Source organism: Ictidomys tridecemlineatus, chromosome 8, assembly GCF_052094955.1.
Source record: "Ictidomys tridecemlineatus isolate mIctTri1 chromosome 8, mIctTri1.hap1, whole genome shotgun sequence".
NCBI classification, from domain to species: domain Eukaryota; kingdom Metazoa; phylum Chordata; class Mammalia; order Rodentia; family Sciuridae; genus Ictidomys; species Ictidomys tridecemlineatus.
The window spans coordinates 117,429,772-117,501,860 of NC_135484.1; the positions used below are offsets into that span (position 1 = coordinate 117,429,772).

Genomic DNA, 72,089 nt, shown 5'->3' on the forward strand with positions numbered 1-72,089 from the left:
GAGTATAACTTATTCTAATTAGGATCCCTCTTTGAGGTTGTACATGATGTGGTGTTTACTGGTGGTGTATTCAACAATAGATTTTTTTTTGAGTTGAGAACTTCCATTAAAAATGTTTACCTAGAGACAAATGAGGACTTAAGTCATAGGGTTGATTGGTTTCTTCCTTAGGAATTGTCCAATCCTAAAATTCATAGGAGATTTCCTGCTTTCCATCTCTGTGAAGTGAAATGCCAGGTCAATTGGTAGCAGTTGTACTGAATGCCAAGGGGCTTTTGTTAAATTGCTTCTGTTCCAAGTTTGAAAAGATGACTGTGATAATCCCCAGGACCCCTTGGAGAGAAGCTGGAATTGTGATGGGGATTCTCATGGTGCTGAGGACTCCCATGGCTAACAGAAGAGATTCCCCAAGTAAGTGCAGGACAGCTGCTATTCAGAGCCCAGATTTGGAAATAATTTCTTGGGGGCTCTGGAGCCTAAGCTTGGATCTGTTGTATTTTCAACAAACCACAGGTAGAATTTGGAAGGACTCTTACAAGAGTCCTGATTTCTCCTTCTTAGAGTTTTGCTAGATTCCTTTTTTCAACCTCTGCAGTGGAAGGGAGGCTAATATCTCTAAAGGACTTTGGGATCTCAGAATTGGAAGAAAAAGACAAAGTACATTTCTATACCAGACACAGTACAAAATGCAAATGAGGTACTTGAGAAGCATCAGGTAAGTTAAAATAACTGGCCACTCTGAGGATTTTCTGGGCCCAATAGTATTCATCTATTTAGGGGCTTGGGATCAGACAAATTCAGACCAGAGCTATAGTCTCTGGAGCTTCAATACCTGAAGAGCACAATGAATCACCCATGCCTTGGAGGTAAGCATTGGGGTCATGGAGATGACATGTGGGACTTGGGAGGAAGAATGGGATAAGGACAGGCAGTTAGTAATTCTGGGCTAATTAGGACTTGATTCAGTATTGATGGTGTACGGGGGCTATGACAATGGTGAAAAAAAACCTCCAAAATTGATATTTATTTTGCACCCATTAAATCCCAAATGTGTAGTGATAGTATTACATCAACTGTCTCACCTGGTCTTTCTAAAACACACACACAGATACAAATTGATGACTCCAGGGTATGTATTATTATAGTGTATTTTTAACTAATTATTAGGAAAATAACACAACAGACATCTTAACACACACACGTAACAAAAATTACAAAGAAGTATCCAAATAACTTCTAATCAAGTTGTACATATGTAAATATTACCAATTCTTCAAATGACTTCTGTGTACTCCTTTCCAACAGTACCCATTTTCACATTCCAGGAATAAGTTATATTGTGATTCTTTTAATCCTAATTTGTTTTGCTCATTGTTAGCATATATATGAATGTATCCTTAAACAATATAGATTAATATTTCCTCCTCTAAATGTTCTATAAATGCTGTGCTCTGTCTTGCTTCCTTTCTCAAAATTATGTCTGAGAAGACTTGCCACAAATCTCTGATGCAACATTCATCCATTTTCGTTGTTGGGTAGTATATTCCATTTTATGAGGGCAGAGCAATGTACTTAACCTGTTCTTATGTGGATGGAGGTTTGGGCTGGTCTTACTTAAAAGAAAATGTACCCTGGAATCCTGGAACCTTTGGGTCTGCATTTCTCTAGACTGAAATAAATACTTCAATTGCAATGTCTGCCTATCTTCAACCTGACAAGACAAAGTCCAACTGTTATTCACATTAGTTGTCTCATGAGCTGTTCAAAAGAAAATCCAATTCTTGACAGCTTTTGGTATCTTAGACTATTTAATGTTTCCATGTCTGGTGAGTGTGTAGTGTTATGGGAACTTCTATTCTTTTCCATATTTATCTTTTTCTCATTTATTTCAAAAAGATAAAAAATATATTTCAAATCAAGCCCATCATCAGTATGTGCTTTGAAAATATTTGTACTTTTGGCCTTGTGTAAGTCTTTTAATGATATTTCTTGATGAGAAGAAGCTGTTACTTTTATTGAATTGAATTTATAAATCTTTTTTATTTATGTCTAGTGCTTTTAATGATTTAAGAAATCTGTCACAACTCCAACATCATGAAAATGTTCTCTAGTTTTATCTCCTAACAGATTTGTAGCATTTCATTCATACTTAGGTCTATGTTACATATGGTGCAAGAAGTATGCCCAATTTCTTCTGCTCCTTCTGATGTATTCCCATTTATTAGAAAATAATTTATTAACAAAAGTATTCATTCCTCACTGACCACCTTGTGTGCCACCCTTGTAATATATTTAGTCTAAATGGTTGCATGAAACTTATTTTGGAATACATTATTGCCATTTATTTATCTATGTCTGTGCCCAAAATATGGTGTTTAATTACCATCTTTGCCTTATGAACCTTTATTGCATTTTAGAATCAGCTTATAAATTTTGAGTAATCACAAATTGGTAGGAATTTTAAATTATACACACAGAATCCATAAGACCATTTGAGATAATGTCCTCTTTATAATATTCAGTCTTCCAATTCATGTACAGGTGTATTTTTGTGTTTACTTAGGACCCTTTTGATGTATCTCATAAATTTCATGGTTTCCCTTTTAGAATTCTTGTATATTTTTATAAGATTTCTTCATAATTTTTCATGCCATTATAAATGATGTAATTCACATCTGATTTCACATTTATTGCTCATCTATATGTACAATATTTAAAAATGGATCTTGTATTTAGCCATTTGCTGAACTCTCCCTTACTTTAAATTCTTTTAGTTAGTGGATTATTTAGGATTTTGGTTATTTACAGACCCAGCATATGAAAATGCTGGCAATTTTGTTTCTGTATTCCAAACATTATTCCATGATCTTCCTTGTTTGACATTTTTAATTTTCTCCAATAAATGATCAATGCAGGATTTGAGGTAGAGAAATCACTTCATTCATCCTGGGAATAAAATTCTGAGGGTTGAGAGCAGATTTTATTTAGTCACTGGTCTTTGTTGTCATGTTCCTTTACTCGCTTGTCTCCCTAAACCAAACACCAGGGTTGGTTGGGATGCAGCCTGAGCTAAATCTAACATGGCCTGGTTCTCCTGCAGAGGATTTCATGTACCAGTTTAAGGGCACCTGCTACTTCACCAATGGGACTCAGCGAGTGAGGCTCATGGCCAGACAAATTTACAATAAGGAGGAGATCCTGTGCTTTGACAGTGATGTGGGTTGTTTGTGGCTGTAACAGAGCTGAGGATGTCAAGTGCCAAGAGGTGGAATGCCCGGAAGGACCTCCTGGCTGAGTATCGGGCCCATGTAGACACCTTGTGCAGACACCACTATTAATAGACGTCTTCCTTCACTGTTCAGCAGAGAGGTGAGTTTAGGACTGATCAAAGTGCACTCATCTCTGAACTAGTGTGGAAGGCCTGTGGGGAAGGCAACTTTTGGGATTCCTAGGATTTTGGTAAAATTGGGAGGGCATTTGAATTGAAGGAAAAACTGTTGAAATACTTGGTAGGCAGCATTGGAAGAGTGTATTAGTCAGCTTTGAGTTACTGTAATAAAGTGCTTGAGATAATTAACTTAAATACAGGAGAGGTTTATTTTGATTCACAGTTTAGTCCATGGTTGGTTGATAGCACTGATTTTGAGCCCCTGGTGTAGTAGCACAACATAGTGGGGAAATACAGAGGAGGAGAGCATTGTTAGTTAATTGTATTCTGTGAAAATCACAGACTGTACTTAAAGCAAGACAACTAGGACATCATTAGGCAGAATAATCTTAAAGGACCAAGATGGTATATGCATTGCTGACATATATATTTATAAAAGGGACATTTAATTAATTTTTTTTTTCATTTAAAAATCAACATATAATATTGGTATTTATTTATGAGGTACAGTGTTGTAATTCAACACAATGTGCTGTGATCAAACTGGGGAGATCAGCATTTCCACTTCCTGAAATATTATCATTTGTGTGTATTGGCAACCCAAACTCTTTTTCTCTGGTTTTTACAAAGTGTTTAATTAATTATTGTAGACTATCCTTTGTGGAGCTGTATAACATTAAAAGTGCTCCCCTCCAAGTATGTTTGATTTCCATTATTCACCCTCTCACTATTCCTTTCCTGGGCTGTGGTGACCTCTACTCTACCCTCTATTTCTATGTGATCAACTTCTTAAAAAATCTTCCACAAATGGGTGAAACCTTTGGTATTTGTGAACACTAATATGTGCTGTTTTCTCCACTTTAGTATCAAAGGAGGGACTTAAGCCCATGGTGAGACCCTCTTTGCTGCCTCATTCTCTAACTTTATTTTTTGCTGTAATTTATCCCAGTGGAGCCTAAAGTCACCATCTCTCCAGCCAGGACAGTGCCCCTAAACCACCACAATTTGCTGATCTGCTCAGTGACAAATATTATCCTCGACAAGTTAAAGTCAGATGGTTCCGGAATAAAGAGGAAGAGACTTCTGGAGTTGTGTCCACACCACTTATTCAGAATGGGGATTGGACCTACCAGATTCTTGTGATGTTAGAAGTAATACCCGAGCATGGAGATGTCTACACTTGCCACGTGGAGCACCTCAGCCTCCAGAGCCCCATCACTGTAGAATGGTGTAAGGGCCACTTCATTGATACCAGAGGTTCAACAGAAAGAAGCAAAGGCAGGGAGGACATTGGGTCATGTGGGCTTAGGGTTCTTCTTTCCTCTGCTGTTGGACACATTCATACCTTCTCCTCTACACAACCCCTAGTGTCATTTCTAAGCCTAGAGTCATGGAGGCATGAGATCTGAAGTCAAAAGGCAGATGCTGAGTACTGACCTCCTTTGGTTCCAAGATATTATTGCTGTATGTAACCTGATCCCCAGGCTGAGGTTCAGCTTGGCAGTATATCTTCTGCAGTGGTGAAATTCTGGGCTTTGACGTTAAGGCTGGTGTTTGGGGATGGTCTCTGGATTTTCAGATGGACCTATCATGGGGACCCACTCTCCCTTTTTCCCCCAAACCCTCATCCACCCACTGTTCTCCTGGGGTCTCTGCATGCCCTTCACCCTCCTCTGTTTGGTAGTGGGGCACCTCTATCTCTTATATCTTGGGTTGGACTCCAGGCTTCCTGACGAGAACTCTGCGAGATGTGGGGCCAGTCACTGATGCACAGGCTTCTACTTCCCTGGGTCACTGTCAGAATCTGCCCAGAACAAGATGCTGAGTGGCATTGGGAGTCTTGTGCTGGGACTGATTTTTCTTGGCTTGGGCCTTAGTGTCATCTTTTGGAATAAGAAAGGTAAGTCACCTTTAGAGAAAATGGGGAAGAAAAAGGGGCTAGCACTAAGTGTTTCTGTTGTAACTTTTCTTATCTCAGTAAAAAGGGGGAGCCAAACTAGGGATAGCAGTAGATTGCAGAAATTAGGGAGGCCATGAGTCTTTCTTGTGCTGAGCTGGGTGTTAGGTGAGATGACAGGAGGTTACAGTTCTTACCTGTCCAGTTAACTATGTGACCTGTGCTTCACCAAAGCACTTAGACTGCTGATGGGACTGGGGCCTTCTTCCACATGCCTCTGTGGAAGCTTTGTGTTCACTTTAGTGCAGTATCCTCTTTAATCAGATGCCAGGAGAGATGGTGAGGAGTGGGTAGTAGTACAAAATTACCCTTAATGTTCTGAGTTGCAGAGAGGCCCCAGGGGTATTGGGCAGGGGGCTGACTTTCTCTAGGGATTTAACTTATGACTTATTTTTTCTCTTTCCTTCAGGGCTCATGCACTGATTCCAACATTTTTCTTCCTGTTACCTCTGTTCCATGGTCTACTGCTGTTCTCACCGTTGTGCAAGTTCCTAGCCTCACTTCTCTCAGGCCTGTGAGGAATCCACCTCTGCCAGCCCTGTCCCCCATCAAGACCTGAGTCCCAAAGTGCCTGAGCAGCAGATGCCAGGCCCTCTTCTTTTGCACACTCACTCACACACACACACACACACACACACACACACAATTTTTAGTTGTGATGGGTCTTTATTTTATTCATTTATTTTATATGTGGTGCTGAGAATTGAACCCGGTGCCTCACACATGCTAGTCAAGTGTTCTACCACTGAGCCAAAACCCCAGGCCCCTGGCCCTCTTCTTGTTCTGGTCTTTCCTGAGTTTCTGTGACTGCTTTCCACCCAACTCTGCTCCCTGTGCTGCCTGCCACATCTGTTTGGGCCACGAGTACTTTCAACATGTTCCTGATCTTGTTCTCTGTCTGAAGACTTCCCATGAATTACATGTCAAACTCCTTTATCTTTCAATATATTTTTTCAAAATTAAATAGATTTGTGAGTCCCTTGTGTTTCTGATTCTGATTGAGTAAAAGTGGTGGTGGGAGATACTGGCACAGAAAAGACCAGATTCTAGAGGACTAGTTCAGTGAAGCCCCAAAGGGGAGGAGACTAGGGGAAGTCATGGGTCCCCATACCTGGTCTAATTCAGGTGCCATATAAGAATGTGAAAAGGTATGAAAACATTCAATTGTCCACTATCCGGGGCTTGGAAGTGGGGTTGTGTGCAACAGTATTTCTTGGATTCTGTTGCAGCCTGACACATTTTACATAGTTGAGGCATTGGAATTATTTTGTGCCATCATGTTAACTAACAACACCTAACACTATAAATTAGCCAACCTTGCCCCACAAATGTCATCTGGCATTGTTGACTATGTACACAGAGGCAAAAGACAATGATTTTGGGTTGCATTTGAACTACCAGATTATATAATTGTCAGTGGGAGTTTTATTAGAAAGTAATATGTTGATTGAATGTGATGGAAACTCTACTAATACCGTCTTAAGGAAAAAAATTATTTTTTTGGCATATAATTTAAAAGTTCATAAATTCATTTGGCTTCTGAAAAATGCTTAGATCAAGGACTAAGTTGAGATTCTTTTCTCCTTTATCTCTTAACTCCTTCCTTTCTCTCTGACCTTTTCCTCCTGTCTTTACTCTCTTCTCTCAGTGTGCTTCTTTTTCTACTCTGTATCTCTTCATCTGTCTGTCTGTCTGTCTATCTAGTTTTGGTACTAGGGACTGAATCCAGGGGCACTCAACCACTGAACCATATCCTCATTCCTATTTTGTATTTTATTTAAATACAGAGTTTCACTGAGTTGCTTAGCACCTCACTGTTGTTGAGGCTGGCTTTGAATTCACAATCCTCCTTCCTCAGCCTCCTATATCGCCATACAGCTGGGATTACAGGCATGCACCACTGTGCCTGGCTGTCTCTTTATTATCACGCATTTTTCTGTATCTCTGTCTATCTGAAGGATCCTCTCTCTGTTAATATATTAGATGGTTTTTGTAACTTTCTTCCATTTCATTCCTCCATGAACTTCTCTCTCACATGTCTTTTATTTCTTACCTGCATTAGAATGTCTTGCTGTCTCTTTTTTCTTTTTTTTTCCTCAATCCATCCATTGGGCTGTGCTCATGGTGCTCATGGTTATTTCTTTCTGTCCTTCTATGGTCCATTATCTTTTTCCTTGTCTGCATTCTCTCTTTATGTTTATCTCTCTGCCTCTCTTTATCCGTCTTTGTGTGTGTTTCTTTCTCTCTTGCTTGTGCTCTCTGTGTTTGTCTGAGTACTGCTTTTCCTGATAGTTCTTATTTTCTCCTCTGGAAATATGGGTATGTAGAGGAACATCTCAGACTTCCAGTCTGCCGGGGTCCAGCCCCGGCAGGATCCAGGGAGTCCTGAAGGAGGAGTGGCGTCGGCGAAATGATGAGACAGGAGTCGTTCCGTTTGAGCAATCTCCAGAGAGAGAGCTAAAGCTGCTTTCTCTGGGTCCCCTTTTCATTACAATTTTTTTTTATCATTATAGATTCACAATACGTCATTGATTATATACTTTAAAACTTTGCCAAGACATGACATTTCCTTAACCATGATTGAGAGCCCACTGATCTACATCCTTCCAGGATATGACCCCCAGCCATACAATCATCAAAAGTACAGAATCATCAATAAAACATGTCACCAATTTACACTCTTCAGATTTTCCCAAGATTTACTATTTTTCCCAAGATATGTTATTTTCTTATTAACTAATGCCAAACTACGTAACCAGACTCTAAGTCTCCTAATTAATCATTAACCTAAAGTACACTTGTACTTTATTTTTAATTTAAAATTCCTGTCTAAAGAAGTCCCTTTAAATCTTATATTTAAAATGTCCTAAAGTTTATGAATCATCCTTAAAACATATCAGAAACCTATATAACTAAAGACTTAAGAATTTCTAAACTTAAGAATCTAAATAAAATAATATTTCTAACATTATTCTAAAACTGTGTCTTATAAAGTTATTTTAATTGATTCCTAAATTTATTCTCATAAAACTGGTTGAGCTGCTTTCTCAGAGTTTCTTTGTTTTTCAGTCAAGGTACACTAGTTCTCAAAGAGTTTGTTTCTCAGTCAAGGTGCACTAGTTCTCAAAGAGTTTGTTTCTCAGTGTATGATTGTTGTCTGTTATTAGGTTTGTCCACAATGTACTAAGATAGAAGAATAGCCTTTCACTTTGTCCTTGATATGCTGAGGGGTGGGTAGCAGAACAGCCTCCAAGGCATGAACTACCTGTTCTGTTCTAGCCATCTGAAATTTAATTTGTTTGGCATTTAACATACTCATGCCTCCTGTGAGAAACATAAGCATGAAAATGCAAAGTCCCAATTACATAAAAAAGGGTCTCATGGTTTCGGTTACCCACCAACCAGCGTGGCTTTGCCAGCATTCATCCTCACTGTGACCCTGTCAAGACAGTGGGAGAGCGGCTTTGCCAGCATTCATCCTCACTGTGACCCTGTCAAGACAGTGAGTGGGGGATCGCCTTCACCACCAGTCTATCACCTGAATAGCAAGATTTCAAGTATGTCAGCTCCAGTTTAACAATCTGGAGAAATCCCTGATAGAGTGACGTTCCAATTTCTCAACAAATCATTTTAGCTATGGGATATAGGACTCCAAGTCAGGCCTTAGTTTTGAACCAATTTCTGTGCAGAAAGACAGATTTTATTTTCCTCAAAAAAAGAAAAGTATGAAAAACCAAGCAAGGTTGGATAGATGGTAACTGTAATAATGATAATATAATCATAGTGATATCAATTGTCATTCCCTCTATATAGGAAGTGTCCTTCTCTGTTTCTTTTTCTACCCATTAAAAGTTTGTTCCTGAGGGAATAGCTCAGTGGTAAAGCCCTTTCCTAACATGCATGAGGTCCTGGGCTTGCTCCTCAGTCCCCACACCCATGATGCTTCGAGTATAATTTGTGTAGTTTACATACAACTTAAGTTTCATTTGTGCCACTATAGAAAGGGAATTTCAAATCATATCAACCTCCAAATCCAAGCTCTGCCTTGGGTGGTTCTTCTTGACCTTGTAAATTATGGTGAAAGGATAAACTCATCTACCTTCAAAACATGAGGACATGATAGCATAATGACAATAAAAGTATAATAATCTGGGTGAAGTCAGTTTCCCCTTGCTTATTTATGCTACCTATTACCAGATAAGGAGGAGGGAAGCCACTGGGATACAAATGCAGTAGCTTCTGGAATTATATAATAGAACACTCCCACACTCATTTCCAACATATATCTGCCACTACTATCTACTTTGGAGGGGTCATCAGGGAAAATAAAGTTGTCAAAGTTAGGGCAGGTATTGATACATTTGAGATTTCATCTGTCCATGTAAGTCTGATGGTAAACATCTACAGTATGGATCCCCAGGATGTCCTGCTACTTTGATTTTTCTAAAAAGAGATCAGTAGTAGCCCAGGTTCTCAGAGTCCTGCATTATTTATGTTTTAACTAATCAGATCACATATTTTGAAATGCTGTGTCCTATGGTATTCAGTAAGTGCTCAGTAAATATTCACTGGTTGCCCAAGAAGACCTTTGTTTCATGGGTTAGCCTATTCCTGGAATCCTTTTACTTTTTTTATATATATATTTTTATCATACCCTTTGATGTCTGTAGTGTCTCCTTCCCTCACTCATGATGGCAAAATTGTCTTGGCTATTTTGTCACTTTGACACATATACTGGTAGTGATGGTGGGATATCTCCATAGAGACGGATTTTATTTTTTATTTTTCAGTGTTAACTTTGGTGTTTTTATATTTTCTTGTTTTGGAATATGCAATATATTTTTTTAATCTACAAAAGTTTCATTTACTACATCTGGTTTTCACATCCTTTGTGTACTTCTAAACATCTACAAATCCTAGATATTTCAAATAAGGAATTAAATTTGTCTACTAAGTACACAGTAGCGTTGAATAAACTACACACATGTAACAATGGTTATATCTGAAAGTGTCTTCTAAGTAGGATCATTCTGGCCTAGAATCCTTCATTTCTTCCACTTCTATTTTCTGTCACATGTGTCATATCTGAGTGTCATATAATGTGATATTACAATTTCACTTCCGAAAGGACTCTTCAGAAGACTGCCTTTCTATGAATTTTAACATAAAGTGTACAAAATATGTTAGTTTACTAACTCTACTTTTGTTATGCAATGGCAATCTCTTTAATATCTAAAGGCTAGATATTATAAAATTAGGACTCCTTTGTCCAGTATATACACAATATATACAGAACAGCAAAGACAAATGAAATGCACATTGCAGGGCAATGGGTAAGCTGAAATTGTCCAGCACACTCTACCCAAACACCTTTTGCAACTTCTCTCCTGCCTCTCTCAACCCAGTGAACAAGTACAGACAGTGTTCTGTTCAGAGGTGGTTTAACAATTCCAAACACAGTATTTCCCATCAGTTTTTAGAAGCTTTACAAAAAGATTCATCCTATTACTTCTAAGTTCATCAAGCACTTCTAAATAGGACTAGATATTCCACATAAGAACCTGTCCATGATGCACCCAGAACTGGTAAATAAAATCGCACATGTAACAATGGTTATAATCAGAGGTATCTTCTAACATTTTGTCCTTGAACCTTTCCATCCTCACTTTCTTTTCTCTTCTTTCAGTGCAGTGGACAAGTAGAAGCATATGGAATGCTTTGAACAAATTCATATCCAAAAGTTTATATTTATAGAGGACAAGCATTCCTATGAATTTCAACAGAAAATACACAAAATGTGCTAATTTTACTAACTACTTGGTCATACACTCTTTAACATCTAGAGACTAGATGTTGCAAAATTGGGACTCATTTGTCCATCATAGATACTTGATTCACAGCAAAACAAAGTGCACAAAACATGCAGAAAACTGATGTCTGAACATGTCTAAGTATGAACACACAATCACATTTCCCTTTGCAATTGTTCCCGCCCTCCTCCACATCACTCAACAAGTACAGTAGTACTCTACTGCTCACAGAGGTGGTTTCACAGTTCCATTCCCAAAAGACAATATTTCATATGAGTTTTATCAAAAAGATATTTACAAAGTGACATTTTACTACCTCTATATTTAACATACAGTGGGCATTTTTAAACATCTAGACAGACTAGGAGTTTCAAGTAAGAACTCAATTTGTTCACTGTGTACATGATAATCTTGAATAAACTGCACACATGTAACAATAGTTCTAATTTGAAAATGTCTTCAAAATGTGAGTATTCTGTCCCTTCACTGACCCAGTGGGCTATAATGCTCAAATTTTCAGAAGAGAATCTTCCCTAGGAATTTTAACGCAAAATATACACAATTTGTTTTGTCATATACTGGCACCCTTTTAACATCTAGAAATGACTAGGTTAGGACTCATTTGTCCTTTATATACACTACATACAGAGCAAAGTAAAACAAAACCCACAGACACAGGAACAACTCTTGCCACACTGGCATGGTGCTCCTGAGGAGAAGCTCACAATCTGCACCACTCAGCAGGAGGTTTGGCTATTTACCCCCAAATCATTTCATAAGAAAATTTACAAAATGTGCTATATTTTACCATTTCTACTTTTAACATATATCAGGCACTTTAGAACATCTAGATATTTCAAAACAAGTACTTAGCATTTTCAACTATATATATATATATATATATATATATATATATATATATATATATAGTAATAAGGGATAAAATGCACACAAAACAATCGTTATTTTTTGAAAAACGTCTTTTACACAAACCCATCTGGCACGGGACCTCCTCCATCTCGCTGTTAAAGGCTTCTCCGTGTCCTCTAACCCACTGGACAAACGTGGACAAGTGTCCCTCCTAGAGCTGGTCTAACAAATTCATTTCAAAGTCCCTTCCAGAAGACATTTCTGAGGTTTTAACACGGGCATTTACAGATGTCACCGTCTACCTCTCTCACACGTGGACAACCTCTTTACATTTACAAGGTCCAGACTTGTCACTAGTTTTAAAGGTGGGGGAGCTGAGAGCGGCCTTTCATATTGTACACACAGGCTTCTCCACAGGGCCACGGAATCTTCCCACGGGGCGGTGGCATTTCCAGTGGGTCACTTATGGCCTGTTGCTCTGCAGGTTCTCTGTGTAGGAGGACCACCGACCGCCAGGCCACTAACCAGTCTACCCTAGTCACCTGGGCATCAATCACCTTCCAGGGCGTTAAGGCCTCTGCCTTGTCCTACAAGGTGGTGTCGCCAGGAGCCGGCAACCAGGAGTCACAGAGGGCCCTGGTCTGTGCTGCTCTGCTGTCCAAGGCGTGGTTGAGCTTTCGTCATCTGCTTGCCTTCTTGGCCCTTGAAGTCCCCACTGGCCTCCACCTCTTTGGGGGACCTCCATTTTTTCTCGCCTAGTCCTGCCCGCCACCACCCAAAGGCGCACCATGTCCTCAGTGGCAGTTCTGCCTGGGACCCACAGGATTGGGGCAGCAGACCAGGCAGCCCACAGGGTCCAGATCTGACAGGTCATGACCATCCTCAGGTCATCCAGCCAGGGGGTCCTGGACATCCTGGGTCAGCCAGTGCGCAGGCGCTGCCGGAGTTCTGGGGTCTGCAGGGCAGAGGCCATAGCCCGTCCCCAGACCCTCAGCTCACCTGTGGGCCTGGGGCAGAGGGCCCCAGAGGGTGCCAGGTTTCTGTTCTTGCGACTAAAAGGCTCAGGGGCCACTCTAGTTAAACTGGGCTAACTGGGCTGCATGAAATAACCACACAAGAGACAAAAATACCTTTTTCTTTGGGGCCTCTGTGACGGCTCCTCTGACCTTAAGGGTCCGCAGAAAGAGAAAGAGAGAGAGCACATGCTGACCCCTTTTATTGAGGAGAAGACATTCAAATGAGGCAAGGGGTCAGGTTTCAGGGGCTGAGTCTATATTCATGATGTCAAAGGTCAGCAGGTTGACTGACACCTGGGTAGACCACACCCAAGGGCACAGTAAGAGGAGGGGACACACACAAGGCACTTCCATGGAAGATTCTATCCTAAACAGGGCAAGGGGTTATATTACAAAGGAACAGGTGAGCATAGCTTCACCCATGGGGCTGTAGCAAGTCACACCCATTTCTGTGACTGAGTGCCTCAGCACCCAGCTGGGGAGTGTAACTCAGTCACCCATAAGGTTGGCCTCCCACAAAGGGTCCCCAGGAGCAGGTTGTGCTGCATTTCTCACCACCCTCTCTGCTAAAACTGATTCTGCAAAAACCTTATTTAAAAAATCTTCTCCTGTAATCCCAGCAGGTAGGGAGGCTGAGGCAGGAGGATGGCGAGTTCAAAGCCATCCTCAGCAATTTAGCCAAGCCCTAAATAACTTAGTGAGACCCTATTGCTAAATAAAGTATAAAAAGGGCTGGGGATGTGGCTCAGCAGTTAAGTGCTCTTGAATTTAATCCATAATAGGAAGAAAAAATAAAATCTTCAATACTGTGTTTTCAACAGAAATAGAATGCTTCATCATATAAGATCTTGAAGTCAGTAATTTTGCTAAACTCTTATAAAAATAAATTTCATGAGTCATCTTCAGAATTGTTTGCATTTCCTGTATCACATTTATACTGTTAAAAAGATAGTTTTGTTTTCTTCCTTTTCTGCTATTTTAGCTTTGTCTCCCTTTCTAACTTTCTGTAACCTTGGGAGACACATTCAGTAAACTACCAAGAGGGTGTTGCTGTATGGGAATAGGGCTCTCAAAATCGCCTATTTTGAAGTTCTTATTCTAAGGTTTCTCTTGATTATGCCAAAGGCAAGAGAAAAATGATTGTTTTCTAATTTCTATTAACCAGAGAAAGCATGTTAAAAAGAAGAGGTTCTCTACGATATTCTTTTCATTATTTAATTTAAATTTTATGTGAACTCTGAAGATGACTAATTCTTCAATATTGCTGAAGTCTTTCATTCACTGATACAGACAAAAACCTCCAAACCACGTTCTTAAATATAATGCTCAACAAAGGAGTTCAAAGTCATAGCTACTTCAGAAGAGGGAGCTGAATTGCCACCAAGGATTCTTTCTTCTATTCAACTGATAGACATGGAATATTGATAAAAGAACAATGGCAGAGCAAAATTTTTTAGCTGATTTTAGGAAGATAAGAGTTTATTACAAGGCTTAATATACCTCAGAGAATTACCAGGGGAACTGGAGGAATAAGACCACCTACGTAGCCATCCCTCTTCTCTAACCAGGGAACCACATTGGTTGGGACAGCCACATGGGGAAGCCCCTCCGTTTAGTGAGCTGCTCTGATCAATTTGCACTGGTAAAGGGGACTTGCTGTGTGTTGCCTCTTTACATCTCTAAAGAGAGTTATCAGATATGAAGATCTCTCCTCATTCCAACACAGAAAAATAAGTACCTTTTCAGCTGAAAGAACATCTAATCATGCTCAACTCTCACAGAATGTTTCTGATTAGTAAATCTAAATGATACCAAAGGTTACCCAGGAAGAGTCCTCTTCAGCGTTGCACCTTTTGAAGTCAAGACAAATGCACTGGAAGAGGTTGAGAGTTGTTTTATTCCAACCCACTACATATGGGAATAGGGCACTCTTAAATTTTTTTTTCACTTCTATTAGTAGCATAAGTAATTTTCAGATCAAATCTTCTTCCATGGAAATTATGAGTGATGGTCTTATTCCAGATTAGATCATGTGTAACTCAATGGCTTTTAGGCCCAACATGTAACAGCAATTACTCCAACAAAACAAAACAATAAATTCAAGTTAATCTTTTCCTTAAAACTCACAGAACATTAATTCAAATATAATTCTTTTCAAGAAATAATTGACTTGCCTGTGTCTTATGCTCTATTTTAATATATTTTTACAACTTGTTTTCTTTAATGAATGATGGCCTTCTTCCTTTTTCATCTCTCAAACCATATGTTCTGGTTTCAGTGGAGAAAAGTCAGCATTACTGCAATGTCCCTTTCAGTCAGCTGTGGCCAGGAGTTTTCAGAAAATAACAGAGAAATCCAAGTAACTTTCTTCACTATCCCTTTTTCTGTGGTTTTACTCATTCATGACATAGAATTCTTTTTGGCTCCCCATTAACTTAGCTATACTGTCCCCCTATTTGTTGCTCTCACATGCAAAGTTGGTCTCTGCTTTAGGAGTTACACTTACTGTTCTTGATGACTGGAGTGGTTTGCTGTAGATTTTGAATAGTTGACTTTTTCTTGTCAGTCATGTCTCAGTTCAAATAGTATATGTGAGACTAGCCATACCTACTAATTCCCTCAATTTTGTTTTTTTTTTTCCTTTAGGGGGCATTCACTACCATCTAACTTGGAATATTACCTGGCTCATATTATGTAATTAAACAAATAACATATGTATGCATTAATTTCACTAAGCCGTTAACCCTGATTTTAGATGACACCAATCACTGTAATATATTAGCATAGAATAAAATAAAGAAGAAGGAAATGAGCATTAGAGATATGTGGGACATTATCAAATGGTCTAATATAACTAAAATTATTCTAGAAAGAAGTGATAAAGGATGCAGGAAAGGAAACATAATAACAGAGAACTTTCTAAAACCAATTAAAGACAAAACACAGGTTCAAAAACCTCAACTTCATTCATAACATAGGCAAATAATAATATGCCTTTAAATAAAATGAATAACTTGCTGGAAACCAAAGATAAAGGGACAAGCTTTCATTTGATGAAAGGAAAAAGTGCTCTATTTTCAAAAAAGAATAAGAGTTAAGATTGACTTTCATCACAAAGAATGGAATCCAGAAAACAATGGAAGACATCATTAAAATCCATCAAGAATATTTTTGGCCCCCAAAGAAACCTAGAATCCCCAAATCTTCTAAAACATTCTTTAGCAGTAATGCTCAGAATCTTTCTGTACTGGCTAAATTGGAACATGGCCCACTATAGTCTCTCTTTCCCAGTGATCATAATGAAAAATATTGAATTGAATGTGTAAAGTGTCACCCGTGGACCTTGAAAAGTAAACAGTAGCAGGAGGGAAGTGGAACCTGAAGAAATGGCAGTCAGGGAGGGGGTTCCTGGTTGTTTTCTCTTTTCTCTCTTGGCTTTGACGGGGGTAACTGTGGTCATGGAACAGAGAGAAGAAACTCCAAAGGCACACCCTGTTTCTAGCCAGAAGATTGGAAAGGAGTTCTTTGAGAGTTATAGAGAGTATGGGGGAAATACACGTTGTTTGTTTTTGCTTTCTTTTTCTTTTTTCTTTTTCTAATCTAGCTCTGTCCTGGGCATGGACAAAACCATGAAGCTGCACTAAGGTGCAGTGGTGGAGGCATTAAAAACCCCAAGAGCAAAACCCATTTGACAGCCATAAAAACTGTGACTTATGGAGCTTGGGGGTATTTTCACATTATTTTTCCATTTGCCTTAAAAGACTCTCTAGTTGGGTGGAATCATATAACAGTACTGGAAACTACTTTGAGAGAAGCTCATCTTTCTGGACTGAGAAACTGGTAAAGGGACCTATAGGAACTGGAGTGTGTGGGGAAATGGCACAGAGCAGACAGTCATTCTATAAATTCATCATCATAACTTTTGGGGATCTCAGGCTGCACCTGAGTGGCACAGTCTTCCACCAACTCCCCAAATGCATTAGGAGCTGGGCTATGAAATAAACCACCATCCAAGTGCCAGAGAAAACACTGAGTGCCATATGCTCAGGGCAGGCACAGAGCAGCATTGCAAAGGATTGAGAAACTGTTCTGACATCAGTGCTACCATCCACAGAGATGAGACAGAGCTTGCCTTCTAGTCCTGATGAGGTTATTTGCCTGTTAAAGCAAAAATTTCAACATTTTCCAGAGGATTTAATAGAACACAGAGCCCACATGTATATTCAAAATGTGAAGAATATAATCCAAACTTATTTGGCACAGAAATAATCCTGGGGAAATATGACCACTTCTACAGGTTTTTACCAGGGAAACACACCACACAGCATATTATTTTTAAAAATGGAATTGGTTGTGGTGGCACATGTCTGTAATTCTAGTGTCTTGGGAAGCTGAGAAAGGAGAATCACAAGTTCAAAGCCAGGCTCAGCAACTTATCAAGGCCCTAAGCAATTTAGTGAGACCCTGTCTGTAAATAACAAATAAAAAAAAAACTGTCTGGGGATGTCGCTTAGTGGTTAAGTGTCCCTGGTTTCAAACCCCAACATCCCCCACAAGAGTAATTTGTAATAAAACAATGACCTAAGCAAAATAAGAATTCACTGACAGATTCAATAGCACAATGGAAATGACAGGTAAAAGTGCAAATGGTTTTGAAGATGGGTGAATATCCAGTATACAATTTGAAAAACAAAATAAGTATTAAAGAAGTGAAGAGAGATTCAGGAACCTGTGAGACAATATAAAAAGGTCTAACTTTCATGTCACTGGAGCCCCAAAGAAGAGATTAAAGAGATTAGTTGCATAAAATGTACTTGAAAAAGAAATAAGTTCATATTCAAGTACAGAAATTTACAAACTGAAGAGGCTCAGTGAACCCCACAAAAGATAAAATAAACCAACACCAGAGCCATTCTAATCCAATTACTGAAGATTAAAGATAAAAGAGCCACAGAAATATGATAAACTAGATATAATAAAACAATGATACAAGGTGAGGCAACTGGGGTGATGAAACCTGTGGTTCCCCATCAGGGAAGCCAGATGGGCAGGTTGGAATGCAGGTCCAGAGTGAGGGAAAGCCTGGACATGCAGTAGAGCTGGGAGAAGATGAGTACCAACAGCAGTTTTGGGGCTATCAGGGATTGGGATATCCTTTAATTACCTTCTTTATTAGGTCTTTTATAATGACCATATAATCATCCATAAGCATGAAGACTCAGTGATGCAATAGGTTTAATGAGGGTTGTCATTGGATTTTGGCAGTAGAAGGGCTGAAATATGGTCCCTCCACCATGACATTGTGGTCCATGTGATGTCAGCTGCAGTTGCTGTGGGAGGTTATCAGGAAATCCAGACTCCCTCCCTCAAGCACATCTTGTCCTGCTACTCAGAACCATCTTCAGGGCCCATCTGGCCTATGCTAACATGTAGCCTAGGAACTTAGGGGTGTCAGTGCACCTGGAGGAAGTCCTCAACCAATAGGGGTAGAAGACAATAGGTAAGACTTTTGTCCTTTAGATGACAGTTAGGGAAAGTGTTCTGCCTACTGTGCAGCAATATCATCTCCATTGCCCAGAGTAGTAATTTTAACAACACATCCCTTTGTGTGTGTGTGTGTGTGTGTGTGTGTGTGTGTGTGTGTGTGTTTTCTCCCTCCTTTACCCTTTCCCTATACTTTTCCATCATTCTTATTCCCAATTAAACCACCTGTACCTAAGTCTTGTCTTAGACAGGGGACACCAGTTTCAGATGATTTAGTTATCTGTGTGATCCTCATTAAGGGGCAGGCTAAATGCCAAAGAGAAATATGCTATACTTTATGTTTTATCAAGAATGTGGAACTATACTTAATTTTCCCCCTCAAACTACACTTATTTTTTTCTAATATAATTTCTTATCTCAAGATCAGTAACAGGTTTCCGGTATCATTTATTCCTTTGTAAATTTAGAAAGACAAGAAATCACTAGTTTTTGAATATGATGCAGTTGTTGAAACTGTTGTCCTACATTGCTTATCTGAGAGACATGTGTACCTTTTACATGATCAACAGAACCATTACACAGAGTCTAGAAGCAAAGGAATAACTTATCAACCCCTTTGGTATTTTCTTATTAATACATGCAAGATACCTCTTTTCACAATTTTACAACACAAGAGAAACTATTTAGATTCAAATAATTTATTTGTTCTTTTTGTCAATATAAAACATGAAAGAAAATGATTCTGATGAAGCTACCAAAAATTAGAATTTAACATTCATGCTTTTAAAAATGAATATCTGCAAGAATGAAATTGAAACCAAACAGATCTTCTGGGTCACAGGATAACAAACCCTGATTTATTATTTTTAAAATTTGCTTTCCCACTTTTTAGGTACTTGCTATACCACTTCCCTCTTTCCTTGTTTCTTTATAAGATTTTTGCTTTTCTATGAAGTACTCACCTCTTCCCTCTTGTCTTGATCTGTGTCACATGAGACCTTCCACTTCCAGTTTCAGGTCTAAGTTTGGCATTTGTAACTTAGCCTCAAACATCACTGGGGAGATTCGTGTAGGATGGTGACTGTGGAACTGGAAACCACCCCTACTGCTAATCCCCTGCCTTCAGAGAAGGAGAAAACAGACTCTCATCAGGAGGTTGCTAACCCAGAACCCTATGTAAAGCATCCTCTACAGAATAGATGGGTATTCTGGTTTTTAAAAAATTATAAAAGTAAAACTTGGCAAGCAAACCTTCTACCTATCTCTAGGTTTGATGCAGTTGAAGACTTTGGGGTTCTATACAGCCATAGCTAGTTGTCTAGTAACTTAATGCCTGGCTGTGACTATTCAAATTTTAAGGACGGTTTTGAGCCTGTGTGGGAAGATGAGAAAAACAAATGGGGTGGAAGATGGCACATGATACTGAACAAAAAGCAAAAACGAAGTGACCTTGACCTCTTTTGTCTAGAGACACTGCTGTGCCTTATTGGAGAATATTTTGATGACCACAGTGATGATGTATGTGGAGCTGTTGTTCATGTTAGAGCTAAAGGTGATGAGACAGCAACATGGACTTACTGAATGTGAAAACAGAGAGGCTGCTACACATATAGGGAGAATGTTTAAGAAAGATAGAGATTGGTTATCAGTCTTATGAAGACACAGCTACCAAGAGAGGCTCTACCTCTAAAAATAGGTTTGTGTTTAAGAAGAGGCCTTCTGAGTGTTCTCAAAGAAGACTGCCTCAAGCAATTGAGATTTGGATTTGAGCCAAATCCTCTTCAAAAGCAGAGTGTATTGCATTTAAATTTGATTTCATTTAAATGTTGCTGAGATATAAGAAAGTCTAATTTGCCTTTGTCTTGTACTTTGGTGTCCATTTTTAAAAATTTAAAAAATTGAGTGTCCACTATCCCAATCAAAGAATTACAATCAACACAGTCCCCCGGATTCCATAAATGTGTTCCTGGCCCATTTTGTATTAGCTTAGTAGAATTGCCATTACAAACAAGTTTTACTCATTGACAATATTCAAAAGAACTTGCATTTCTATACCTTAATAAGAAAAAAATTGAGTTTATATTTCATTGAGTGCAGAACATATTACTAGTTTGAAAGAGTATGATGCATACAGTTTTCTCACAATTATTTTGTTTCTTTTGACAGCATTATACTTACTGTACTCTTGATGAAGGCTGCTAGATTTCTTTATTTGTTTCTCTACTCAATAACACTAATGATTCTGATTCCAGTTTTCCATTTGTTTTGCTTTTGTTTTTTGCTGCATGTAACATGGGTGAGGCATCCAGGAATATGGTATAAATATTAACTTTGTGCATACTTTAATTTTTTTGTTTTTTGTAACTACAAAACTAGCTATAAATTTATATATTTCATTCAAATCAGCGACTTATCTTTGTGTGATTTCCTGAACATAATTATGAATTATAGAAAAGGACATCATAGTTACATTCCTAACTAGAATTACTATGCCTGATTTCATTTTTTTATGTTGTATTTTAACACTTTGCACTACTTAGGTAATTTTGCTTTGGTTTAAAATGGCTCAAGTATAAAAGTAATCCCACTTATTTAAAGACAGTGTATAAAACTGTAAATAAAATGTGTACAGTGAATTGTATTTTAGACAAAAAAATCACTGGTATATTCTTTTTGAAGATTTTCCACCTCTTCTAAGAAGGAGAACCATCATTCAGAAGTTATATGCTGTGACCAGCACAGCCAAACTGGTCATTCTGGTGGGGGGCCATGGGGAATTAGAAAATACAGAGATTCACACATGCGTATTTTGGAGATAAAGCTGAGTTCTGGTGGAGCATTGCTCTCTGATAGAGAAGCAGATCTAGAGAGTTACACCAGCAATCTTTATTTTTATATGTCTCATTATCAGGATAAAGACTATGCAAGCATTATTCTTTATATTTAGGAAAGTTACAGAATTAGAAACATCTATGCAGATTTTCCACAGTTGCAATCCACACTTGCAATGTGCAATGTTAGGAGCAGTTTTGTAGTGCTCAAGAGGGTACATTATTTAGGCTCACAGGCTCAGAAGTAGCAGAGCTGGTGAAACATTGTGGTTGTTTAGCATAAGAATTCTTCTATTCTCAGGAGATATGTGCCTGAGATCAAGGTTGAAGCTGATAAAACTCTTGCACAGAGCTTCCTTAAGCAAGGTTTTACCATAGCATTGAGGCATCCTGTACCCTTGCACAGAAACTTTCCCAGGCACCTGGTGTGCCACAGGCATAAGGCCATCAGAGACCCTCAAATCTCAGTCACTGCTGTCTCATCTCTGTCACTGCTCTCCACAGTTATATACTACTTTTTTTAGTATGCTGCCCATATGCATACACCTTGAGCACCTAGACTAGGTCCTTTAGTGAAAATGGTATGAGTTAGCATTACCATCTCCTCAACAATCTATTTTGAGGTTACGGAAGGGCATACATTTAAAATATTGGGTGATTAACATGTTCAGGAAATAGACAATATTTTATATAATAAAAGTGCCTAAGTTATAATGTCAATAATCACAATTTATGAGCTTGAGCATGGAGTGGATTTAAATGTTTTTATACTATTATAAATGTCCACAGGGTGAGGCTTTAGCCACCTCTGCTATAGGTGCCTTTATCCAGTATATTGCCTCTCTCTGTTTGATTTCATTGATGTTACCCACAAATGGGGCACTTTCTGGGACACAAACAGCATTTTATTATTTTCTTGTTCTCACTTTTATCTTCTTTCTGGCCAATCCAGAGAGCTTCCATCTCATCTGGGGTGAAATATGGGAGCAGACATATTGAATCTTTCTGCCATCTTCACTAATCCAACATTTGTGAAGAACATTTTGACTTAATGTTCTTGAAAATCCAATTTTTGACTTTAAAAATATTTTATTTCAAGTTTTTATTTCTTCCAGAGATTTTAGAATGCTATTTGAAAACTCAAATCTTAAGCATTGCTCTTTCTTTTTTCACAAAAATACTACATTTAGGGAATAAAGTATTCACCATACTCAATGATCCTGAAAAGGGTAAATAAAGAGTGAGAGCAAAAAGGAAATGTAGAATATAAAAAAATCTTTTATTATGATACAATATCATTTTGATACTTCAGCTGTGGTGTTATTAATATGGCCTGATAAAGAAGTTAAGGACTTAAGAAATCTGATCAAATTTCAATATAAGTTCTTCCATTGTTGTGCACAACTTAAATCAGTTCTAGGAAAAAGACAGAGGAAAAGTATACTCTAAGCAAAGACACCACAGAAAGAGATTTATTTATTTAATTTTCATACAGATTTTGGATGAGGGTGACAATTAGGTAGATGGGTGGGACAGATCTCTTTGTGAAAGGTAGGCGATTATGTAAGACTAAGGTAGGCGATTATGTAAGACTAAGTTGAAAGATTTTATAAGAGTAAGGAATCTCTGTGGGAAAAATGTTTCATGAATTCCACTCAAGCAGGGCAGGGAGGAGAGCATGAAAGGAGCAATATGATAAACTAGAGCAGTAAGTGGGTCTAAGTCGTACAGAAAGGCCTGCACAGAGAGCTAGAGTCAGCCAACCATTCCTCTTCTTTCTTATAAATTGTGATTATCTGAAACAGCAGACAGCATGAGGTTGATGAAGCCTGTGCCCCTGTCCAAGGTCAAGCCATTCTTTAATTAGCCTAGAAGATTTCCAAAGACATTCAGGCATACTGGAGTCCAACCCTGCACTCCCAGCCTCCCTATCTCCAGTTCCAGATATGACACATCTGAGTCCTTACCTGTCCGTTTTCGAGGTTATCACACATGAGGTCCTATGGTGGCTGGAAGTTCCACGGGAGTGCAGGACTTGGATGATGAGGATGGTGCCTATCACAACACCCATGAGGCCAAGAGCCAACCCCAGGGCACAGGCCACAGTCTCTGTCAGCTCTGACATAGGGGTTGGAAGCTCAGGTTCTGAGAAAAAAGAAAGATAGTCACAGGACAGGGTGTGTCTGTGGGGAAAATGGTGCATGTGTTTAGAAATGCACAAGACACCTAGACTTTGGGAAAGAGTGAAGTCAATTATTGGACAACTTTGCAATTGTGGGAAATAAAGTTGTGGCAATGGGGGTTAAAGGGTTCAGGCAGGACCATGTAGGTTGGGGATAGAATTGGAAGGTAGACAAATGATTATGGGATTTCAACATACCCCAGTGCTTGAGGAGTGGCTCTTCTAGGCCCCAGTGTTCCACCTTGCAGTCATAGAAATCCTCAGTGGAGGGGACAAAAGTGAGGTAACTGAACTTGAGGAAGGAGAGGTCACTCTTGGGATAGAAGATGATGTTAGCAATACCTTCTGGAACTAAATGTCCATTGCAAAACCAAGTGATATTGATCACAGGAGGAAAGATGTTACCCACTAGACAGAGGAGGGTGTTGGGAATGCCCAGGGTCACAGGAGATTTGGGGAACACAGCCACTTCAGGGATTTCTACAATGAAAACATCACACTTATTGGCATTTATGATAACTGTGCCTTGAGATTTTTAATCATTTTGGAGGCACCTAGTATTCCCCAGATACTAATGAGATATTTTCTTGTCATTTTAGAATAATTTTTATACCAGTTACTGCTTCTATTTTTTCACTTTGAAATACAAAACACATTTCTCTCTTTGGGAGCCCATACTGTGTGTGAGTGTGTGTGAGTGTGTGTGAGTGTGTGTGTGTGTGTGTGTGTGTGTGGAGAGAGAGAGAGAGAGAGAGAGAGAGAGAGAGAGAGAGAGAGAGAGAGAGAGAGAGAGAGAAATGAACCAACTTAGAGCTTCTTAGGCCAAGAAGTTGGGAATATCCTTGTGTAGGAATTCAAGGAACATCTCATGAAACCTAGCAGAGGGATATTTAAAGATTAAAAGAATATGATGTGGACTATATGTGTACTAGAAAAGGGGAAGAATTTACCATGTAATGGAAAGACAACACCTACCCCCGGGGAAGGAAGAACTCAAATCTGGAATGTGAGGTAGGCACAGCGAAGAGAAGCAGAATGTGGACACTTACCATTGGTGGCAGGTGTAAAGTTGGAATCTTTAATCAACGTGTCCAAGTTTTTTTGACCACAACAAGGTTTCTCAGGGCCTTCTGAATTTCAAATGATGCAAAATTGCAAAACTCAGGCTGCCTCCACACAGTCTCCTTTTTTTCCAGGTCTACTTAGAACAGCTCATCTCCATCAACTTCATATGTAAACTGGCCATAGTCACCATATGTCTGGTAGATATTTGTGACATAAGTGCCGACATGGCCAGCTGAAGTGGGCAGGTGAGATATAGGGAGAGGAAAAAAACTTCATAAACAAGAAGGCATAGGAAATACTGTGAATATTGCAGTGTATTACTCTATTTGGTTGCTATAACAATATATCATAAATGACTTGTATTATTCTGCTTCTGGACTCCCAAATCCATGTCTTTCCCAATTTTATTTATTCTATCTCAAGAGTCTCAGAGGTTTTTGACTTGTTTTGGCACCAAAATAAAAGTCTAAAGTCCAAACTCCCATCTAAATATCACCTAAATCAGATATCCCAGATTCAAGGCATTCTGAGGAAAATTATTCTCCAGTTATAAAGCTGTGAAATCAAACATGTTGTGTGCTTCCAAAGTACAATGGTGAGGCAGATATCAGACAGACATGCCTGTTCCAAAATGGCGAAGTAGGAAAAAAGAAAGGAGTGGCAGGTCTTGATCAAGTCCAAAACCCTGCAAATAGAAAATAATTTTCTTTGGTTTGATGTTTTGAGCTCAAGGGTCTTGCCTGGGGTACTATTTGGGCCTACAAGGCTCCAGAGGGTACTGACTCCATTGGTTTGGGAGGCTCCACTTCATGCCAGTTCTTTATGGTGGCCCAACCTAGGTATTGGCTGTGTGCCTGGGTCTTACTGCCCTGGATCTTCTGGGCTTTACTCTAATAGGGGCTTTCTGCAGTGACTTCAGTGTTTCCAGGGCACTTCCCCTCTAGGCCTTTGCTGGATGGTAATAACTCCAGTGACCTCTGAAATGCATTTGAGGTCACTCTTCCATTGCCTGGGATAACAGGTCCTGGCTTCTGTTTAGATGGCTGACTAACCTTGTCATTGTCTTCAGACTAGCACCTGGCTTTGGTTGAGATGACTAATCCATACTAATCTCCTTATCAAATGGTCCCTTGGCCATAGTCTGCTCTTTCCCAAACAGGCTGTCTCATTTTTTTTTCTTAAAATCTACACTTTAATAAGAAATAAATTCAATAAACAATGATAATACTGAGAACCATGGCATTCAGATTTCAAAATCATACTACTTTTCAGTTGACCCAATATGTTGTCAACTAAATGTTCAAAAGTTTGTTCACAGCCAACATTACTTACTAATATCACGCATCTATTATTTCATACATTTAGTTTCTTCCCCATAAAAACCTGTTGATAAACATCTAAAATGTCCAGGTTTAACATAGTTGAGATGAAGCTGGATCAAGTACTGGTATAATTTTAAACTATCAACTCAAGTGTTTAAGTGTCACAAATTTATTCAACCAGCCAAACAAATGAAAATCATAATGGCAGAGCACACATGGTAAATAAATCAAAACAATGGCATGTGTAACAGAAAGACAGAGCAGTGGCACATTAAACCAAAGCTAGCTAAATACAAAATAACTGTCTATTGCATAGGACATAACTGAAAATGGTTCCAAGTGAAACAACCTGATGGAGAGGTCACTGTGAAGCTGCCAACTGAGCTTCTGCTGACACTGACTGAACAAAGAAGATTCATGCATAATGCATCATCACTCAGTTCGTTCAGAGAGAGTGTGATACTAACTGCTTGAAGTTACTCACAGTAACTGCTAGAAGTCTCTCACAGTAACTACTTCTGTCACTGAGTAGTTAGGGGCCATCTGTCTCCCTCTTTAAGGAGACCTTCTTGCCATTTGCTTGGTGGTGGCACATTGAAAGATGATCAGTGCTGTGGAATGAATTGGGCCTTATTGCTTTACTTCTTTACTTACATTCTGTGCAGTTTCTAGAACCACTTTCACCTTGTGAGGGTATTTATAGGGTATGTAGATGGAACTCAGCCTCAGGCATGGGAGGGACTATTGCAGCAGTCCATGAGGAGTTCACTTTAGCATAATAGAGGTCTGTATTTGTCCCATCACAGGCATTATAATAGGGCCAGCTGAGTAGAAGTACTCAGAGCAGCTGGTGGGAGGACAGGCACAGTCCCTGTTATAATGCTTGGAGGAGACTGGGCTGTTGCCACAAGAGAAAAGGCAAAGGCTGGTGATCTAATGTTGGCATCTCTGCAGGTGTCATTCAGAATCAGGAGCTCATTAGATGCATCTTCTTCAGGCTATCTTTTCCTTCCAGGCCATCTCATTTTTAACAATATGTATAGGCTGAGGATTATCCAAATTTTAAAGTTTTGCTTATTTTTTTAATTAACAACTTCATTTTAAGTCATTTATCATATAGTACAAATAGCCAAGAATATCCAACACTATGATGAGAAATTTTCTTACCCAAATATACAATTTAATTTCTTTCAACATCTACCTTCTAGGAAACACTAGGATACAAACACAATTTAACCACATTCTTTGCCATAATCACTTTTACCACAGTTTACCATAATCACCTTTACCACAGTTCCTAATAACATGCTCTTTATTTCCACCTGAGACCTCATCATCAGAATGACCTTTACTTCTGAAAATCTACAAGCAATTTTTTCAGGATTACTTTGATTCTTAGGTATTACTCAGCTATTCACTACGAAGATTGAGGCTCTCTTTTTATAGCTCTCTTCTTTTCCTTTTGGGCCTCTGCAAGAATCATTCTTCACATTCTGTCCATGATTGTGTGGACCTTTTATAGCACACAGCAGAAAATCTTTGCAGCCCGTATCCATTTTGCAATTCCAAAGCTATTTCCATACTGGTTACACAAGTACCGTACCCTTCTCCTGGTACCTATTTTCTATCTTAGTCCATTTGGGGTTGTTTTAACAGCATTCTATAAACTGGTTGAATTATAAACAGCAGAAATTTCTTTCTCTTAATTCTGGGGCTTAGAAAAACTGAGATCAGGACACCAGCAGATGTGACTTTTGCAGAACCTATTCTCTAGAAGGCCATCTTTTCACTATAACTTCAATAGCAGAAGGGACAAGTGAGGCTGGGTGCAATAGTGTACACCTGTAATCCCAGTGACTCTGGAAGCTGAGAAAGAGGATCTCAGTTCAAAAGCAGCCTCAGCAACTTAGCAAGGCCTAAGTAATTTAGTGAGACCCTGTCTAAAAGCAAAAAAGTAAAGAAAGAATTGGGGATGTACTCAGTGGTAAAACACCCCTAAGTTTAATTCCTACTACAAAAAAACAGAAAGAAAGACAGAAAGAAAGAAAGACAGAAAGAAAGAAAGAAAGGAAAAAAGAAAGAAAGAAAAATAAAAATCCAGTGAGAATTTTTAGAAATATCTTATAGGGGCACTTGTCTCAGTCTAATAATCTATGAAAGTCCCAGTCTCCTAAACCATCATCTCAGAGGGTAGGATTTGAACATATGAACTTGGGTAAAGGGACTAATAGCATGGGGTTTCCTATTTTGCATAGTCTGATGTCAAAGTCCCCATTTATGTCTTTTCCCTCTTTAAGTTATTGAGAGATAAGGTTTAAAAAATTGACTAAGTCTTAAATTTTAATCAACTAAAAATTAAATTTGTTTTTATGCAAATTGTGTTTTCCATGATATTGTATACTTCATAAGAAATAGGGATGTTATGTGTTATTCACTTCTGTACCTCGAGTACTTAGTATACTTCATGGCACACAGTAGGAATTCAGTACCATTTATTAGATAAATAAATAAATTATGATTAGGAAATATTTTAAAGATTTCATTGTATTCCATTTTTTTATAGTTTTCTTTGCTTGAATTTTTTTGGGGGGTTTAAACTTTAATGATTGTTTCAGTGTCCATGACATAGCCATGTAAAGGCCTAGAGAGGAGGCTGATATGTACTGGGGTGAGTCTTAGATTAAGAAAGTATGGTGGGCCTCGGCTCGCGTATTGGCTCCTGCGGCTCCGGGCCGGCTAGGCGACGTGCTGTCCTTGGAGCTGCTCACTGCATGGTAGTCTGGTGCGCCCGCCGCAGCCTGCACCGCCACCGCCGCCGCCCCGCGACGGCCACCGCCACCCCCTGCCCTGCAGCCGCCCCACCGCCGCCGCTTGTATCGCCGCCGCCTGGGGACCTGCTGTATGATTAGGCCACAATCTTCAATGAGTAAACATATTCCTCAATTCTGTGGTGTTCTTGGTCACACATTTATGGAGTTTCTGAAGGGCAGTGGAGATTACTACCAGGCACAGCACGACCTCTATGCAGACAAGTGAACTGTAGAAATTCATTACTACTCCACCAAGAAGCCCCCATAAGAGTGGTTAACCTGGACACAGACGTATTGAATTGAAAATCCACCGAGCATTTTACAAGAGTTCTGACCTGGATGGGGTAAACCTCAGTGCACTTCCTTTCTATTGCCTCAGTATTACTGGATTGAAGAATTGCTGCTTCTTGTTAGGAGGTTCATTTCATTTCCCATTACTCCCAACTTCATACTCAAAGCACTGAGAATATCAAGTGGAGTATATTGAAGTAGACTTCAGTTACTTTGCATCATTTCTGTATTCAATTTTTTAAATTCTTTCATAACACTATTGAGTGTTTTTTAACTAAATTAACATGGCTCGAATGAACCGCCCTGCTCCTGTGGAAGTCACATACAAGAACATGAGATTTCTTATTACACACAATACAACCAATGCAACCTTAAACAAATTTATAGAGGAACTTAAGAAGTATGGTGTTACCACAATAGTAAGAGTATGTGAAGCAACCTATGACACTACTCTTGTGGAGAAAGAAGGCATCCATGTTCTTGATTGGCCTTTTGATGATGGTGCACCACCGTCCAACCAAATTGTCGATGACTGGTTAAGTCTTGTAAAAATTAAGTTTCGTGAAGAACCTGGTTGTTGTATTGCTGTTCATTGTGTTGCAGGCCTTGGGAGAGCTCCAGTGCTTGTTGCTCTGGCATTGATTGAAGGCGGAATGAAATATGAAGATGCAGTACAATTCATAAGACAAGAGCGGCGTGGAGCCTTTAACAGCAAGCAACTTTTGTATTTGGAGAAGTATCGTCCTAAAATGCGGCTGCGCTTCAAAGACTCCAATGGTCATAGAAACAACTGTTGCATTCAATAAAACTCCGGCGTCTGATGCTATTGCCTTGGAAGTGGAATTTAAGACGGGACCTAATTTGTCATACATATTAGCCAACATGTTGGCGTGGTGAATAAGTCTGATGAAGCTTCCATAGGAGTATTGGAAAGCAGTTTTACCAGGCCACAAGCTTGACAGAATTTCAACCTCTATGTTTGGGTTATGATCAACCTGTCAAACGAGACAAAGGCAACATTTTACTAAAAATGTTTACTAAAAACCTCCATTTTGAAAACCTAAGTTTTTACAGAAGCACATGTCTTTAAGTCTCCAGACAAAAAACCTGACACTTAGCAGAAGATTCTTGTTGTTCACAATTTAAAATGTGCTTATCATTTGTACCAGTAGACCTTTCCTGAAATCATGCGGTATTGAGTTAATGTCTTTAAATCTATTTCCATGCCAGAATCTTACATAAGAAATTTAGAAAGATTAGGTGCCAAAATACCCAGCACAATACTTGTATATTTTTAGTATCATACAAAACCAAAATTCCAGGAACTAAGAACACTCTAGACCTTATGTGATTTATTCCTTCAGTCATTTCAAACATTGTAGGCCCTATAAGATTATTTGCCTGCTCTTTTTATGTTTACATCTCCCACATTCATACCAGTATACATCAGGTTTGCTTTTACCTATTGGGTTTTTTTGTTTTTGTTTGTTTTTTTTTTCCTTTTACCAAGTCTTACAGCAATTATTTTTATTTAATATCTTTCTATAAGTCTTATTTTTTTGCTGTTATGGGAAACCTCCATTTTGAAAACCTAAGTTTTTACAGAAGCACATGTCTTTAAGTCTCCAGACCAAAAAAAAAAAAAAAAAAAGCCTTACAGTTAATTTAATGTTTGCACTCTGAGGTGCAACTTAACAGGGAGGGCCTGAAAAAAAGAATGGGAGGGGCTATTAAATATTTTTAGTAAAATGTTGCCTTTGTCTCGTGCAGAACCTGTAGAATATATGCTCTTTAATTTAGTAAATATTTTTTTAAAAGGTAGAGATGCTCTGTTATTGTAGGTAAAACAATTCTTAATCATAAAGTTTCTGAAATTCTTGTAATTTTTTTTCAAAATTATCAGAAGTTGTTTACCAACTTTTTGTTTGAAGTGTGATTTTTTTTCTTTTATTCCCAACCTCTTGCAAAAAAAAAAAAGAAAAGAAAAAAGTGGGTTTCTGCTGATGAATTGAGCAGACATCTAATATTTTGTATGCCTTTTGAGCTGTGTAACTTAATATTTGGATACTTGATAATTTTGTTTTATTATGTAATTGATAAAATGGTGATGTGTATTAATGTTAGTTCAACCATATATTTATACTGTCTGGGAATGTGTGGTTATAGTTCTGTGGGAGAAATAATTTGTCAGTGTTCACCAGCTTGTAAAAACTTAGTGCGAGAGCTTAAACATCTAAATAAATAATGAAATGCAAAAAAAAAAAAAAAAAAAAGAGAAAGTATTGTGGAAATGGAACAGGAAATCAGAGAAAGTTAAAGATTGATATAATTTAATCTGTTTGCCCTCCTTCTAGTGCTTTGATGGTTAGATGTGACAGGACTTGGAGTATGATCTGACCAGCTGAGACTAACTTATTTCTAAGTCCCTAGGTTTTCCATCACTCAATATTCCAGTTTTCTGAGACAAAAAAACAAGATGTTACCCTTATAATAATGCCAAACCTTGGCATGTATAGAGCTCTTTATTAATTAGAATATACATTTGATTATTTATTTTATTTGTGTGTTTCTCTGAATATTGTGTTAATTAATTATACACATGGGAAATCTGAAGATCAACATATGGAACTGACTTGCTCAATGTTATTCTGCTAATCCTTTTAATTTTTCCCATTCTAATGACTTCAGTCAAATTTATTCTCCTTGCCTCTAAAGCCCAAACTTGGAAAATTTAAATTATGTTGGAAACAAACAAAAAAGTGACATACTATTTTCTGTATGGCAAAAACATTTATGGACTTAGTTAACCTAAAAAATGGATAAAATAAGAATAAATCTGCAATGGCTTTGAGAAAGAGTTTAAAGTGGGTGAGGAGTAGTAGGTTCATTATCTGCTGTGAAAGGAAGGCATTATACTTGGAGAAAGATCTCTAATTTCAGGAGTTATCATAAATTAATGCTGTAATAATGCTTGAGTATATCATTTGGTTCTGACTTTAGAAAGACAATAATGCCCTTTGTGAATACTCAGTGAGAGATGGACATTGTAGAATTCAGTCTAGTCTACTAAGATTGGGTTTTAAGGGTTTTGGTTTCTTGGAGGGAAAATAAGTATAACAATTCAGATTCAGGGGAACTGTGGTTTCATATACTACTATGGGGCAACAAATTCAGTCAGATTTTAAATTTTCTTTCACAGTCCTAAACCTCAACCATGTACTCACCCACTCTGTCTTCATACCCACAGGGCTCACGATGGCCAGCAGGGTGAGGGCCCCCAGGATCAGAGCTTTCTTCATGGCCACCCTCCTCCAAGGGAAACCTCAGAAGTCACTTTTCTGAATGGGGAAAGGGATGAGAACTGTGCAAAAAAGTGACCTAAGGAGAACTCCTGGAAGAAAGCATTAGGAGGAGCCCAGAGCTACTCTTGCTGTCTCAGGTTTCAGCCCATTAAAGAAACCCCTGTAGCTGACACCTCAGTTGCCAGTTGAAGTACTTTTACAAAGAGACCTGGAAGGAGCCTGTGAACTTCCCCTGTGTTGAATGCTGTAGTTGCATAGATTCACAATGGAGCAAAGGGAACTTTCATTCTGTAGATGGAGGAGAGGAACAGGAACCTCCATGGACCCTGGCAGAATGTGCAGATCTAGGGAGGAGCCTGGAGGTGGATGTTGCTGGGAAGCCTCATGGATGGTCACTGTGTGGTGTCCATTGAGTCTGTATTAATAATTACTGTTCCAGGAAATCCTTATTGTGTCATGCCCCACTCCACCCCACTCCACATCCCTCCTCCTAGTGTTTTTAGTGGCTGGGACATTAGAGAAACCAAATAAGCAAAATTTTGTTTTCAACATGTTTTTCTATATTTTGGGTTAGCTTTATTCTCAAAAGGATCTCCATTAGTAGGAATCAAGTAACATTTTATGTTGTCCTACTTCTGTACTTCCAATTAATCAAGTTCTTCATTCATAGTCTCAAAAGCCCCAGAATTTTAAACATCTATATTTTCAAATAATTAAAAAATTTGTAGTATCAAGTAGAGCCACCCACAGTGACATGTCCTTTTCTACATCTTCCTGATATTTTTTTCTGCTTAATGTGCTCCTTATGGTCTGTCTGTGTATGGTGTTACATATTTTAAGTTGAAGTTTGTGGATATGTTCATCAATGATAACTGCCTCCATTAATTATGCCTCCCATAAACTATGAGCCCCTGTGGAGTTTCACATCTATCTAAAGTTAGCATTAAAACTTTTGGCATAGATTTTTGAAGCTACTGAAAGACTTATATACTTCACTATTTCCACATATGCATCTGTAATAGAAGATGTTTCTGGATCCACTCAGAACCTATTCCATTTACTTTGTAGCTTCTAACTTTCTGAATAACACACCATAATTGTTGCTTTTATCATTCTAACTTACATTCTGTCTTTACAAATCTCTTGAGTTTCTAGCAGCAGACCAAACACTTTTTGCAATTTGATCTATTATTTTTTTTTGATAAAAAATTTCATTTAGTAGTCTGAGATTTTTAATGCATTAGATCTGAACACCATCAAACAGTGTCTAGTTTCAGAGCTCAAATAGGATGAAGGAAAATCCAGTCAAATTCCTGCTACCAGATAATGGATGGCAGATTTGTATGTGCATGCATGAATTTGTGTGTGTATTGTGCATGCAAATTTGAGGAAGATTGGGGAGATCAATTACTTTTTCTGTCTCCTTTATCCATTACACTTTTTTCCCCTTTTTGGTACTGGGGATTGAACCCAGGAAAATTCTACCACTGAGCTAAACCTCCAGCACTTTTTAATTTTAATTTTGACACAGGGTGCCACTTACTTGCCAAGGCTGGCTTCAAACTCGTTATCCTCCTGAGTCTCCCAAGTCTCTGGGATTATAGGTGTGCACCACTGGGTTCAGGTATCCATTCAACTTTTAACCACTTCTTGGTTGTTTTGAGCCTAATATGGTAACTTTACATTTAGCAAAGCAAAGTTCTTAGCATAATTATCTGAGTAAAAAGAAAGAATAACATTTTGATAATGACTAACACAAGGTTTCCTTTTATTTGATGAGGAAAGAAAATGTTGCTCTTGCTAATTTAGTGGGAGGAGATGGAAGCTTAAATCATGTTAATTTTTCTAATAATTTGCTAGTATTCTCAAACATTAGAAGTATACTGAAGCTTAAATCATGTAAATTTTTCTAACAATTTGCTAGTAGTCTCAAACATTAGAAGTATACTGAGGGCAAATATTTTTTGATATAAAATGTTATACTCAAAGTGGATGGTATACAGTGCCCATCCTTCTTTTCTTTAATGTAGGTTTTCTGAGTAATTTCATGAACAGCACTCAAGTTAGTATTAGTCAACATGGATAATACAATAAAAATCTGTATTTTTTCAAGGGCTGTAAAATCAAAGTTTTGCTATTAGTTCCATAACCTCTTTGTAGTCACAGCATCCAACTGAGGTTAAAGTTAATCATGGTAGGGGAGTTGAGCAAGACTTAGGATAGTGCATGGACTTCATATTAAAAAGACAGGAATTTGGGGCAGGAGTTGTGGCTCAGTGGTAGAGCACTTGCCTGACGCACGTGAGGCACTGGGTTTGATTCTCAGCATCACATAAAAATAAATAAACAAAATAAAGATATTGAGTCTATCTACAAAGAAAGAAGTGTATTAAAAAAGGCATGAATGTAAGTTCTCTCTCATTTATCAGTTACGTGGCTTTGGACAATTGATGTACATAATCTTAATCCAGTGTCCTTATCTGTAAAACAGAAATGGTAAGTCTTACCGTATAATTAGCAGACCAAACACTTTTTGCTATTTGATCTGTTATTATTTGATAAAAATTTTGTTTAGTAGCCTGGCATAAAAACAGTAAAGAAAATGATAATGAAATAAATGTAACCTAAATCATATGTAAATATATGCATTCAATTAGTTGGCATAAGCTATTTATAAATCTCCTTTCATCATTTTGCTGTGTGTAGGATCTGTAATGATAGACATACTTTATTTTTCTTTTTTTTTTAAAGAGAGAGAGAGAGAGAATTTTTTAATATTTATTTTTTAGTTTTCAGCAGACACAACATCTTTGTTTGTATGTGGTGCTGAGGATCAAACCCAGGCCGCACACATGCCAGGCGAGCACACTACTGCTTGAGCCACATCGCCAGCCCAACCTACTTTCATTTTCTTACTGGTAATTTCTCTTTCTTCCTTCTTTCCTGGAAGTTTATACATTTTTATTAATAATTATACAGTATCATCTTTAGTGTTTGATAATGCTGTTTGCCAGGTTTTTTTTACATTGGTATCTGCTTTTAGTTATATTTTTTTCTATCTTATACTTTCTTTAGGTCTATGACTTTTTTCTGCCTTCTCAAGGTTGAAACTCATATCACTAATTAAACTTTTCTTCAGTTGCAGTGCACATATTTAAAGGGATTAATTTCCCTTCAAGGTCTACTTAAACTGAATCTCATATATTTCAATATAGTGTTGGTCCAACTGATGTGTTCACATTGGTAACAATAATCCAACTCTCCATTTCTGATTTATGTTCTAAGGCAGAAAAGAAACTCATATGTAACCCACTGTTACAGTATAACCAAAAGGCAGAAAATACTATGAATTTTGAATTAATGCATAAATAGGGAAATAAATACCCAAATCTATCAAAGCCACATTGGATACTGGTTTAATGACTCATCTAATGGAGACTGACTGGAGAAGAAGGGAGTGCATGGGGGGCTTCAGAGGAATAGACAGAAAATCCATCTTGTAAAAATAACCTTCTAATATGAGTGAAGACATTTTGAAAACTAGCCTGGGACCTAGAATACAGGATGCTGCATTCCACGGTTGCTGTGGAATCTAATGAAAGGGGCTTGAGTGTGGAGAGAATCAGAGGTGATAGACTTGGGAAGGTGTTGATCTTGGGAGTAGAGTGGGGACTTCAATGGTTTGGGCTCCTGTAAGCAGTAAAAAGAAAAAAGAAGGGCTGGGGATGTGGCTCAAGTGGTAGCGCGCTCGCCTGGCATGCGTGCGGCCTGGGTTTGATTCTCAGCACCACATACAAACAAAGATGTTGTGTCCGCCGATAACTAAAAAAAAAAATAAATATTAAAATTCTCTCTCTGTCTTTCTCTCTCTCACTCTCTCTTAAAAAAAAAAGAAGTAAGTGGAGGATTGAAGTATTTTTAGAAACAAAAAGGAATCACAAAATCAGACCAATTAACTTCTGATACATTATTGAAACTGCACTGCCCTGTACTAGCACTAGAGGGTGATCTTGAACTAAGAAACTTAGCAAGCCACAAAAATTCTTCCCTTAATATTCAAACCACTATGCATCGCACAGGAAAATAGACTTCACAGAATAAACCAAAAACTGTAGATGTGATCTATTAAAGACTCTGCTATCTAGCATATAGTGTCTCCAATACAAGAATAAAGAGAGGAACATGAATGACTTCAACACCAGTAATGAAGCCCAAGGGAACTGTAACACCAGGCCCCAGATGGAATAAACCATTCATGAATTGAAGGAAAATTCAAATTAGAAATGAAATGAACAGAATACAGAAAGACATGAGTTAACTCAGGAAAGAAGAAAAAGATAAAAATCACTTTGAAAACAAAGACCAAATGACAAATGAATAAAGTTTTGAAATTAAAACATAACAAAGGGCATTGTAAAATGGCATAAGAACAGTAAAGAAAATGATAATGAAGTAAATAGGTAAATGAGTATCAAGCAATTGCCTGAGTTTCCTAATGTTGCAAAACATATTACCATGAAGAGCAGTTAGAAATAACACAAATATATTTTCTCATAATTCCTGTAGGCCATAAGTTCAGTTGCAACTTCCCTGGGTCCTCTACTTGAGGTCTCACAGCCTACAATCAAGCTAGGCCAGGCTGCATTACTAACTGGAGGTTTGACTAGAGAAGAATCCACTTCCAAGCTCAAGTAGGCAAGATCCATCTACTTAGGGGTGAAGCACTGAAGGTCCTATTTCATGCAGACTGCTGACCAGGGTCCCCTCTCAGTTGCTACAGGCCATATGGACTTTCACAGGTGTTAATACAACCTGAAATTTATTTGAATGTCAGCAAGAGAGAATCTCTGAAACATGCTAAGATAAAGTCTCACATACAAAACACAAACATGGAGCAATATTCTATCACCTTTGACCTATAACTTCTAGCTAAGAAAGGACATCCTATTTGCCAAGTAGCATAGCCTTATCATCTTTGCCACATCATTCTGGTTAAATTGAAGTCACTAGAGGGGAGGAGGTTACACAGGGTGTTACTCATTAGGGATCACTTTGATGTACATCTACCTTCTGGCCCTAATGGCTTATATGTCTCCCATGTGTAAAATACATTTATTATATGCCAAAGTCCAAAAGTCTCATTCTATGATAACAACAGCCCACAGTCCAAAATTTCACATAAATCAAGTCCAGCTGAGGATGAGGCACTTGGGAATAATTCAGTACAACTTCTGCAATAGGATTCTTTTCCATCTGTGTAATTGTGAAATAGGGACAAATTATCTACCTCCAAAATACCCAGCTTATCCTTGTTAGGCAGGCATAGGGTAAGAGCTACAGGCATTCTTGTTCAAAAAGGGAGAAAGTAGAAAGTAAAAAGGGCTCACTGGTCCATGCTGGTTCTGAATTCCAGATGGGAAAACTCTATCCAGACCACTTGGGCTAGGTTCTAAGGACTGGGAGTAATCTACACCCTCACTTTCACAGGTGTGGAAGGGAAGGGCCAGCTTCCTTCTTGCAGGATGACAATGCCCCTTAGTCTTCCAGGCTTTGGTGGCTCTTTGCTGTGTTCTCTGGGTTTTGGGTCTGCCCTGAATCATCCTTCTCTTTTCATGGAAGGTGCATGTGTTTGCAACTGAATAGTTTTATCCATTCACTTCCTGCTACTGGAGTTTTGAGAGTCCACAAGGCTGCTTTCACTGCTTTTTCCCATTTAGTTTAGGCAAACACATTTCTTAAAACCTTTGTGTGTTTTCAGTGTATTTCAGGGGGATTCACCCTAGTAGAGTGAAAAGCCACATCCATCAATCTTTTTGAGACAGTCTCTTCTCTGTGTGCTCTCTGCTGAGGTGGTTGAGGGACAACAGCTGAGAGAACAGGTGAGAGGATCCTTTGTGTGACTGAATTCTCTATCCATGTGATCTTCCTGTGGTGCATCTGCCACAGTGGTGCAGTGATTGGTACAGAGGACAGGCAAAAGAAGGCAAACATAAACAAAGTGAAATCCATAAAGAAGAAAGAATAAAACAGTGTTAGGGTTATTTTATTTCTAAATTGCTTTCATTCTTGAGTATAAAAAGGGGGCAGTCTTTAAGGCAGATGCAGAAGTACTAAACAGTTATCAATTTAGAGTGTTTGGGTAATGGTGTCACAGTCATGGAAAACCAGAGGAGGGAGAGAAAGAAGAAATAAAACTAGACTCCTGTTCAATCTGTACTGAAACACATAATTAAGAAAATATATTGCTGTGTACAGGTATTCTAGAAAAAAGACAATAGGAAGAAAATAGAAAAAAACAATAGAAAACTTTTCTTGAGCAAAGTCTTTGGATGGAAAAGATTCATTCATAATTTAAAGGAATTAAACAGGAATTAAATGTGCAGATTGATAGGTAGTGATAAAATTTTTTGACTACAAGATAGAGAAACAAAAGAAAAAGAAAAAAATATTTAAAATGTTTAAAAAACTTTCGGAAAGGAAATAGGCCAAGAATTATATGTAAAAGGATAAGAACCAAAGAGAAAATATTTCTTTTCTGAAAGAAGAAAAACTGAGCAACAACTATTGGAAATAGTGGGGAAAAGTATTGCTAAGGAGAGCGTTATCTCAAAACTTTCCTTTCCTTGTGTGGTAGATTCAAAATTTTTGCCATGGATTCAGAAACAAATTACAGTAAACATTTTTTGAGTTATGTTTGGTCTTTCTTTTGAAAAATTGTGCTAAAACACATTGATTTGCTGTGAGAAGTTCAAGATGCCTAGGATATCCACATCTGAAGGGTATTAATTAGGTCATGCGCACCAGCAGGGGGAGACTCTGCACTTTAGGAGTTCCAGGCGCACTGCTGCTCTCCCTTCCCCTCCCAGGTCTCCCTGGGAAAGGCCAGCAGTTCTACCCAGAGCCTGGCAACCAGCTCAGCTCTGATTTCACTGACTATTCCATCATATATTTAGTAAATGACGCTATCTGATGTGTGGGTTTGGATGTTTGAGCAGCAAAAAAGCATGAAATAGAGCAGGACTTCAACTCTGCTTTTGCTTTCAGACCCAGAAACTCTGAGGTTACTAATAAAAAATAACATGCTTAGGAAACTAACTTCACTGCCTTCCCTCTAGTGCAAGCCACAACCCTTGTTCCTACTGCTTTCATAATTCTCTGCCACTGTCAAATGAATTCTTGATACTTCAACAAGTCATATTTCATTTTATAATTTATATTTAAAAATTATCAGAAGAGTACATATAATTTAAATATTAAAGAATAGAGAGGTGTTTTAGTAAAAACGGGAGAACTCCATACATATATAATAATAAAAATATTGATAGATTCTTATTTTCTTGGGTAATTTAAACATGAATGAACTCTGAGTTATGTTAAATGCTTCTTTGGGGATTATCTAAGGATCAATGAATTTGCAAGGATTCAAATTATGCAAAGTTTGCCTACTGACCAAAATGAAATAAAATTAGAAATAAATGCAAAAATATATTGTCAAATATTTGAAAACTAAAACCCACAGTGGCTTTTGAATAAAACATGGATCAGGGGAGAAAAGCAGAAAGGGATTTAAAAATTATTTTGAGATGAATGAAATAAAACACAATATATCACAATTTATACATCTAAAGCAGTGTTTCAATAAATAATCACAATAATTATTCAGTCATATATTCGAGGCTACAAAGACAGAAAACAATGAAGAAAAATCTCAAATCAATGAACTAAGAAACTATCCTAAGAAATTCCATTCCAGCCACAGCGGTGGTGAAGACGCGGTGTCCATGGGCTCTGCTTGGCGGCGGGCGTGGACCAGGCTGGAGCTCCAAGGCTGCCCGCCCCTTTGCCGCCCGCGTGTCGCCTTGGGCGGAGTGTAGAGCGCAGACACCATCAGGAGCGTCAGTCCCGCCAGAGGCCCCGCGTCCCCCTTCCCCCCACCCCTGGACGCGCAGATGGGATAGGCGGCAAAGATGTTTAAATTCAAAGGGGTCTTGAAAAGGAGGCCCAAGGTGTAGCTTGGTGGCGCCAGCAGGAAGGATGAAAAGGTTTCTCTTTTACATCGCACTCAGGAAGAAAGAAGGAAAAGAAGAAGAAAGGCGAAGATTAAAAAAATGCAATAATTATTCAGTCATTTATTCCAGGCTACAGAGAAAGAAAACAGCAATATTCCCTCCAGAGGAGTGCGTTCAATCTCTGTGCACACTCCGCAGAGTCTGGTAGCACTTTCTCCATCACTAGTGCCCCCTATCTAACCCTCCTTATAAGGCAGCTTCTGTTTTTATACAAACAAAACGAAGACGCAAAATGGTTGGTATGGTTATATCAGAACTTAATTAAACAGCTCCCTGTTTGTCAAGCAACTGAATGGATCCGAGAGACCGAAATGCTTATTTCAGATAAAGAGGCTCATGAGCCTCTGTTGCAGGTGGCTGCAGAGCTGTAATGATGACAGTTTGAATGTCGCACTTCCACTGAGAATGCTTGAGGTCTTTTCCTCTGAGAATACTTCCTTGCCTGTTTACTAGATGCTAGCTATGAGGTGTCAGTAATTGAACAGGTTTTGCACTACATGAAACACAATGGGTATTATAGTCTCTCTATTTGTTGATTAACAGCAAGATTCCATCAAGTATTGAATATTCCGATTTATCTATAGCAAACATTTTGCTGGGGAGTGTCCTAAACCGTTGCACTTTACCTACAGCTCCTGCCCAGAAGGTGCAAGGCAGCAAGTTTTTTGAGCCTTCACAGAGGAGTTTTTGGCAGCACCTTTTACAGATCAGATTTTCCGCTTGTCATTCTGGCATTAGCAGATGTACAGACCGTTTTCCCTTAAGAGCCCTTTCTGAATGCACTATTGTTACTAGACAGTAGATGTTCAAAAAGGAGTGGTGGAGCACCTGGCTTTTCTATTTTGTTTTAACTGTTGGCAAAAATGACTTGGGGGTGCTCTCTGAGGAGGGCCTGCTGGTGTATCTGCATGTGCTCCAGACTTTCCTCTCCCAGTTACCTGCCTCCCCTGAAGGTGCCAGCTCCCAGGACTCCACCAGTGACTCTGAGAACCAGAGTGAGGAGACCGACAAGCCCGCCAGGCCCCAGGACTGCAGAGTCTCTGCCCCATATGTCACCGAAGCACGAAGCAGCAGACCAGTGCCCTGCTGAACCTGGTGTGGAGGGACTCGGCCAGCGAGGAGGTCTTTACCTGGATGGCTCCATCTGTCACGCGCTGATGGTGCCCAAAGTCAGGCTTCTCCACAGTTTAGCCTTCAATGCCAGGTTTCTGTGGCACCTTTGGGTCCTCATCTCTTCCATGACAACACGGATGATCACAGGGCCGATGGTACCACTGCTTCAGGTGATATCCAGGGGCTCTCCCATGATCTTCCAGGACTCAGGCCGCATCATCCCGCTCTTTTACCTCTTCAGCTCCCTCTTCATTCACTCACTGATTTCCATCCATGATAACGAATTCTTCTGAGATCCCATAGAAGTTGTAGGGCAGAGGCGGTCGTCCATGATGCCCTTCACGCTGGAGGAGCTGGTCGCCCTGTCCCGCTGCCTGCGTGATGCCTGCCTGGGCATCATCAAGCTGGCCTATCCAGAAACAAAGCCTGCGGTGCAGGAGGAGTATGTCACCGCCTTTCAGAGCATCAGTGTGACCACCAGCGCTGAGATGCAGCAGTGTATACAGATGGAGCAGAAGCACTGGAATTCAGTTGTTTAAGGTTATCACCAACCTAGTGAAAATGCTGAAGTCCATAGACACAAGGAGAAACTTTTGTCCTCCAAATCATTGGCTATCAGAACAAGAAGATACTAAAGCAGATAAGGTCACCCAACTCTATGTGCCTGCATCCAGACCTGTATGGAGGCTCCTTCGGATGGAGAGGATTGGCTCGCTGCAGTCTATCCTGGAGGTGGGCCTGGAGTCCCCACAGCTGTCTGTGTCTGAGGAGCAGCAACTGACTGTCCTGACAGAGCTGCCTTTTGTGGTCCCCTTTGAGGAGCAAGTGAAGATCTTTCAAGGTTGATTTATGCAGATTAACAAGAAGTTCAAGGAGATGGCCCATTTCTGGATGGAATTAATGTCACAATAAGAAGAAACTATATTTATGAGGATGCTTATGACAAACTTTCCCCAGAAAATGAACCTGATTTGAAAAAGCAGATCTGTGTGCATTTGCTCAACGTCCATGGCCTGGATGAAGCTGGCATCAATGGAGGTGGTATTTTCAGGGAGTTTTTAAAAGAACTACTAAAATCAGGATTTAACCCTAACCAGGGTTTTAATGAAGGGCTTCTGTACCCCAGTCCTGCTGCTCAGATGCTCCTGGGAGATTCTTTTGCCAGACATTACTACTTCCTAGGCAGGATGCTTGGAAAGGCTCTCTATGAAAACTTGCTGGTGGAGCTGCCCTTTGCTGGCTTCTTCCTCTCCAAGCCGCTGGGCACCAGTGCCGATATGGACATCCACCACTGGCCTCCGTAGACCCCGAGGTCTACAGGAACCTGCTGTTCCTCAAGAGCTCAAGGAAGATGCAGAGGAGCTGGCCCTGAACTTCACCATGGTGAACAATGACCTGGGAGAGCCCCAGGTGGTTGAACTCAAGCTTGGTGGGAAGGATACCCCTGTCACCAGAGCCAACCACATTGCATACATCCTCCTGGTGGCAGACTACAGGCTGAACATGCAGATCCACTCACACTGCCTGGCTTTCCCTCAGGGCCTGCCTAACATCCTCAGCCTGGAGTGGCTCCGAATGTTTGACCAGAGGAAATTCAGGTATTAATTTCTGGTGCACAAGTTCCCATAAGTCGGGAGGACCTAAAATCCTTTTACAAACTATTATGGAGGCTATTCTGCCAGTTATCCTGTCATTAAAATCTTCTGGAGAGTGGTAGAGGGTTTCACTGATGAAGAGAAGCTCAAGCTGCTCAAGTTTGTGACCCCTCTCCTGGGGTTCCAGGAGCTATACCCGGCCTTTTGCATTCACAATGGGGGCTTCCCACAGCCAGCACCTGCATGAACCTACTGAAGCTCCCAGAGTTTTACGAGGAGACCCTTCTGCGAATCAAGCTGCTCTATGCCATCCAGTGTGCTGCTGGCTTCGAGCTGAGCTGAGCTGGACTTGACCCTCACAGAGCAGCCAGCACCTCCCCAGGCCCAGAGAGAGCTCAGGCTGGACCCTGGCTCTCCAGGCTCCTCCCTCCTTCTGACATTCCTCCCTCCCTTCATTTTTTAGATGATTTTTTATTATAACATGGTCACTTATTTAGATGGACGTTGCTTTTCAGATAACTTAAAATAACAATTGTTTTGTGCCAGGTGGCTGATGTAGTCACTTTGCCAAGAAGAGCACAGTTTTTAGACTAATGGCATCTCAGTGAAATTAACCAAAGATGAAGCTTTGGCTTTGCTGACCTTGTTAGACTCCTTCTGAGCCGTGGCCTCTGTGTGGGCACCCCAAAGTCTGTGACCAACTGAGGGGCCCAAGTGCAGCCCTCCTGGGCCACTGCTTCTCATGTAGTTCATTGTTTACAAGCCTAATTGTTGAAACTAAAGGCACTTTCTGCTGCTCCCCCCCACCCCCGCCATGGTGGTTAGGTTTGGACAGTAGGTGATGGTAGTCGTACTGATAGACCCAAGCTGATCTTTTCTTAAAATTGGGTATCTCGCCACAAAACCATGAAAAGATAATTTCGGCTTTACTATAAATTATTGCAAATTCTGAACCTGCTTGGAATGCCTGTCCGTGCCTTGAACTCACCCATGCCTGGCTCTCTGACCAGATAGCAGCCCTCTCTGAAACTTTAGTGACACCTCATAAATATTGGCCTTCCCTGGCCAGACAATGATCCTCTCTGAGGCTCTAATGGTCCTCATAAATTCTGATGTTGGGGCCAGCAAAAAAAAAAAAAAAAAAAGTAAACTACCATTAGTGTGATGCTTGTCAGAGTTCTGTTATCTGTAACCCCCCCCCCCCCCTTTTGTGTAACTTTCTGGGCTGTAAAGCTGGGCTGTAGGAAAGCTGGGGCTGCTGTCTTGTTCCCGCCATTTGGGGAGGGAGAGGCAGTCCGGCTGGTCGAAATAATAAGCTTGCTTTAATTTGACTTTTAATTGGAGTTAGTGGTCTTTCTTGAGTCCTGGTCTAACAGTACTTGTGTTTTTCTTGCCATTTCTCCCAGCTGGGACTGGCATGTTTGTTCTCAGTATAGCATTGACCTGCATCATGATGGCTTGGGTATTGCCGTGAGGGTGTGAGGTGGTCACTGCATTCTCCTCTGTGTATCTCCACGTGGTGCCTGGGGAGGTTCAGGGGGAGGCCAAGCACACATGTGGCCTTCAGTGAATAGTGACTGGGGGCTTGGAGGCCCATCAGCTTCTATTAAAGTCATTTGACCAAAGTGGTGGGATGTGTCTCTCCGTGACCACACGCCCTCCTCAGTCTGGCTGCAGTGCCCATCACCCAGGGCGTCTTGGGGTACCTTACACCCTGTGCTTCCAGCTGCTGCTCTGACATGGAGATAGGCATCCCTGGTGCGTGTGGGGACGGGGAGTCTCACATAGGCACTTTATCAGGTCCTCAGTCTCCTCAACAGCATCGGGGTGCTGGCTACTTGGGCAGCCGAGCTGGTGCTGGGGAGAGCTGCAGACCCCGTCCCTGTGCACCCAGGTCCCCTCCACTAGAGGCCTGTAGGCCTTTGTAGTCAATAGACCAGAATTAGCAATATGCTTCTGAATGGGAAAACAAACAGAACGGCACTTTTAAGACAATGACTGTTAATCAAAACAAAATGTATAATTTCTTAATTTGAATAACAAATTGTTTAAATACAAAAAAAAAAGAAATTAGAAAACCATGTATTACTTCCCTTTCCATTGCAGTATAAGTCCTAATAAAGCCTCTTTCTGATGTACAAAATAAGAAATTATAAACTTAATATCAATATAAGCCCAAATTAAGCAGAAGAAAGGAAATAATAAAGTACAAATCATTGGCATGGAAACCAGAGAAATGAGAGAAAACTAAGTAAAATAAAAATATATTTATTTTTCTGGAGGTCACTAAAATCGATGAGCTTATAGTGAGCCTAACCAGGAAAGAAAAACACAATTTACCAATATGAGGAATGAGAGAAGAGACATCATTGCAGATTGTGCAGAGATTAAAATAATTATGAAAAACTTTGTGCATATAAATTGGACCACTTAGATGAAATAGGAAAACTCCTTGATAAATACAACTACTGAAGGTCATTCAAGAAAATGCAGTAACTTAGCCCACGTGGTAGTGAATGCCTGTAATCCTGGCAGCTGAGGCAGGAGGATCTGAATTCAAAGCCAGCTTCAACATCTTAGTAAGGCCCTAAGCAACTCAGTGAGACTATGTCTCAAAGTAAAAAATAAAAAAAGATCTGGGGAGTGGCTCAGTGGTTAAGTGCCCCAGGGTTCAAACCCCCCAGTACCCCATCCCCAAAAAGAAATAACCTGAAACAGCCTTGTACCTAATAAATACATTGAATTTTTAGCTAAAATTCTTTCTGAAAGGAAAGTGACCACAACACTCGGAGCAACCAAAAGATCTTTATTGCAGCAGTGCAACAGAGAGAAAGGAAAGAAGGAAAGAAGGAGAGAGAGAGAGAAAGAAGAGAAGAGATGAACAGGGAGAGAGCAAGAGCAAGAGAGAGACAGTGCGCACAAGAAAGATAAAGAGCAAGAGAGAGAGAGCAAGAGAGAGAGAGCAAGAGAGATAGCAAGAGAGAGGGAGCAAGAGGGAGGGCGAGAGAGAGGGGGGCCTGGCAGGAGGGAGTTTTTATAGCCCAAATCTAATGGGGCCTCTGGGTCTGCAAGCTGCCTTGTTGGCACAAGGGGGGTTGAGTGCTCAGCCTTGAGCGAGCGGGACTTGACACAAACAGGTGATAAAAGACCAGATAGAGGGGAGTTTGAGTGCGTGGGCTATCTTGCAGCCAACATCTGTCAGCCTGCCCTGCAGACAACACAGTTCAGCCTGCTCTGCAGCCAACACTTTCCTCAAGGATGCTCCAAGCCCTCCCACGTGATTTCATTGACAAATTCTTCCAAGCACTTAAAGAAGCCATAACATCATTATATAAATTGTTACAGAAAATGAAAGAAGAGGGTATACATCTCACCTCTTGTCATCAAATTAATCTTCTACCACAATTCAATATACTACTGTTGGGGTGCAGCGGAGCGGCGGAGGGGAGAAACCACACAAGAGACTCACTTCATGCAATCGCAAGGGGGAAGTTTATTGAGGATCCTGTTCCAGCGCGCTGGGACTCCGTGCCCACTCAAGGAGGGAGAGCGGCTCAGAGCCCAGAGCAGAGTTCAAGCGGAGTTTAAGTACACTTTTCAGAGAGGGTGGGGGGCTTTGCATACATCAGAACAAATCATCATGAGGCACGGGAAAATTGAACAACAATTCTGAAACATGATTAGTACATATATTGGCGGGAACAATCAGGGCAGGAATGATTGGTGCTCCTAGGTGGGGTACACATTCAAACTGATTGGTTTGGACCCTGAATATCTACGTGACAAACTGCACAGGGTCTTAAATGCTTATGTGAAGAGTTGCACAGGACCCCAGTCCATAAATCACTAAATGGTCAGTAGGGCCTTGTCCTAACTGCCTCAGGAATTTAACCCATGCTTTGCAGTTTTAGAAGCAGGTTTACAAGCCTGGTCCTTTACACTTTAACTCAGGCTCTGCGGCTCAGAATCAGCTTGGAAATTTTACCTTTACACTACAAGAAAACCCTCATGAGCTAATATCTTCATAAGTATAGATGAAAAGTTCTGAATGCAATTTTAGTAAACCAAACTCAACAACATATATGAAGAATAATTAAACACAACTAATCAAAGAATGCAAGTTTTTTTAGCCTGAAAAACTTTACCAAAGTGGTTTATAATATTATTGGAATAAATGAACGAAATAATCATTAACTTAATTTTTGCAAAAAAGAAAATTTGACAAAATCAACATTGATTCATGATGGAAATACTTACTTAGAAAGAAATAGAAAAGAAATGTTATCAATCTGAAAAAGGGCCACAAACATCAAACTCAATATTGAAAGAATAAAGCTTTTGCTCTTATATAGGTCCTCAACAACGAATGTCTGCTGTTCCTACTTCTAGTCAATTGTGAAACAAGCAAGAGAAGAAATAAGAGAGGTTCCAATTGGAAAGGGCAAAGTATGTTTTTTTTTTCCATAGGTAACCTGATTGAAAGGGATTGGCATTTTTTTTTTCTATAAAAAGCAGACATTTCAGGCTTTGTGGTCTAAGACATGAAATCAAGGATACTACATAGATACTTGTACAATCATCTCAAATGTAACCATTGACAAATGTAACAACTTTTCTTAGCTCATAGATTGTACAAAAACAGGTGGTTTGCTGGATTTTGTAGGGTGTGATGTAATGTGGGACATGTTGCATCAGAAAAAAAGGAAACCTAACTTGCTGGTTGCTACTGGATTCCCAGTACTGGGGCCACATGTGGCTAAGATAGCACCTAGTGATTAGCCAGAAGGCATTGCCATGGGTTGTGGTGAAGAATCGGACCACCTCTAGGATAGGCTCAGAACCCTCTGCCCTCATGGACAGCTCAGCTTGGACAGCTTGTGTCTCCCATTATTGCCTGTAGGATAGGTGTAGATGTAAATTCACCCCACACTGCTGACCTTTACCCTGATTGGCTCCTGTATATTACATTAGCTGTGTGTGTTTTCTCCATAAATGAGATCCTGCTTTGACTGTTCTCCCTGGGGAGTCTGATTGTCCTCCAGAGAGGGAGGGCTGGGTGTGGGTGGCCAGTCCACCTTTACCTTTCTTGGTTCCTCCTGGTCAGGGCGTGCTCTCCCAATCTCTCCCACAGGTCAGGAGGGAACAGGGGGCTAAAAACCCCCACAGGATGTGGCCTGTTGACTATGATTTGTCAGCCCCTACAACAGAGTGTCTTATGGAGTCCACCAAAAACAAACAGGATAAAGAAAAAGTGAAACTAGCAATGTTTCAGGATACAAATTCAATAACAATTACCATTTTTATTTATATGTAGCAGTAATGAACTATCAAAAATTGAAATTTTTAATTTTAACTTGCAGTATCATCAAAAATACAAAACATGCAGAGATAAACCTGACAATTTTTATATTGTAAACTATAAAACATGATTGAGAGAAATTGAGATAATAAATGGAGAGATATACCATGTTCATGTAGTGGAAGAATCAATATTGTTAACATAATTCTTTCCTAACTTATGTATAAATTCAACACAACTGCAATCCAAATACATACAGGATTTATTGAAGAAAATTGATAAGCTTATTTTTAAGATTGAATGGAAATTCAAAGAGGATAGAATAGGAAAAATACTTTGTAAAAAGAATAAAGGTGGAAGTTTATGATTTCCGATTTTCAGACTTTTTATGTTGTGAACAACAAGATGGTATGGTGTTAGTGAAAAGGTAGATATGTAGACAAATAGAAGAGAACAGATTCCAGAGGTCTACTTACATATATTTCACCAATATATGCATGTAAACAACTTTTGACACCCAAGCAATTTAATGGGGGAAATACTAATCTTCTTTAACAAATAGTGCCAGAACAATTGAATATCTATATATGAAAATTGCAACTAGACTTTTACACAACCAAAAATTAACTTGAAATGAATACTAGTCCTAAACAGGAGTGAAAAATTTAAAAATTCAATAAGAAAATTGGAGAAAATCTAAGTACCTTCAGCTTGAGCAAAGACTTCTTAACTAACATATAGAAATAAAAAAAAAACTATAAAAAATCAACCAGTTTAACTGTATCAAAATAAAGACTTTTTTTTGAAAAGATATATTTCAAAATTAAAAAGACAACCACAAAATGGGAGAAATATTTACCAATGTCTGACAGAGATCTTTTATATTATATAAATAAAGAACATGTATGTTCTTAGCAAAAATAGAAAACAACCCGGTTAAAAGTGGTCAAAAATTTTGAATAGAAACTTCATCAAGGAAGAAAGATATAAAGATGGTAATTAAGCACACTAGAATATTCAATAGCAGCAGACATTACGAAAATGAAAACTAAAACCACAGCAAAATGCTACTATATTGGCATTGAAATGGCTACATTAAAGACCACTATACCAAGTGTGGGCAAGGATGTGAAATAACTAGAACTCTCTTATACTACTGTTAAATAGTACAATCACTTTGGAAAATATTTAGGCAACATTTTTAAAAATAAAACAAAACATCATGATTCAATCATTTCACTACTAATTATTTACCCAAGAGAAAAGGAAATAATTTACATGGAAGACTTGTATGGGCTATTCAGAATTTACTTGTAATAGCCAAAATTCCCAAAACAACTCCAATGTCCATTAACAGGTGAGTAGATAAGGAACTTGTGGTATATCTATACAATGAACTGCTGCTAGACAATAAAAAGGAAGACGTCACTGACATATACAACAATATGCTTAGGCCTCAGAATAATTAAACTGAATGAAAAAAGACAGAAAATGAGTTCATATTTTATGATTAATTTGATAAAATGTTAGAAAATACAGACTAATTTATAGTGACAGAAATCAGATTAGTAACTGCTTGTTGGCTGGGGGTGGGGCTGGTTTACAAATGATCATAGAGAAGTTTTGGGAATGATAGAGAATATTTTTTTTTGAAGAGCAAAATATATTCAGGTTTAAAAAAAGTTTTTAAATTGATTTTTAAAAAAAATAAATGACAGCAGAATGTATTACTATTCTTATTACACATATAGAGCACATTTTTTTATATCTCTGGCTGTTTATAAAATATGTTCCCACCATTTCATGTCTTCATACATGTCCTTTGGATAAATGTCCATCGCATTCCATCATCCTTGCTAACGCCCTGCCCACTCCCTTCCCCTCCCACCCCTCTGCCCTATCTAGAGTTCATCTATTCCTCCCATGCCCACCTTCCTACCTCACTAGAAATCATTCTCCTTATATCAGAGAAAACATTCTGCATTAAGAGAAAACTGCATGAGAGAAAATCCAAGAGTGCTAAAAATGAGTATTTCACTGTACCAGTCATTACAAAATTCTTAGTATTATGTATATATTTATTCAGCATTAGAAAGAAACATATATGTAGTGGGTAGTGAGATGTATTATCTGTCACTGGTAAATTTCCACTGCAATAAATAAACCTATTCTCATGCCCAGGCTACTATTACATGTTGCTCTTGATTCAGGAATATTTACAAACCAACTTGGCTCAAAATATCAGCCATCACAGGTTTTCTCTTTTAATTTTTAAAATTTTGTATTTGTTCTTTTTAGTATACATGACAGTATAATCTATTTTGGCATATTTGTACATTTTGCAAATTGTGTAATGCAAAGTAAATCATGCCAAATTTTTCTGATTTGCCACTGGTTGGGGTCAGAGACAGTAAAGCCCTGGCTAACATAGCTCAGGTCCTGAAGGATTCAAGTTCCAAAAATTATACTGTGCCCTTATTCAAGGCCCAGTATATGCATGGGGCTTAAGACTCAAGGGACTGGTTTCTAGCATGGGGCTCTTATTGCCACTAGTTTCAACAGGCAGGCAGCATTGTTCTAATCTCTGCTTGAGTGTGACCTCTACATGTACAGTCCTGGTTAATGCAATCCCACTGTTCAAGCTCCACTCCTCTAAGGAATGGAGACAGCAGCTGTGTGTGGCTGGCCCAGAGCTATCCACCACTCTCACTGCCACACCACACAAATTCAGGTTGTTCTTATTGCCATGGACTTACCATCTGCTTTCTTTTCTTTTGGGAAACCTTCTACAGTGTAATTAGTGTATGTTAGATTCATATGCCCAGAAATTGTCTTGTAGAACAGAGTCTTGTTGAAAGTTATAGTGACCATACTTTTAAACTCTACTTTTATGATGCTGTTACTTGTGAATAGTTTTGTTCTGATCTTCTTCATATGTTGGAGGATTGGCCAAAGAATAAATGAATGAATATATATAGTCATATCTTGTATATGGACATTGTTGTATATGTTGATGATGTCTTCCTTTCTATTGTCTAGCAACATTTTATTGTACAGATATACCACATTTATATACATTATATATAAATATATTTTTAATCTAAAATTACCTTGAGAACCTCAGAAAAACAACACACAATATTTGTAGAAACGAGAAGCTGCCTGAGCATAGGAAGTGGTTATTTGGTTAGGGTTGTGGTTAAATAGGAATAATGATGTCATAAATCTTTCCATAAATCGCATTTCCAGGAAACTATGACCCATAATTCAATACTTTTCTTTCCAGCTAATAAGGCAAAGGAGAGAGGGCAGCATCAGTTGTCTCTGACAGAATACACTGCCAAGAAGGCACACTCAGAGTTTTAGGAGAAAAAATTCCTTTAAGATAAAGAATAATAGAAGATTTAGAATATTTTTCTTAATCTCTGTTGTTTTGTTTTTGAGGTTATTGTGAATATAATCATTATAATCTATTTTTTAAATGTTCCTTCTTACTACAGTGTAGAAATATAGTTTATATATACATATATATATGCAGATTTTGATCTTACAAACTTTAAATGTGTTTTATTCTAACAGTTCTTTTATGGATTTCTTGATCTGATATTTTCTGCAAATACTGACAAGTCACCTGTGAATAAAGACAGTTCCAAATCTGAAAAAAAAAGAATAATAGAAAATAACAAAGAATAATTTTTATAAGAAATGCATATAATCAAGAGATAGTAAAAATGATATTTTACTGAAAAAAAACCAAATTATACAAATTAATGAAAAGGGATCATAAACTTCAATGGAGATACAGTCTATAGATTTACAATAATTTTTGCTCAAACTCTTCATACAATTTAAAAATTATTCAATATTGTGAAAGCATAGGATAAATACATTACATTGTAGTAAATATTTTCATGTGTTGTTAATTTTCAAAAGGGATATTCTGTTCCATCTAAGGAAGGCTGACTTCTCCGATCTCTGTGAAAATAATAATAAAAAATATTTGGCTTTGTTTTGCTTTATGTAAATATATTTAAAGCTGCCTTCAATTTCTGATTGTTTGTTTTATCTGTTTTGTTTTGTTTTCTTCATCCTTCTTACTCCCTTAAAAATGTTCTGTGTTTCTCGATATTATTTTACAATTTTTAAAATTTTAGTTTGTTGTATAGGACAGCAGAATGCATTACAATTCATATTATCCATATAGAGCATAATTTTTCATATCTCTGGTTGTGGACAGAGTCACACCATTCATGTCTTCATACATGTAATGTATGAAGTAATGATGTCCACCTCAATCCACCATCTTACCTACCTCCAATGCCCCCTCCTTTCCCCTCCCTCCTGTTTTCCCGATTTAGAGTTCATCTAATCCTCCCATGCCACCCACCCACCCCATTATGAATCAGCATTCTTAAATCAGAGAAAACATTCAGCATTTGTTTTTTTGGGGGGATTGACTAACTTAGCATTATATTCTCCATCTCTATCCATTTACCTTCAAATGCCATGATTTTATTCTCTTTTAATGCTGAATAATATTCCATTGTGTATATATACCACATTTTCTTTATCCATTCATCTATTGAAGGGCATCTAGGTTGGTTCCACAGTTTAGCTATTGTGAATTGTGCTGCTATAAACATTGATGTGGCCTGTGTCCCTGTAGTATGCTGTTTTTAAGTCCTTTGCATATAGACTGAGGAGAGGGATAGCTGGATCTACATCTTTCCATCTTCTGAGGTGTTCTTTGATTTTTTCCCTTTAGGGTTCTGTAGTTTTCATTGTATAGATCTTTAACCTATTTTGTTGATTCCCAAGTATTTTTTTTTTGAGGCTATTAAGATTGGGGTAGTTTTCCTCATTTCCCTTTCAGAGGCTTTGTCACTGATACACAGAAATGCCTTTGATTTATGGGTGTTGATTTTGTATCCTGCTACTTTGCTGAATTCATTTACTAGTTCTAAAAGTTCTCTGGAGGAATTTTTTGGGTCTTCCAGGTATATAATCATATTGTTGGCAAATAGTGCTAATTAGAGTTTTTCTTTACCTATTCATATCCTTTAATTTATTTTATCTGTCTAAATGCTCTGCCAGTGTTTTAAGAACTATGTTAAACAGAAGTGGTGAAAGGTGAAAAGAAGCATCCCTGTCTTGTTCCAGTTTTTAGAGGGAATGCTTTCATTTATTTTTTTCATTTAGAATGATGTTGGCCTGGGGCTTCCCATAGGTAGCTTTTAAAAGGGATTAAAAAATAGCTATGAATTAAAAAATGGGATTTGATAGGATTTGGGCTAATACTACAAGGTCTGTCTCCTTTACTGAGTGACCATGAAATCCATAACATGTAATTATTTTTTCTGGGCCTATTCAAATTTTCTTAAGAGGAAACTCCAAGTAGTTTGCTTGTGAAGACAGATAGCACGCCAGGCCGCCTGAATGGTATGTCCCCAAGTAAAAAATTGTTTTAGTAAATATCATTTCAAGCATACAGTGATTTTTAGTACCCACTAAAGATAAAATTTTATGACACTGCTCAGTGATATAGGAAACTATCCACCCTAGATTATGTGTGAAAAAGATTATAAGACAAAAAATTCTAATTCTGTAAAGTTTTATATCTATACTGATGTGTGTATCTATATTTATAATATCAGGAAGGACTTTAATGACATTCATAGGATTACAAATGATAAACGATGGAAGGACTCTTATATGCTTCCTGGATAACATGTCCTGAACTTCATTCCTCTGCCACATTCTTCCACCATGGCGATCTACTTACCTTGGGCCCAGAGCTATGGAGTCAGTCAACCATGGATGGAACCTCTGAAACCATGGGCCAAATAAGTTTTCTCCTCCACGTTGTTCTTTTCAGGTCTTTAATTCACAGCAGTACAAAAGCTGACTAAAACAGTGGGCATTAGAGTTTTTCTCAACATTTTTTTCTACTTAATATTATCCAATAATGAAACACTAAATTAACTTTTTCACACATGATCTCCTTTTGGTGGAGTAAATTTTTAGGAGTGAGGTTGGTAGATTAAAGGGTCAATGCTTATGCCATTTTGTTGGATATTGCCAACACATTTTATAGCAGGACAGCGTTCACCTGTCATCAGCAATACATGGGTTGTCAATTTCACTATAGCTTTGTCCAGGCAATGGTCATAAAGCCTTCATATTTGATTATTATTACTTACCTAATAAGTATGAAATGCTAGTTTCACTGTAGTTTTAATTTGCTTTCTAACACCTGCTTCAAATACTTTTGTTTACTTTTTTTCTGTGCAAGCCTACTGTCTATTTTTATAGAAGTATTTTAATCTCTGTGTCTTAATTTTTATTTCTTCGTATTTAAGCAATGCATAGTACAAATATATTCTTCCAGTTTTTAATTTGCCTTGTGGCTTTCCAGAGATCTTTTGATATTTGCAGTACTAAAGCTTTTGTTTATAAATTTTAAATAGTTAACTTTATACATTATGGGGCTAGAGGTAAAGTTCAGTGGGAAAGAACTTGTCTAGCATATGCAAAGCCCTAGGTTCCATACCCATGACTATATAAATAAAAAATTATTTTCCTTCTTTTATTTTCTTTTAATTTTTGAACTACAATTAGAAAAATTTTTCCTGCATTTAATTTATAAAAAGAATATGTCTAAATTTTCTTTTAACAGTTATATAGCTTCATATTTTTACATTTTGTTCTCTGATTAATTCAGAGTTTTTAAATTGTTTCTTGTATGGATACAGTTTTATCTTTCTCCAAGAGCCTATCATGGGTTGCAACACCATTTATTTGAAAAGTTCACTGATTTAATATGTCACTTTTATTATATGCTAAATATCCATGTGTACTTGAGCTAATTTTCAACTTTTCCTTCCTTTATATTAATAACTATTTTTAGAACAATTTTACACTTCCAGAAAATTTGAGCCTCTAAAACAGAGTTCACCGTATGATTGAAATGATATTTACTAAAACATGATATCCATCTGTACACAGATTTTTCTATTATAAACACCTTACATTAGTATGGAAATTTACCACTATTAATTAAATAATACTAATACATTATTTCTAACTAAAACCCATGATTTATTCAGACTGACCTAGTGTTTACGTACCTAGTTTTTTCTGTTCCAGGGTCCCCTGGAAGACCCCACATTACACTTGATTGTCATGTTTCTTTAAGTTCCTTTTCTCTGTGATAGTTTTTAAAAAAATTTCCCTGTATTTGATTACCTTGGAAATTTTTAGGAGCTCTGGTCAATTATATTACAACATAAATTGCTATTAAGTGACACTGAAAAGTTTTTCTTCTTGTTTCTTGCTAGTAATCAATTTTTGTATATTAACATTGTATCTGGTGATCCTATTAAATAAATTCAATTCTTTAAAAAATGATAGAACTACCACATTTTTCTCCTCTTGATATTGTATTGTCAGATCTAAGGCAGGTCTAAGGCAAGTGGCCCTGAAAAACTTCAGTTTGGGGGAAATTTGCATATGGAGCACTGTACAGAATTTCTCTTCCTTTTTTTCTTTCCTGTAGGCCTTCAGGGTCCCCCTGGGATCATGGCTAGAAAAAATGTTTGTGTTCTTAGTTGAGCACTCAAATCCATTTCAATTATTTTATATATCTTTAGTCATTATACTTCTCCATTCTCACCACTATGGTCTTTTTTTCCCCTATTTGTCTCATGGATTCAAAATAATGCCATCATAATACCTTACATATAAACAAAAAATGAAAGACTATTCCCTAACCCCAATGAGCCTTTTATTTTGAACCCATGGCTCCTGAGGTACCCAAGGGAACAGAGAGAGAAGAGTACCAAGGCTTTTGGTGAAGCGAAAATCTTTTGTCAGCTTCGAAGTGTTTGAACCTGTAAGATTTTGAAGTAAATCTAACTGAATAAAATTTCAGATGCCTCAGATGATTGTGAGGGCTGTAAAGTGCATCATCTCTTCAAATAACCAGTGAAAGACTGCAGGGCCCCAGACCCAATGTTAAGAATTCTAACCCCCGTGCCCTCTAGAAAGTCCCCATGCACAAGCACTCCCCGACTGCGTGTAGCACTCCAAACGCTATACAATGCCACCGCCAGATGTTCCATATAGATAATCCTGGGAAAGACAAGCCTGAGGAAATAGGGTAAAAACGGGAACAATAAGGACGGGATGTAATTTATGGGTTTCTTTTCTGAGAACGTAAAGTGGAAAAAAACAAGTTTACCCCCCAGGTGACCCCAGGACTGAATTCCGAGGAACGTATAGAATGGCTGTTGCTGTGCCAAGCTGAAAACTGACCCCCGCTCCCTATAAAAACTCTGTACCCCCGAGCCCGGGTGTGCAAGCCACCGAAGCTACGGCCGAGGTGTTGCTGTGCACCCATGGGCGCCTGTGAATAAAGCCTCTGCGGTTGCATCCAGTGTCTCGCGTGCTCCATTCTGGATTGGGGTCTCGGGGTCTTTCACCAGCACCTGAATTATACTGAATCTGACAAAGAACACCCATCTGTGCATCAATCAAATACTATCAGGCATAAGAAACAAAAAGAGAAGAAAGAGCCCTTTCCCACTCATGACAGAAAGGGGGAGGTGACATCAGTTGAAGGTGTGCATGGACAGGGCCCTATGCAATTACTTTTTTAGAAGAATTTAGTGAGTGGTTTAACAATGGTCCAGTGCCTACCAGGGGAAGTGTGGCATAAAGCCCCTTCCAGGCCTCAAATTAGCATAGTTGTTCCTCTGTCCCATGATTCTGAGGTTTGAGTGCCTGAGTTTCAATTCAGGTTCCACCTCATTAATAATGTAGCCTTAGGGAACTATTCAATCCCTTCATGCTACAATGTCCTAATTGGTAAAATGAAAAGGAGAATTAATAATGATAGATCTACTTCACTGCATCTCAGAAAAAGTAAGCCAGTTAGAGTAAAAACACTTAGGAGAGTGTCTGAAACATATTAATAAGTGTTCAATAAAAATTAGTCATTATTATAGTAATTATTAATTCTTATCATCATCAGGGCAATATTATTAATCATGATCATCATCACAATATCAATTTTCTCACCAGCCTGACTGATAAGGATCCCACACATCTGAAAAGAAATTCTCAGGGTCACAAGTCAAAAGAAGCCCTTCATTTCTTTATTTTTGGTGGGAATGGGGTGGAGAGGAGGGATATGAAAATAATATCAATTTTGTGTTTTAGATTCTAAAAACTGCCCCAGGCACTTGCAGAAGACTAATCAGCTCCCAGACACATCTAGGTCCATTCCCTCACCCCCATCCTGGTTTCTTTCCTACCTTGTCCCATCCTAGAATTTGTTGGTTGATTCTGAAACTGCAAAGGTCAGATTCACTCCAGTACAGTTGATTCGTGGGCTTACTGACAGTTTAGTAAGCAGATCCATAAAGAAATAAAGTGTCCTCTGTGTTTCCAGAAGTGAAGACACTTTAAGATGTTTGTGTTGATAATTATCCTTCCCCTTCAGTCTGAGGGTCTAAGCCATCCTTGGTTCAAGTCCTAGCCCTGGATGATGACCTAGAGCACAAAGTCCCAGCCCTTCCCCCTGCTGAGCCCTCACTCCTCTATGCATATGGAAACTGTTCCCAACAAAGCAGCAGATTCCCCTGGAAGGCACACCAGTGCCCTCTTGCTATCTACAATTCCTGACTCTAATCCCCAAACTCTGTCACCCACTCTTCTCTAGTCAGTCATTGGTGACAAGCAACCTGTGCAGAAGGTAGCTCTAAGTGATGCCAAATTGAGACACTGGATACTTCCCTCTCCAGGCAGTTAGAACCATAGAGCAGGTAGCATGGTTTGTCTTGGTCAGACTAAGTCATGAAGAATTATGGGAAGGACACCTAGTTATAAGGAAAAAAAAAGTATTCTTTAGCAAAGACAATAAATTCCTAATTCATATACTTAATAAGGAATGTAAAGAATCGAAGAGAATACTACAAAGCTCTTTTTGAGAGCACAAAAGAAGATGATTTGTATGTTCCCAGACAGGAATGTAATATACACATTTAATGCAGTGTCATTCAACATCTACGTGGATTTTCAAAAGTTGATATTGTGTTTCTAGTTGTCACCTCTGAAAACTGACTATCTGTACACAGTTATTTGAGACCTCCACAGTATAGAGAAACTTTTAAGAATAATTAGCTTTCTTCCTGCTACATTGCTTAATTTTCAAAAGCATTGTTTCTTTTCATGTTACCTTGCTGTTTTTATATGGAGATATTTTTATTAATTAATTTTTATTTATATATGATAGCAGAATGCATTACAATTCTCATTACACATATAGAACACAATTTTTCATATTTCTGGTTTATACACAGTATATTCACACCAATTTGTGTCTTCATACCTGTACTTTGGATAATACTGATCATCACATCCACCATCATTATTAACCCCATGCCCACTCCCTTCCCCTCCAATCCCTCTGCCCTATGTTAAATTCATCTATTCCTCCCATGCTCCCTATATGGAGATAATTTATTCTGACGTCTCTAATGGCAATATTAATAATAGTAGTTTGATGTATAGAGAACCAAATCCTAAAGGTAGTTTCAGGGTGGAAGGGGAAAAAAAACCAACAACACCACAAAAGAAACCACCTTTCAGAGTGGCTTACAGCCCAGCCTTTCTCTGCTGAACCACAACCCACCACTTCTTCATCTCCTCCAAGACAGCACAGCTGAACTAGAATTTATCAACATGAAGCCTTCACAGAAGTTGTGTTTAAGTGAAGCAACAATTTGTCATTGAACATGTTCTTTCCAGCCAATGAGGATCAGTGTAGGGCTCATCTCTTGCCTCTGGAGGACTAAACTGTCAAGAAAACTCACAGGAATGGAGCAACTGTGCAGAGAAAAGGTGTTTCTTCTCACAACACCAATAAAATCTAGTACATAAGAAACAAAGAATAGAACAAATTTTTATTAATATATTACATTTAATATGAAGAACTGAAAAATTAATCCAGAATCCTGAGTAGAAGTAAAAGTTAAATTCATATGAAGTTCTAAAATTAACATTATGTTTCTAAAAATCAATAAGAATGATGAACAGGCTATAGATTATGTAAAAAATGTTTAATTAATTATATAAACTCTAATAATCACTGCTGCTTGGAATGCTTTACTGGTATCTGTCACAATAACTTCAAAACAACAGCAGATTTGTTCTATACCAGGGACCCATTAATATACTAAAACACAGAAGCTTTAGCCTTCAGACTTTGGCTGAAGAGTCTTACAAATTTGGTCATTTCCCATTATATAACCAAATTTGATTTATAAACATCATCTGTTTTTAATATTCAGAGTTAAATAAGAGAAATCATGTTAAAACCCCAACAGGTTATGTTCAGATAAATATTTCTCATATTTCATAGTTTGAACATTTTTATTATATTTATAAAATTCACATTCAGTAAAATAATGGTGCAGATTCTGTGAGAGCTTGGCATGCATCAGGCCACATTTAATCTGAACACATGAGGACCAGATGATGAAGGTTTTACTAGTGACATGAGAGACTTGGTTTTGCAGAATGTTCCACCTTCCACTTCTGTGTTCTTAATGGCTATTTTAGCTCCATTTGTTGGGTGTCCCATTAATGAAGTTATTATTATAATGGCTAGCCTGGGGGAAGCTGAGAGTAGATGGCAGTTAAAAAATATTCACAGAGGGAAATAGACCTGGAAACAAGATAAACAAAGGAAAGAAGGGCTTTTAGAATCACAGATGTGCACAAGTATGAGCACCACCCCTGGCAGCAAGAGTAGATCACAGGAAGATAGACAATCACCTAATGCAGTCCTTCTTGAGCTGTGGAAGCAGCCACACCCACAGCAGCAATACCTGAGAACAGGCAGAGGTAAATAAGCACCCTGAAATGCCCGACCTGTGCAATTGAAAGACTATTTGGCTTCTTCTAGGGGAATGAAGGGATTTTGTTTCAGTACAACTAGGAATTTGGCCAAGGTGCCCACCCTGCATGAACTGGCTGGGACTGAAGTGACATGTGGAACTTGCTATCCACTGGTCCCTGAACAATGGGCAGAGGGTATTGGCCTTGATGGATACTAATCCTTGGTGAACATGGATTAGTTCCCAGGTCAATATATTCATAGTGATGGTTATGGGTGATGGACAATTAAGGGAAAGACAGTGTCCTTACAGCTGGGGATAGTCATTTGCCCCCACAAGCATAAATAGTACATATGTCTCCAATCCCAGAGTACATCTAAAACTGTGGCTACAGACCACAGCAGGGAAGTTTCACCTCTGTTTGGGAGTTGTGCAGGTGATTATGAGAGGATATGCAAAACACCTGCCCAAGTCTTAACCCAAACCCAGAGGACTGTGACAATGAGGAGTACTGCCCCCCAGGGAGACATGCACAAATTGGAGTTACTCTCTTGGAACTGGAGAAGGTGGGCATAATGAGAGCCCGACACACCCTTTTAACTCTCCAGTGTGGCTGGTGAAGAAGCCTCGGGGCACTTGGAGAATGACTAGATTATCAAGAACTGAGTTGGTGGTACCTTCTCTGCATGCAGTAGTTCTTCAGTGCATAATCTTATGGACCAAAGGACATTGCAATTGGGCACTTACCATTATGTGCTGGACTTAGCTACTGCTTTATTTTTTATTACTCCACTCCAGAGAGCTGAGAGCAGTTGTCTTCACATGATAAGGCCAGAAATGGACATATCAAGTGTTGTGACAATGTTATCTGCATAGCCCAACCATATGCTATGATTTGGTGGCCAGTGACTTGCCTCGATGGACTCAGCCACTCATTATGCATATATTTCATTATATTGATGATGTTATCAACTTCTGACTTTCTTTCAGATTTAGAGCTTGCAGCCCCAACTTTAGGGGCCCATTTTAGACACATGAATGGATACCCAAAATGGCTGTACTTAGGCTCCCTTGCAGAGACTTCCAGCAGACTCTTATATTTAATATTAATTTTTAAATGCATAGCCAGGGCTGGAAACCAGTTATGTTATGGTTAATCAAGGCCAGAAACACTCTGATCCAAAATATCTATTCAAGGTCATAAACATTTGCTTGTAACCATGTGCCCCATCTATGTAACCTGTTGGCAGTGTGCCTTCTTTGTTTGAATTGTATATAAAAAGAGCCTATGAAAATGTGACGCGACCCCTCGCCGGCAAAGGAAACACGACACAGGATTCTTCTTTCAGCAGTTTACTCAGGACCTTGGAATCATGAGAAAACAGGAACAAGCAAGGAAAAAGCGCGAGCGGTCGGTCTGCCCTAGCTTAAGTACCCAGCCTCGCCAATGAACTAGCACCATGTGGAAAAGTCTAATAGGTACAGTGCAGTGGAAGCAGGCCAGAGCCCAGCCCCACAGCCTTACAAGGAGTTGTTTACTTCTAACAACTCTAACCGCTAAGTCATCAGAAGCAGGAGGCCAGCACCATTTTCAGGGTGCGGTCGCCGGCTCCCAACAGTTCCCCCTTTCTGTTTTACAAGCAACAGGTAAAAGTAGAGGTCCTATCTCCATTGTGCAAAAGTGGCCATAAATAATGGCACACTCCTGAGTGGGCCCTTCCCCAGGCGAGTCACCATTCCGACCGATGCCTTTTTCATGGAGGTGGGGCGTCGACATCAAACCCATATGCAATAGGACATGCTTTTCTTGGGACTCAAACCTATAGCTCCCAAGTGCAGTGCCTTGCCTCGCACCCTGTGCTGTGTCGATCGCTTGAGCATGGTGAGCCATGCTTGAGGGGACTGTCCTGCCTCTAAAGCGGCAAAGGCTTGTATGAGCATAAGACTCTGCACCCGCTGCCGTTTGCGCATACGAACCAGACACCACAGGCACAATCCAATGGCAAGTACCAGGACCACAGCTAACTCACCCATGCCTGCCCATTGCTTCAAGAAACTAAAAGACTTAAACAACCATGATATTACATCTTTCACGGGAGCAATATGGACTCACGTCTTGTAGTCCATCCATGGGCAATAAACACCCATGAGTGAGTACTTGACTCAAAATGTCCACTTGGTCTTGTAGTAGATCTACCCACTGGTTGAGAAGCACAATGCCACGATGTAGATGTTAATTCATCATAGTCTGAGTCTCCATGGCTGTTGCAGCAGTACCCGCAAGCTTGTTCACAGCATCTGCAGTAAGCACAGCAGTAGCGAGAGCTGCGGCGGCAGTGGCCTCCGCAACAGCAGAAGCTGCAACGGCTGCCACAATGGCTGCAGTTATACCAAAGTCTTTTTTGTTTCTTTGCAATAATACAGGCAAATTATCATCATCAATAACATTCTTGTAGGTGGTTGTTAAAGAAAAGGTAAAGGTTTTGTTAGAATTAATAAACTGAAGGGGTCAATGAGCCCTGACATCCAGTCCAAGCTAGTGAACTAGTTTTTGTGGCTTTACTACGGGGCAACAATACCGGTTGTTGAGGAATAGAAGTATTGGCTCTCAATACCTTAGCAGGAAAAACACCATTGATTACAGTAGCATTACCATTAGAGTCCCGGGAACCGTCACTATCAAACCAGCCCAAAGATTGATTGGTTAACATAATACAAGGTACAGAATCAGAGTAATTAACATGTACAGAGAAACACAATATGTCAAATAATGAAACAGTAGAAAAGTTATCAATAGCTGCTACAGTATCCATAGACAAGGTCGGTCAATCCATGGTGGCAGAGCCATTAGTAGTGAAGAAAAATGGAAGTACACCAGCCTGAGAAGTAACGGGCAATGGATATGGCCACGTCTTTACCACCGCCCAGAGGAGTCGTTCTGCAGTCCAGACGACCTCATGTCCAATCACCATCAGGAGAAGCAACAAGCACCTCATCTTGTTCATCTTCATTCTTCCTTCCTGACGGAGCTTGAGGAACTTTCCGCACAAGGCGCTCTGGCACCCACAACGGTTCCATTCGGTCCTGTGGGAAAACACAGACAGAACCTCGTGCCCATGCCAGCACGGGATCAGGCCCATACCATTGTCCAGAAAGTACATCTTTCCACTTAACGTGCCCAAAGTTCGGGGCAGAGGGCGAACAGTGCCTAGTCGCAGCAGAGTGCCCTTGGATGTCCAGATTCAAAAAATTAATAGTGAATAGAGCCAGGGAGAGGCGCTCTTTCGGGGTGTGGCCTAGGCCAATTCCCCCTTTTTGTTTTATTAACATCTCTTTTAGAGTCTTATGAGCGCGCTCTACAATACCCTGACCTTGTGGATTGTAGGGTAAACCATGGACAAGCTGGATACCCATCTGGTTGCAAAAGGAAGAAAATTGTCGTCCAGTATACGCTGGACCATTGTCCGTCTTAATGGACTGTGGTAATCCCCAGGCTGCCCAGGCTTCCAAGCAATGCGTGATAACATTTCCAGCCTTTTCACCAGACAAAGCAGAAGCATGGATAATGCCAGAACAAGTATCTACAGACACATGGACATATTTAAGTTTGCCAAAGTCGGGAACATGAGTGACATCCATTTGCCATATAGTTAAAGGCCGCAAACCACGAGGATTTACGCCCACAGAAGAGGGATGATGTAAAATGATACAATTAGGACAATCCAATACAATCTGCCGAGCATCAGCACGGGAGATAGTAAAGCGCTTCTGAAGTCCTCGTGCATTAATATGAAATTTACTATGAAAGTTTCTAGCTTGATCTAAGGAGGAAACAGGGAACATCCAAGAAGGACGAGTAGCAAGATCAGCTTGGGCATTGCCAGCAGAAAGAGCACCCGGTAAACCTGTGTGGGCTCGAATATGCAAGGGGTAAAAACAGGCGGAGTGATTCCAAATCAATGTTTGAAGATGGAGAAAAAGGGAAGACATTACTCCTGATGTGTGTATGGGACCCACTGCTTCCAACACCTTTAAAGCTTGAACTACATAAACAGAATCTGAGATCAAATTTAAAAAAATGGACATTGTTCAAATACTTTTATGACAATTTGCAGCTCCACCCATTGTGGATTGCCAGGAGCAAACTGATGTTGGATAGGTGGTTGATCATTTACCACATAGGCTCCAATACCAGTTTTAGATCCATCTGTAAAGATATTTGCAGCTCCCTGGATAAGCATAGAAGAAGTGATTTTAGGAAAAATGATAGGATGTTCCTTAACAAATGTAATAAGAGGATGTGAAGGATAGTGATTATCTATCTCTCCTGGAAAAGAGCATCGTAATATAGCCCAATTATCCAGGTTAGCACACAAAACTTGAATTTGTTGACACGTATAAGGGACAATCACAGACGTTGGAGGAAAACCAAAAAATTGTATAGTTTGTTCTATCCCTAACATAGCTAAAGAAGCAACTGCATCAGGATAATACTCAAAGGATTTTCCAGGGGATATACGTGGATGTATCCACAACAAAGGACCATCTTGCCATAAAACTCCAGTAGGTTGCCGTATAGTGGCAAGTACACATAATTGAAGAGGCTTATCCTCTTGAAGCCTGCAAAGGCTAGCATGTTGTATAGCCTCTTCCACTTTAAGCAACGCTGACCTGGCTTCCTCAGTAAGATGTCAAAGAGAAGTAAGATCTGAATCACCTTTAAGAATTTCATACAAGGGTTTTAATTCAACATTGGGAATATGTAAGTAACCCCTAATCCAATTTATGTCACCCAGTAATTTCTGAAAATCATTTAACGTATATAAATTATCAGTCCTAAGAGTTACCTTTTGGGGTGTAATAGTTTCACAAGAGAAATTAGCACCAAGATAATCAATAGAGTCTTCTGTCTGTACTTTATCAGGTGAAATAAGCAAACCCTTTAATTGTAGTAAAGGTACTAAATCAGTGTAAGCTGCCTCCAACATAGGGAGTAACAGCTGCCTTACATTCTTTAGTACATTGCTCAAAAACAAGTTGCTTAATCAGAGGCATGGCTCTATCGGGATCACCAAAGATTTTTCCCGCAGCATCCACCATCCTAGCAACAAAGTCTGAGAAAGGTCTGTAGGGCCCTGTATAATTTTAGTCAAATTGCCAGACACTTCTCCTCTATTTGGGAGTGACTTCCATGCACGGATACAAATGTTATTAATCTGCTCATATACTTCAGGAGGATATCCCATCTGTTGATTGGCAAACCTGCCCTGCCCCAAAAGCATATCCTTATCCCAGGCGGGGCGTCCCGCCGCATGATTTTGGGCAGCCTGCTCTACCGCGCCCTCTAGCATAAATGCTCTCCAGTCCAAATATTTGCCTGGGGAAACACAAGTGTGCACCAGACTAGCCCAATCTGAGGGGGTCATGCAAAATCTGGTAAGCCCCTCTACCTGAGTAAGAATGAAAGCAGCATCTATACCATAAGTGCGAACGGATTCTGCCAAGGTTTTAATTATTTTAAAATCTAAAGGCTCATGGTATCTTCCCCTATTAGCGTCCTGAAAAACCGGGTATGCTAGTCCCATGTCTGTATTAACTGTTCTCCAAACTTGTGTATGAAAAGTTCTCCCGGAGCTTTGGACTCCCCCCACATATGGGGGCAGTGCAACAGGCACTGCATCTTCTTCTAAATTCTCAACCTCCTCCTCAGAATTAGATTTATCAAAATTAGATTTATCCCCCTTCTCACGGTAGGCTTTCATGCTTTGTGTCTCCCTTTTTTTTTTCCTTTTCATTTTTATCTTACGTAATTGCTGCAACAATATATCAAGGTCCTCAGAACTCTCTGAGCCACTTGTGTCCTCGGGTGTTTTTAATTCGGTCAAGTCTGGATAGAGCCTTCTCCTATTTTTATTTTCAGGCTTTTTTGCCTTTTCACCACTCTTACTCTTAATACTCTCTACCACTTCGCTATATGACCCCTCAGATTTTTCCTCATGTAGTTGTTCAAGAACGACCTGACCCTCACCCACAGCTTCCTGACATTTACCGTCTGCTATACATTCTCTAACCAATTTCCAAAGTGGTATAACGCCACCCTCTAAAGTACCTTGCTCATTAGCGAAATCCAGATCTCTCCCTAATTTGTCCCAGCTGGGAATCGTAAGACTCCCGGAAAAAACAAACCAAGGAGCCGCTATATCAGCTTCTCTTAAAAACATCTGCAAAGTACTCTGCTCCACCCCAAGTCCTTTTGAACATAGCAGCCCATCCAGGGCCAAAAAAATTGGGCTTGAAGAAGTAACACCAATAATGTTTTCAAAACTATGAAGAAAGTGAAAGTACAAAAGCCCCGCTCTCTCTTTATCTACAGAGGAGCATCCTATTCTATTATTTTTCCCCCATTCTCTCTTTATCTACAGAGGAGCGTCCCATTCTATTATTTTTCCCGCTCTCTCTTTATTTACAGAGGAGCGTCCCGCTATTTGCTTGCGGATTCCCACTTTACCTGGGAACTTACTGGTGCACCACCCTGACTGCTGAAAGTTCTGGATCCTGGGTTCGAGGAATATTCTTCCCCGTTCTGGCCACCAACTGTCGCGACCCCTCACCGGCAAAGGAAACACGACACAGGATTCTTCTTTCAGCAGTTTACTCAGGACCTTGGAATCGTGATGAGAAAACAGGAACAAGCAAGGAAAGAGCGCGAGCGGTCGGTCTGCCCTAGCTTAAGTACCCAGCCTCGCCAATGAACTAGCACCACGTGGAAAAGTCTAATAGGTACAGCGCAGCAGAAGCAGGCCAGAGCCCAGCCCCACAGCCTTACAAGGAGTTGTTTACTTCTAACAACTCTAACCGCTAAGTCATCAGAAGCAGGAGGCCAGCGCCATTTTCAGGGTGCGGTCGCCAGCTCCCAACAAAAATGGATCAGGGGTGGAGGTGTTGGCTAATGGCTATAGCCGCCTCTAAATAAAGGATGACAATTATTCCCACTATGCCTCGAATCTTCTTTCAATTGCCAGATCTTCACACCTTGATTCCCTGGCCTGAGCCTTGCTCCCACCTTCACGCTCTGCATCTATTTTTATCTTCCATAAGTGATTTGTTTCTTCCTATTTCTGAGTAGAATTCCATTGTATGAATATACCAAAATTTGCTTATCCTTTCTTCTGTTAATGAGCACTTGAGTTGTGTTAAGTTTTATTTTCATTTATGAGTCTATGAATTATTTTGTATTAGTCTGCTTGGAAGATATATTTTCATTACTTTTAGGATCTTTAGAATAAAAAGTTGAATCATGGGGCAAAGCTGTGTTTACCTTTATCTGTAACTGCCAAAAAGTTCTGTAACATGATGAAATCATTTTATCCCCCACCAAAAATATATGAGGATTCCAATTTTTCCACATCCTTTCTGCTGTAGTTTGGATCTTGAAAATCCAAACCCTCCATTCTAGAAAGTGGTATAGTGGTGGGTTACCTCCTATCTTATGGCTACACTGGAATTGTCAAAATGATATCCTGATTGCTTTTCCACCTTATCTGCAGATAGACAACTCATTTGCCTTTGTGGGTTATTCTGTACATTCCCTCTCATTTCTTAAAGAATACAGGACTCATCTCCTGGGCTGCATCATTCATCCTTTGTTGCTCCTGTGATATAATTTTTTTATCTCTTCTTTGCCCCTTCTGTTCCCTTAATCTCCCTGAAATTTTTTCCCTTTTAATGTGTGATATTATCTCTCACATACACAGAGAACTCAAATTTTAATTTTAATGTTGTTATGGGATTGTAAAACATTTAAATAATTTTGTCAACCTTTGGAAACTTATTGTCCCACCAATTTGGGCTCTCATGTTATTTTTTAAACACTTTCAATGTAGTACTTGCTGCATAGTATTATAGTAACTTTATATTGGCTCTGAACTGATAGGAAATGAGATGTACAGATCCCATTCATACTTGTAATGCATCACCTTGAAGAATGCTTTGTATGATTATAGCACTAATACATTTAAAAATAAGTTATATTCTCCAAAAAGAAAAAAAAATGTGTTTTTCTTTTTGACCTCAGGATGTGATTTTCATGGTCTTATTGTCACTTCCAAAAATGTTATAGAATGTTATTTGAAGAGTTGTTATAAAGATTAATGAGATAATTGGAAAATGTCTAACCAGGACCTGCAACTGTTGATTTCACTTTTCAGTATTGATCCTGCACTTCCTTCTGGTAACCAACAGGTGGGAGATGGCCCTTAATCAATCTCTCTTTTCTTTCAGTCTTCTCACCACCAAGAATTCAATTTTCTACCAGTAATGAGATACTAGCATCATAACAATTTGCCTTCCTTTTAATTCTTGAAAGGGGTTTTCCAACTATGCCTGAAAAGGAACAAATAAACTGATTCTGGCATTCCCCTGCCATCCAAATCATGCTTGAAAATGAAGAAGAGTTTTGGCACTCACATAGCCATATCCTGTTCCTTCCCACAAACTCCAGATATTAGCTCTTCCTCTTGCTGCATAACTCATAACCCACCCCTACACCACATTCTCACAGGCTTGAATTCAGACATTCTGGGGTTATTATAATACTGTTATTTGCTGGAGGTGAGTGAATGACTTCACTTATTGATTGTGTAGGAAGGAAATGGACAAATCACAGAGATGTTCATAATGTGCTTTTGTCCAGAAAATTTACCTGCTTCCATCTGAAGTAAAGAGCAGGGCCCAGAAGAGATAAATAAGTTGAAGTTTAAGGGTTAAACCAAATAATTCAATTGTTAGAGTCTGTAAACAAGTCTGGATGGCGCCTGGCAAAATGCCAGAGGGAGTGGTTTGTGAAGTAACGTCAGTGAGCCATTAAGTGTGGAGATTCCTTATTGGTTGACTGCTGTATCGAGTTTATGCTAATTAAGATAAGCTGTGTAAAATGTATAAATACCTCTGTTGTCTACAATAAACGGGTCCCACTCCTGCTGTATCAATCTACAAAAGTTGTTCATCACCACCCCACCCCATTTATTCTGCTGCAGCCGGACTGCGGCATTCAATAGTGGTACTTTGCACATATTTGGAAGGGTGCAAGGCTTTCAGCACTACCAGACTTACCAGTAACTCACCATCACCCCTGCCTCCAGTCTTGATGCTGTACTTATAACTATGTGACACCTGTACTAGTACTGGTCAGTTTTCATTTTTGTAATGATATACCTGACACAGGCTACTTAGGGGAAAAGGAGGTTTATTTAGCTTATATTTTTGGAGAATCAAGGGCACAGTGCCTATATTGCCTCAGCTCTGGCCCCATAGCAGTTGGCAGGTAGTGGATGGCAGTGATAGGAACCCATGTCAAAGACAGTGGTCACTTCTCAAGGCAAGAAGCAGAAAGAAAGAGGGAGGTGTGGTGGGCCAGGCTTGCTCCTTTTATAATAACTTCTCACAAAGGAGTCACATGAAAACTACTAAAGATCACAAAACTACCTCCAGTCACCAGTGACATAAGCTTTTCCACTAGGCCCCACCTTTTGAGGGTTCCATAACACCTTCAACACCACCACCCTGGGAATCAAGCCTCCAGTAACCTGGAAAGTTGGGGGATACTCAAATCATAGCAATGTTATGTTGCCAAGAGTTGATTTTTGCTGTTTTATGTTTGCAGATTTCGATTCACAACCTTCCTACAGAAGTCATTTCTTTGCCAGATTCTCAGCCTATAACACAGCAGGCCCTCCCTGCACGTCTTCCCTGTTCAAAACCATTCTGCAGTCTGCATGTTCACATTCATCAATCTGGACATGTTAGATTAAGCCACTGCACCATCCCTCCTGAACTGCTCTTGCTCATGTGGTTCCTGCTTGTTCCTTTCATTCTGCTCTGCCTTTGAATAATGTCTTCCTCTTTTCTGCTTCAAGTCTCTCTTCCTCAAATAACTGAGCAACAGTTTCAAGTTTTCTCTAAGGACTTCAATGAAAGTTCCTTTCAATTGCTAATAGTCGACAGATTTTATCAGGGAATGAAGTTGAATTCAGATGAAAACTTTATTTGGATACTTTGTAATGAACATATGGCTGTTGACCTTCCTTCTGTTAATTTCCCAAACATTAGACCAACCTTGATTTCCCACGAGGGATACAACCAGTGTGAAGAGATAGAGATTGCTTTCTGTGTTTTTGCAGTTGATTTCCTAGCATTCTGTGCAGATTTCTGAGCCTAGGTTCATGATGCATTTTGGCTGCTGTTCTCTTCCTTGTGATGTCTTTGCCTGTCTTGGAAGAAGCAAAGTGCATAAGCAAGAAGAAATTGGGACAAATCTTTAAAGCTCTAAACAAACAAAAAAGTCAATCCATAAGCATATGTCAATGAAAAATGTCCTTTAAGAAAGAAAAATAAACAAAAAGATTTCCAGATAAGCCTAAAATAAAAGAATCAGTTACTAAGTAACTAAGTGAAAATTGTAAATGAATTCTTTGATTTGAAGGCAAATGATGCCAAATCAAACTCAAATATTCAGAAAAGCAAAGAGCAGATATGGCATATATCTGGTTAAATGCAAAGGACTATCTCATTGTTTATACCTTTTCCACTTACTTAAGAAATATATATATATATATATATATATATATATTACTGTAATAAACTAAAATTGTAACATTTTTGTGGACATTGCAACCTGCATAGATATATTAAATATAAATTTATAACATTAAAGTTAGGTAAAGAGGGAAGGTTGAAGACTTGCAAGATTTGTATATTCATGTGAATGAATGCACTGTTAAATGAAAGTAGAATGAAATGTTATGATGAATATATAATCCTAAGTAAAATTTGTATGAATATAATGAAAAACAAAATTGCTAACAAGAAAATTAAAATGAGTTTCTAAAAACAATTGAAATAATTTAAGAAGTCATTTTTATTTTGAAGGACAGTATTTGTGGATAGATTGCTTTTACTTGGCAACCTTTTTCTGTTAGTTATTGATGTATATCACCCCAAGTTTTTCTGGACTACATTGTTTCCAACTGTAGGGAATGACTTGCTGCCCACTTCCATGTCTTGGGGCCTCATATGTGGCTGGGATGTCTCCTGGCCATTAGCCAGGAAGTGTTGCTGTGGGTGGTGACGAAAAAGGCAGACCTCCTCCAGGATAGGTCCAGAACTCTTCCGCACTTGTGGACAGCTTGTGCCTTCCTCTTACAGAATATGGGATGGGTGTACACATGAACTTGCTGCACCCCTCTGACCTTTATCCTGATTGGCTCCTGTGCGGTATATAAGCTGTGTGTACATCCTCAATAAAGGAGATCCTGTTTCAACTTGTCTCCCTGGCACGTCTGATTGTCCTCCTTCGAGGGAGGGCTGGGTGCAGGCTGCCAGTCGAACTTTACCTCTCTTGGCTCGTCTGGATCCAGGCATGCTTTCTCCACTTCTCCTGCTGGTCAGGAGGAGATGGGGGGCTAAAACCCCCAACATCTAACAAGAATTCTGCTGTTGATCACATTGTTGTTTCCCATGTATTTGTTATAGATGTTGGTTTGTTACAAATCACTACAAAACATAGCAACTTAAACTTACAGGGATTTATTATCTTTCTGCTTTTATGTGAATGATGTTCAAGAATTGGCTTAGCTGGGTGTGTCTACCTCTGAGTATCTCATGAAATTGCAATAAGATACTGGCCAGAACTGGCAGGCTTGATTAGCACCCAAAGACCTCCATCATAATTCATACCTCCTGACCATGTGCAAATCTCCTAAAATGATTAGCCACTACATGGCAGGTG

The 72,089-nt window shown here is 39.1% G+C and overlaps 5 pseudogenes; 4 read left to right on the forward strand and 1 right to left on the reverse strand.

Moving 5' to 3' along the window:
• Nucleotides 1–356: 356 nt before the first annotated feature.
• On the forward strand, nt 357–12,784 carry LOC101977914 (HLA class II histocompatibility antigen, DQ beta 1 chain-like; annotated as a pseudogene).
• A 6,815-nt stretch (nt 12,785–19,599) lies between these two features.
• On the forward strand, nt 19,600–20,294 carry LOC101970297 (eukaryotic translation initiation factor 4E pseudogene; annotated as a pseudogene).
• A 2,248-nt stretch (nt 20,295–22,542) lies between these two features.
• Nucleotides 22,543–37,723, reverse strand: LOC101957421 (HLA class II histocompatibility antigen, DQ alpha 2 chain-like; annotated as a pseudogene).
• LOC144366260 (protein tyrosine phosphatase type IVA 1 pseudogene) lies at nt 29,311–29,990 on the forward strand (annotated as a pseudogene).
• A 2,572-nt stretch (nt 37,724–40,295) lies between the features above and the next one.
• Nucleotides 40,296–43,447, forward strand: LOC101956548 (ubiquitin-protein ligase E3C pseudogene; annotated as a pseudogene).
• Nucleotides 43,448–72,089: the final 28,642 nt, after the last annotated feature.